Consider the following 72,089-nt stretch of genomic DNA (forward strand, 5'->3'; position numbering starts at 1 on the left):
GGAAATTCATGGATTTGGAGAACGGTTTGCAATGAAAATGTATTGATTAGCCCTTAGGAAAGAGGTCTGTATGAAGTGCCAAGTCACTGGGCAGAAACGGGTTGAATCAACGTCGTTTCCACGTCCTTTCCACCAAAAAAATGCAATGTAATGATACTGAAACAACCTGTAAAACTAATTGGATTTGAAAAAAGTCCTCAACGTAAGAGAATTTCTTGTTTTTTCCACCCAACTTAAAACACAAATCCATTCACATGGTGACATTTGTTGTTGGTTTCATGTTTGAATTCACGTTAGTTGACAACTCAGCCAAATGTATATAAATCAAAACTAGATGTTTAACTGACATCTGTGCCCAGTGGGAAGATCCTCCTTAAGATTTCAATCAGGAAATATACAGTTGGTTGAATACTGTATGTATCTAGCTCCACATGAGATGGACTGTGCTGATTAAATAATCAATGATCATCTCAAAATGTCATCATAATGTACAATTGTTTTGCCCATGAGCACATTTCTTCCCCAATGTAACACTTGAATTCAGGGGTGGAACTTTGGTGGGGTGGGACATCATTTTTTATTATTTTTTTATCCGGTAGGATAAACACTCCAAAACAGCCTAGCCAATCCGCATGGTCTTAAAGCACACCGTTGCCTCGTTTTGTATCACATTCCATAAAACCGGGGGGGGGGGGGACAAAAATGCTATTTCTGTGAATATTATGCCCCTGCTTGAATTGTATTTTCTCCTTTAGAAGAGCGTTAAGGCATATGGAATATACTGTTTGTGTTTTTCTGGCGTCAGGCACAATGGGACCCATCTGGAGCTGCATTAGACCAGGGAGTTAGAAGCAGATTGGAAGAGTAAAATAATCTTTAGATTAGAACTGGGAAATTGTCTCTGTCAAGCATACTCGACACAATGCATAAAATATATGAGAATAGACACTGAGGGAATAGGCTCTAGTCTGACGTGAATGTAGTATATAATTCATGTCCTGTCTCACTTCTATTTTGGAGTGCTTGTATTGAAATGCCAATTGCTTATCACTTGGTACAAATGTTAGTGGGTTTACCGTGTTCAATATCATTGCATGCTACAGCAGCAGAATGCATCTCCCACCAAAATGCTTTACTCAGCTTACAAAATGCATTTATCTATATTCACTCTATGTATTCTAACTTTTGATATTAGAGCTCAAAATATTCAACTCTGTCTTTGAGGTGAAGGAATGGATTCAAGGTTAGTATAATCTTGCCTCCGCCATCCCCCAGAAAACCTTCCTTTCCAAAGCTGTCTGTCTTCTGGCAGCATGTCATTTGAGCTGGTGGAGCAGACCATTCTGTGGAACATCCACTGTTTATTTGGCAGAGCACTTTGGCAGAACTGAGCCTAGACCTGAACAAAAGGCCACCTGACACAGTTGAGGCCCCATGTGTTGCGTAATACACAAGATAAGACGCAATACATCGTTCTCATGCCACTCTCTACGGGTTCTAGGGTTAGCTAGTTTGAGGTGTACAAGAATAGTCCCCAAAACAAATCAGAAACGACAACCAGGTGATACAGCCCGCTTGCCTTTAGTGTTGTCTAGCCAAGGGTAACTTCTTTCAGTGTTCTGCTGGTATTGTATTGTCTGCTACTAGTCGGTCCCCTCCCCATTCTGCGCTGTGATTCTAGTTCAATAAGTATTTGGAAGTCAAAGAATTTCAAAGGGCTATGGCTGATCCCGGCTAATCCATTGACTGAACCCCCCCATGGGGCGGTCTGTATGGTTTTACCTATGTAGATCAGCGCTTGGAGGTCACGTTTGTTTGGATGACTGGATCAAACCAAGAGGACTAATCCTACAGAATTAGTCCATTCATCAACCACCTCTTGACCAAAGAGGCAATGACCATTAAAAGAGTTACAAAAGAAATGCCTGAGGAATCTTTGAAAAGGTATGTTTTGCTTCCCGTTTTTGAGGTAGAGGTCAACTGAACCACAGTCCCAGCTGAAAAAGTAAAACGTTTTTTGGCAAATTGTAAGCTTTACAAAGTTCTATTTTTCATATAAGGATGTTGAAACAACATAATTGATTTAAGGGGTGTATGGGAAAGTAACAAAAATATATGTACAGTACCAGTCAAAAGTTTGGACACACCTACTCATTAAAGGGTTTTTCTTTATTTTACTATTTTCTACATTGCAGATTAATAGTAAAGACACCAAAACTATGAAATAACACATATGGAATCATGTAGTATCCCAAAAAATGTGAAACAAATCAAAATATATTTTATATTTGAGATTCTTCAAAGTAGCCACCCTTTGCCTTGATGACAGCTTTACACACTCTTTTTTTCACCCTCTTTTCCCCAGTACCAGTTAAACAAATATATGGAAATATATATGGAGATAGTTTAGTGCCTAAAATAAAGGGATAAATACATGCAAAAAATACCAAAAATAAATAAATATATATCTGAAACATAGGACAGACACTTCAGAACAAACTTCCTTTTTGATAAAAAGTTTTTGGACTGTTGTTCCATGCAGTGAATCTGTTATTCAGTGTTTCTATCGGCTCATAGCAGTAATGCCAAATTCAACGTTTGATATCTTAAGGGGTCTTAACATTCTAAATCAAATAGCTAAATGATCCTTTGTATGACCATCTTAAAACAATTCCATATAATAGCTTAGAACCGGTTTCTTTCCTGTCTCGCAACTTCTCATGCAAATCCCACACCTCTCACCTCCTAATTACAGCCGCAAACATTCCTTCAGGTCCTGTGAAGGACCCTGTACAGATCATTACAACATACAACATATGACTAATCTCCCATTTCTCACTCGAAGCCTTTGACCTTTACCAAATGTAATCTCTATTATGAAACCATTTACGACCGCAATGACTGAAATGTACTTAGCAAGTCTTGTCATCGCCGCACCTTTGTCAGTTTCTAAGCGGCCAATTGAATGTGAAACAGCTCACCAGGCAGCCCAACCCCTGCTGTGAACTTTCAGGTCTAAAGATTTCGGTCGGGTCGGACAGGTGGCTCCGACTGAGAGGCAGGAGTTCGCTGCGGCTCCTTTGAAATCCCCTCAACTGGAAAATGCAGCTGCTTTTCACACGACAATGACCTGCCCTGAGAACTGTTCCTCTGACGGCCCAGTGGATCGAATTCCACCTCCCGGCAGGTTATGGTCAGAATCGGATACTTCTGCTTTGTCACCTGGGCCAGTAGACTTTCAAGAAAAAACTGGACCAGTTGATTCTCAACCAAATGAGTCATTTTCAGATGCTAATGTAAGGGGTTCAGCCAGGAAGACTAAACCATTGCACGAAGACGCATAACCCCATGTGAATGAGCAAATAGCCTTGCTCTGTCATTTTTGTTGTAGCTAGTGTTGCAACTTTTTTTTTGAAGAAGTACAGTGATAGGTATCCTTGTCCAATGCTCACATAGTGTAGGGACCGGTATTGCATTTTAAGAAGAATTATGGTGGAGATGAAATATCAGCCCTGATCAGTGCTCTGTGCATATCCCTGTTACTTTGTTGGAACGTGCTGTACCAATTCACTGTACTGTATCAACTCACACACACACACTGAACTGTGCTCATATCTCAATCAAAGACCAGGGTTATCTGTGCACTAATGTCAGGGTTGGGAAGGTTACTTTCTAAATGTGAACAGTTACTAGTTACCTGTCCAAAATTGTAATCAGTAACGTAACTTTTGGATTACGCAAACTTAGTAACGTAATCTGATTACATTCAGTTACTTTTAGATGACTTTCCCCTTAGGAGGCATTAGAATAAGACAAAAATGTATGTTACCAATTGAACGACATGTATTGCAGGATAAATCAATGTTAAAGTTTACATAGCTGGCCATTTATGGATGTTACATTTTACTTTATGGGTTGGTTATGTAGGCTTTTTCTAACCTATTGCTTCTACTACATATAATAATACGATTAAATTATATCTTTACATTAAAAACCAAAGTCGATCAGAATTCTAGTCATTCCAATATATCTTATACCCCATGATCTTCAAGAACATTTTGATATCTTGATAATATGCATCTGTTTGAAGGGAAAATCTACAGATGAAACAAAACAAAATGGTTGCCCTGTCTCTGTTTTGGTGAAAAGCTGAGGGATGGTCCTGGAGAAATGTAACCACTCTCAGATTAATAGACAGAGCTATGGATGCAAGGATTGACCATCCATGATATCAAAATAATTGTTTTAATCATGTTATGAGGCTATACAGTGTTTGTTAACATTTACCATGTTTACAAAAATTGGAGAAAAACAAACTTATACTTTCAGTTCTCATGGAGTGTGACATGGAGTGTGACAGGCATTTATAAGTTAAATTCTTCAAGAATCAATGGATATATATATATATATAAACTTTTTAACGTAGTGTAAATACTTATTTACACTACATTAAAACGTTTGACGTCACTTAGAAATGTCCTTGTTTTTGAAAGAAAAGCACATTTCTTTGTCCATTAAAATAACATCAAATTGAAATATCAAATCAGAAATACAGTGTAGACATTGTTAATGTTGTAAATGACTATTGTAGTTGGAAAAAGCTGATTTATTATGGAATATCTACATAGGCCCATTATCAGCAGCCATCACTGCTGTGTTCCAATGGCACTTTGTGTTAGCTAATCCAAGTTTATCATTTTAAAAGGCTCATTGATCATTAGAAAACCTTTTTGCAATTATGTCAGCACAGCTGACAACTGTTGCTCTGATTAAAGAAGCAATAAAACTGGCCTTCTTTAGACTAGTTGAGTATCTGGAGCATCAGCATTTGTGGGTTTGATTACAAGCTCAAAATGGCCAGAAACGAATAACTTTCTTCTAAAACTCGTCAGTCTATTCTTGTTCTGAAAAATTAAGGCTATTCTATGTGAGAAATTAGCCAAGAAACTGAAGATATCGTACAACGCTGTGTATTACTCCCTTCATAGAACAGCGCAAGCTGGCTCTAACCAGAATAGAAAGAGGAGTGGGAAGACAAGTACATTAGAGTGTCTAGTTTGAGAAACAGACGCCTCACAAGTCCTCAACTGGCAGCTTCATTAAATAGCACCCGCAAAACACCAGTCTCAATGTCAACAGTGAAAGGCGACTCCGGGATGCTGGACTTCTAGGCAGAGCTCCTCTGTTCAGCGTCTGTGTTCTTTTCCCCATCTTAATCTTTTGTTTTTATTGACAAGTCTGAGATATGGCTTTTTCTTTGCAATTCTGCCTAGAAGGCCAGCCTCCCGAAGTCACCTCTTTACTGTTGATGACTAATGATGCCATTGACGATACTGAAAAAGGTGACATGCTCACTAAGGCGGATACTATCGAATACAAGAAGATGGAAAATCCATATACCATCCGTGCTCATGTCTTCATATGCCTTTGGCAATATTGAATTAATCCAAAACAAACCAACACATCCAACGTCCATATTGATGTAGTTCAGTCCTTGAGCTGTTCTTGTCTATTACTGTTCTGTATTATGTCATGTTTCATGCTTTGTGTGGACCCCAGGACAAGTAGCTGCTGCTTTTGCAACAGCTAATGGGGATCCTAATAAAATACAAAATAAAAAAATATATAATGTTTTTCAGATAATGCTTCGTTAATGTAAACAGATATGATCTAAACATTGTAACAATATAAACTGTCAACCAAAGGGAGTCAAACCTGCTCAACATTGATTTACTATACGTACAGTGCATTCGGAAAGTAAAAAAAATAAAACAGAAATACCTTATTATGTAAGTATTCAGACCCTTTGCTATGAGACTCGAAATTGAGCTCAAGTGCATCCTGTTTCCTATGAACATCCTTGAGATGTTTCTACAACTTGATTGGAGTCCATCTGTGGTAAATTCAATTGATTGGACATGATTTGGAAAAGCACACACCTGTCTATATAGGGTCCAACAGTTGACAGGGCATGTCAGAGCAAAAACCAAGCCATGAGGTCAAAATAATTGTGCGTAAAGCTCCGAGACAGGATTGGGGAAGGGTACCAAAAAATGTCTATAGCATTGAAGGTCCTGAAGAACACAGTGGCCTCCATCATTCTTAAATGGAAGAAGTTTGGAACCACCAAGACTCTTCCAAATGCTGGCCGCCCGGCCAAACTGAGCAATCTGGGGAGAAGGATAATGGTCAGGGAGGTTACCAAGAACCCGATGGTCACTCTGACATAGCTCCAGAGTTCCTCTGTCAAGATGGGAGAACCTTCCAGAAGGACAACCATCTCTGCAGCACTCCACCAATCAGTACTTTATGGTAGAGTGGCCAGACAGATGCCACTCCTCAGTAAAAGGCACATGACAGCCCGCTTGGAGTTTGCCAAAAGGCACCTTAAGACTCTCAGACCATGAGAAACAAGAACGTTTTGGCCTGAATGCCAAGTGTCACGTTTGGAGGAAACTAGGCACTGCTTATCACCTGGCTATTACAATCCCTTCGGTGAAGCATGGTGGTGGCAGCATCATGCTGTGGGATGTTCTTCAGTGGCAGGGACTGGGAGACTAGTCAGGATCGAGGGAAAGATGAACGGAGCAAAGTACAAAGAGATCCTTGATGAAAACCTGCTCCAGAGCGCTGAAGACCTCAGGTTCCCCTTCCGAAAGGACAACAGCCCTAAGCACACAACCAAGACAAAGCATGAGTGGCTTGGGGACAAGTCTCTAAATGTCCATGAGTGGCCCAGCCAGAGCCCGGACATGAACCTGTACGAACATCTCTGGAGAGATCTAAAAATAGCTGTGCAGCGACGCTCCCCGTCCAACCTGACAGAGCTTGAGAGGATCTGCACAGAAGAATGGGAGAAACTCCCCATATACAGGTGTGCCAAGCTTGTAGCGTCATACTCAAGGCTGTAATCTCTGCCGAAGGTGCTTCAACGAAGTACAGATTAAAGGGTCTGAATACTTATGTAAATGTCATATTTCAGTTATTTTTATTTTTGTAAATTGTAAAACATGTCTGAACCTGTTTTTGCTTTGTCATTATCAGGTATTGTGTGTAGATTGATCAGTAAAAAAAATGTGGAAAGGGGTCTATGAAGGTAAGTCTGAATAATTCGGTAAGTCTGAATTCTTACCGAATGCTCTGTATGTCATGACTGTTTATGACTATGCCACAAAAACATCATTGTGTGGGCGTTGTGATGAAAGCATCAAACAACCTACAACTGATAAAACCCATCTCTCTTTTTCTAGGAAATTCAGCTGGCTTCAGGGTGACCCTGCTTCCTTGCCAGTGGGGCATGAGATGACTCCACAAAGCCATGTTTAATAGCCTCTTCTCCAGGTGACAGGCTGCACTCACAGGTCAGCCGTGTTTCATTTTGATCTAGCAGAGATGAAACGAACATCACACAGGTAGGCATCTATCGCTGTCTGCACTAAGCTAACAAAGGGACTGTTGTGCTCATATGTCATGTTTATTGTGCATAGCAACATCTCCCAAGGGGTAATCTGAGAACAGTAAAAACACTGTCTGGAAAAGCACAAGAGCTAGGAGGCATATGCTTCTAGAAGACGTACAGTACCAGTCAAAATGTAGGACACAACTACTCATTCAAGGGTTTTTCTTTATTTTTACAATTTTTTACATTGAGAATAATAGTGAAGACATCAACACTTTGAAATAACACACGTGGAAAAATGTAGTAACCAAAAAAAGTATCGATTTTAGATTGTTCTAAGTAGCCACACTTTGCCTTGATGACAGCTTTGCACACTCTTGGCATTTTCTCAACCAGCTTCACCTGGAATGCTTTTCCAACAGTCTTGAAGGAGTTTCCACATATGCTGAACACTCGTTTGCTGCTTTTCCTTCACTCTGCGGTCCAACTCATCCCAAACCATCTCAATTGGGTTGAGGTCGGGGGATTGTGAAGGCCAGGTCATCTGATGCAGCACTCCATTACGCTCCTTCTTGGTCAAATAGCCCTTACAAAGCCTGGCGATGTGTTGGGTCATTGTCCTGTCGAAAAACAAATGACAGTCCCACTAAGCGCAAACCAGATGGGATGGCGTATTGCTGCAGAATAATGTGGTAGCCATGCTGGTTAAGTGTGCCTTGAATTCTAAATAAATCACAGACAGTGTCACCAGAAAAGCACCCCCCCACCATCACATCTCCATGCCTCACGTTGGGAACCACACATGCGGAGATCATCCGTTGACCTACTCTGCGTCTCACAAAGACACGGCGGTTGGAACCAAAAATCTCAAATTTGGACTCATCAGACCAAAGGACAGATTTTACCGGGCTAATGTCCATTTCTCATGTTTCTTGGCCCAAACAAGTCTCTTCCTCTTAATGGTGTCATAAACTGTCATGACATACAGTGCATTCGGTTTCTTTGCAGCAATTCAACCATGAAGGCCTGATTCACCCAGTTTCCTCTTAACAGTTGATGTTGAGATGTGTCTGTTACTTGAACTCTGTGAAGCTGGTAACTCTGGGTCTTCCTTTCCTTTGGCAGTCCTCATAAGAGCCAGTTTCATAGTAGCACTTGATGGTTTTTGCGACTGCACTTGAAGAAACTTTCAAAGTTCTTAAAATTTCCGGATTGACTGACCTGCATGTCTTAAAGTAATGATGGACTGTTGTTTCTCTTTGCTTATTTGAGCTGTTCTTGACATAATATGGACTTGGTCTTTAACCAAATAGGGCTATCTTCTGTATACTTGACCACCCCTACCTTGTCACAACAAAAATGGATTGGCTCAAACGCATTAAGAAGGAAAGAAATTCCACAAATTAACTTTTAACAGGGCACACCTGTTACTTGAAATGCATTCCAGGTGACTACCTCATTAAGCTGGAATGCCAAGAGTGTGCAAAGAATGCCAAGAGTGTGCAAAGCTGTCATCAAGGCAAAGGGTGACAACTTTGAAGAATCTCAAATATAAAAAATATTTAAATTTGTTTAACACTTGTTTGGATATGTCACGTCCTGACCAGTATAGAGGATACTTTGTTATTGTAGTTTGGTCAGGAAGTGGCAGAGGGTAGTTTATTTATGTATTACGTTTTTTTTTGGATTTGGTCTATGTTTGTATTTCTATGTGTATGTTCTAGGGTAGTTTTTCTATGTGTAGGTTGGGTGCTGGACTCTCAATTGGAGGCAGGTGTTTCTAGTTGCCTCTGATTGGGAGTCCTATAAATAGGTGTGTGTTTTTGTTTGTCACTTGTGGGTAGTTGTTTGAGAGCACTGCTTTTTGTTGAGCCTGCTGCTCTGTTCCTGTTGTTAGTTTGTTTGTTTATTGTTTTTCTGTGGTATTCTCATTGTTGTAATAAATATGTTGAGCACGCAACCCGCTGCGCCTTGGTCCCATTCTCTCTTCCACGACAGCTGTGACAGGATACCACATGATTCCATGTGTGTTATTTCATAGTTTTGATGTCTTCACTATTATTCTACAATGTAAAAAATAGTAAAATAAAGAAAAAAATCACGAGTAGGTATGTCCAAACCTTTGACTGGTACTGTATGTATCACGTTTAGACAAGTTAGAAGTAACAAGAGTTTATTAAAACCACAGGGGTAGGTAAACAACAGGTCAGGAGACAAAGGGCTGTGAGACATGGCTTTAACTCTGGACACATGAAAGGTGGGATGTATACGAAGGGTACAGGGCAACAGAAGACGCACAGTAGAGGGGCTAATAATATTGGAGATGGGAAAGGGGCCGATAAACCGGGGGGAGGAGTTTGCGGGATTCCACCCGGAGGGGCAGATCCTGGGTGGACAGCCATACCTTCTGCCCAAAACGATACCGGGGAGCTGGGGTCCGGTGGCGATCCGCTTGTCGTCGATACCTGCAGGTGGTCTTGAGGAGGGCCGACCGGGCATCTGGGCAGAAAGTATGCTGACCCCTTCTTCCTGCTCGGAGAAGAGCGGGGGCTGATTCACCAGGGAACACTCAAATGGCAATAGGCCCATGGCAGAGAAGGATGGGTGTTGCGGGCGTATTCCACGCACACAAGCTGCTGGCTCCAGGTGGTGGGTTTGGCGGAGACCAAGCACCGCAGAGTAGTCTCAAGGTCCTGGTTGGCTCGCTCCGACTGGGCGTTTGACTGGGGGTGAAACCCGGAGGACAGGCTGGCTGAATACGCAATGAGGGTGCAGAATGCCTTCCAGATCCAGGACGAGAACTGAAGACCCCGGTCGGAGACCATGTCCACAGGCAGTCCATGGATCCGGAAGACGTGCTGCACCATGAGCTGGGCCGTCTCCTTGGCAGAGGGTAGCTTGGGGAGAGGAATGAAGTGGGTGGCTTTGGAAAAGCGATCCACCACAGTCAGGATGGCGGTATTGCATCAGCTGGGGGAAGACCCGTGACAAAGTCCAGGGAAAAGTGAGACCAGGGAGGGTGAGAGACCGGCAGAGCTTGGATGAGACCAGCCGGAGTCTTGTTTTGTGCACAAACTGTGCAAGCAGCGCTGAATGTGGAGATGTCAGGGCCCATGGTAGGCCACCAAAAGTGTTGTCGGACAAAAGCCAGGGTCTGACGTGAGCCTGGGTGGAATGCAAGTCTGGAGGAGTGGGCCAACTCCAGGACCACGGATCGGACCGCATCAGGCACAAACATCCGGTTATCTGGATCCCCCCGGGGTTTGGCAGGGAACACTGCGTCTCCCGAACCTGCTTCCCTATTCCCCAGATGAGTGCCATTGCCAGGCACGAGGTGGGAAGGATGGTCTCAGATTCTGGGGTAGTAGTCGTGGGGCTATAGCAGTGTGACGGTGCATCTGGCTTGACGTTCTTGGATCCCAGCCAGTAGGAAAGGGAGAAGTTGAACCCGGGTGAACAGTAGGGTCCATCTAGCCTGCCTGGAATTGAGGAGCTGCGGAGATATTCCAGGTTTTTGTGGTCGGTCCACATGATGAATGGATGTTCCGCCCCCTCCAGCCAGTGTCTCCACTCCTCCAACGCCATCTTCACCGCAAGCAGCTCTCAATTCCCCACATCGTAGTTTCTCTCTGTGGCATTGAGGCGGTGGGAGAAGAAGGTGCAGGGATTAAACTTGAGGTCCAGGGCAGACCGCTGGGACAGGACAGCCCCCACTCCAATGTCAGAAGCATCAGCCTCCATCACAAACTGGCGGGACGGGTCCGGATTAACCAAGATGGGAGCTGTGGTGAAGCGGTGTTTGAGATCCCGGAACGCCCGATCAGCAGCTGGAGACCACATGAACGGAACCTTGGGAGTGGTGAGTCCAGACAGGGGGGAAGCCAGGGTGCTGTAGTCCCGGATAAAGAGGCAATAAAAGTTGACAACCGCTGCTTTGGACTCTGGATGTGGGTTGGGGCCAATCCACCACCGCTCTCACCTTCCTGGGATCCATCTGTACGCTCCCTGCAGCGATGATGTAACCCAGAAAGGGGATGGTGGGGCGATGGTATTCGCAATTCTCAGTTTTTACAAACAGCTGGCTCTCCAAGAGGTGTTGGAGATCCTGTAGGACATGGAGCACGTGTTCTTGGGTGGAGCGGGAGAAGACAAGGATGTCATCGAGGTAGATGAAGATGAACTGGTTCAACATGTCGCAGAGAACATCATTAACCAGAGTCTGGAAAACAGCAGAAGTGTTGGTAAGGTCAAAATGCATGACCAGGTACTCGTAGTGCCTGCTGGCCGTGTTGCAGTCTTCCACTCATGGACTCCCTAGCTGATGAACCCAGCAGCTAGGGAGTCCACAATGTAGGTCTCCATAGCCTTGGTCTCTGGACCCGACAGAGAGTACAGTCGTCCCCGAGGCGGAGTGGTGCCTGGGAGTAGATCAATCCCACAGTCATAGGGTCGGTGCGGCGGCAGCAAAGTAGCCCGGGCCTTACTGAACACCTCCAGGAGGTCCTGGTACTCTGCGGGAATGGCGGTGAGGTCCGGGGCAACCTCCGAGGACCCAGGAAGACGTCCCGGAACAGCCTGCGCTGACTTCAGGCAGTGGGTTTTGGAAGAATGGGCTCCAACCCATGATGGCACCGGCAGACCAGTCAATGAGGGGATTGTGTCACTGGAGTCAGGAGAATCCCAGTAGCACGGGAACCTGAGGAGACTTAATGAGCAGAAACTGGATTGTCTTGCTGTGATTCCCTGACACACGTAGGTTAATGGTGGTGCAATTGTGGATGACCCGGCCTATAGAGCGCCCGTCCAGAGCTCTAATGTCCATGGGAATGGAGACGGGCTGAGTGGGAATATCCAGCTCGGAAGCCAGGGTAGCATCCATGAAGCAATCATCATTCCCAGAGTCAATGAGGACCCGGAGAGACTTCGACTGGTTCCCCCACAACAACATGGCATGAAAAGGGATGCGAGTAGGGGGAGAGGAAAAGTTCTCCATATGGCCCACCAGAGTACCCCGCTCCTACCGGTGAGCCTGGTCTTTTAGTGGACAGGTGAATATGAAATGACCAGTAGTCCCGCAATACAGGCAATTCTTAGTGTGAAGCCTGTAAATCCATTCAGCAGGAGACAGTCTAGCTCTGCCTAGTTGCATGGGTTTGGGAAGAGTAGTATTGTCAGTCTCCGGAGGCTCTCGTTGGAACTCGGGTAGCCACGGGTTCTCTTGTCAACGGAGCCGTTGGGAACTTCCGGGATACCCCGGAGGCGAAGTGGAATCGACTCTCCTCTCCTTCCTTCGTTCCTGTAGTCGTCCATCGATCCAAATGGTCAAGGCAATGAGTGAGTCGAGATCCATCGGTAGTTCCCGGGCTGCAAGCTCATCCTTAACTTCCTCTGATACTCTGTGTAGGAACGTGTAGGAACGTGTCGTACAGCATTTCCGAGTTCCAAGCACTCTCAGCTGCCAACGTGCGTAAATCCACCGCATGGTCTGCCACACTACGGGAGTCTTGGCGTAGCTGGAGCAGCTTGCGAGCAGCCTCCCGCCCGGACAACGTAGAATCAAACACCTTCTGAACTTCCTCCATGAACACCTCAAGGCTGAGATGTTCGCCTGGGCCACACTGCCTCCCGGACCTCAGCGCAATGATCTACGCTATCTTCGAGCGGTCCGAGGGGAACGAAGAAAGCTGCAGCTTGAAAATGATGGAGCACTGGGAGAGAAAAGCCCGGCAGTTTCCAGAATCTCCATCTTAGCGCTCCGGAGGAGGTAAGCGGGGTTCTCGGGACACTGGCGTGACCAGGGATGTGGCACTGCTAATAGCCGAGTTACTGAGGGGCTGGGAGGTTACCGTCGTGGTAGGCTGCCTGACAGACAAGCCACGGAATTGCTCCAGCAAAGTGTCCAACGCATGGTCATGGCGTTCGGCCAAGGTCTGGGACCCTTCCATAAGCCCACAAAGCAACTTATCCTGCTTTCCAATGGTGGCTTCTTGGGAGGAGATGCGGCCTGGCGGAGCTGGTCTGAGTCTGCTGGGTCAGTCATGGCCAGTTCGTACTGTCACATTTAGGTAAAACCCAGATGCAGATGGTGTAGAAGTAAAAAGAGTTGATTACAACCACAGGGGCAGGCAAACGATAGGTCAAGGCAGGCAGGGTTCAGTAATCCAGAAATGGTGTAAAGAGTCCAGAACAGCAGGCAGTCTCAGGGTCAGGGCAGGCTGGGATCAATACTGGGAAGGACTAGAAAACAGGAGCAGGAAAATAGGCTGGAGCAGGGAAACAAACGCTGGTAGGTTTTACGAACAAAACGAACTGGCAACAGACAAACAAAAAACACAGGTATAAATACACAGGGGATAATGGGGAAGATGGGCAACACCTGGAGGGGGGTGGAGACAATCCCAAAGCAGATGAAACAGATCAGTATGTGGTGTAAAATTGCACCGTTTTTTACTTTGCTGTGATGATCCTAACAGCCAACAAAATATATTTCTCAGACAGTCTGAGGAACAACTGATGTATGTATTAGGGAAGTTATTTACAGTGTCCTCGGAAAGTATTCAGACCACTTGACTTCTTCCACATTTTGTCACGTTACAGGCTTATTCTAAAATGGATTAAATAAAAACAAACCCTCAGCTATCTACACACAATAACATATAAGGACAAAGTGAAAACAGGTTTTTATAAATTTCTGCAAATGTATTAAAAATAAAAATAAAAAAATACCTTATTTACATACGTTTTCAGACCCTTTGCTATGAGACTTGAAATTGAGCTCAGGTTCATCCTGTTTCCATTGATCATTCTTGAGCTGTTTCTACAACTTGATTGGAGTCCACGTGTGGTAAATTCAATTGATTGGACATGATTCGGAAAGGCACACACCTGTCTATATAAGGTCCCACAGTTGATAGTGCATGTCAGAGCAAAAACCAAGCCATGGATTCAAAGGAATTGTCCTTGAGACAGGATTGTGTCAAGGCACAGGTCTGGGGAAGGCTACCAAAAAATGTCTGCAGCATTGAAGGTCCCCAAGAACACAGTGGCCTCCATCATTCTTACATTGAAGTTTGTTTGGAACCACCAAGGCTCTTCCTATTGCTGGCCGCCCGGCCAAGCTTAGCAATCGGGGGAGAAGGGCCTTGGTCAGAGAAGTGACCAAGAACCTGATGGTCAGTCTGTCAGAACTCTAGTGTTCCTCTGTGGAGATGGGAGAACCATCCAGAAGGACAACCATCTCTGCAGCACTCCACCAATCAGGCCTTTATGGTAGAGTGGCAAGACGGAAGCCACTCCTCAATGAAAGGCACGACACCCCGCTTGGAGTTTGCCAAAAGGCACCTGAAGACCGTCAGACCATGAGAAACAAGATTCTCTGGTCTGATGAAACCAAGATTGAACTCTTTGGCCTGAATGCAAAGCATCATGTCTGGAGGAAACCTGGCGCCATCCCTACAGTGAAGCAAAAGTTCACCTTCCAACAGGACAACAATCCTAAGCACACAGCCAAGCCAACGCAGGAGTGGCTTCGTGACAAGTCTCTGAATATCCTTGAGTGGCCCGAAATCATTTGCAAAATTCTGTTTTTGCTTTGTCATTATGGGGTATTGTGTGTAGATTAATGAGGGAGAAAAATATTTGAAAAGGCTGTACCCTAACAAAATATGGAAAAAGTCAAGGAGTCTGAATACTTTCCAGAGGCACTATAGATTCTATTCTCCTTTTCCACAAGTAGAGCCACAATTCCAACCCAATCCTTGCAATCATATTAGAGGGAGAGAGAAAAAATGTATAATGATGAAATCCTTAGTTGCAATTTATTCTTCCCTTTCCAGCTCATTACCAGCCTACGCATGTTTTCATTTACCATTATTTTGCTGATTACCAATCCCAGTTTCCTAGCTATTTGAGAATATTAATAGTCTCCATTACAGGAAAATTTGTTTCATGTCCGAGTCACATGAGGGAATAAGACTGTAATCAACATATTAAATGTAAAACTTTAAGAAGGGGGATGATGGCAATCGACCCCACTCCCTCTCTGTAGGGTGTTATATCGCCTCAAGAGGTAATTCAGTCACACTTATTACCACAGTCCCAAAGCAATGTTTGGGAACATAAAATATAATTGTGAACTGTACCTTTCAAGTACAGCAGAGCTACAGTGAATGTTTAAGCATACAGTCACCACCGAAGTGACTGGCACCCTTGATAAAGATGAGCAAAAAAGACTGTATAAAATAAATAATACAAATCCTGAGCTATATTTTATGCTCAATGTATTGATTTATTTTATACTAATACAATTGCTCAGAGAAAAAAATTATGTTTAAGAAGTAATACTTTTTTTTCTCAACAAAATAAAGGTCATAATTTTGGGCTGTTTTTTGAAACTCCGGCACCCTCCCCGTGCGAGGATAACAGCTTTGAACCTTTTTCTAAATTGTTTTATGAGACTAGAGCACACATTTGGAGGGATTCTAGACCATTCCTCCATACATAATCTTTCCTGATCCTTGATATCTGTCTGCGCTTATGAACTGCCCTCTTCCATTCTAACCACAGGTTTTCAATGGGGCCAGAAAGCTCGATTTTCATGTTATCTGATCATAGCACAAGTTCCAATCCAAGTGTCAATGCTGTTAGAAAACTCCAGGCATTTACATTTGTTAGATGACAAGAAAATAGAGCTCTTTGGCCACGCACACCATTGGTGGGTTTGGCTTCGAAAGAACTATGCATATGCAGAAAAGAACCCCATAGCTACTGTAATATATGGTGGTGGATCTTTCATGTTATGGGGCTATTTTGCTTCCACATGTCCTGGGAACTTTTAACTTTACCCAGTACCAGTATATTTTAGCCAAAAACCTGGTTTCCTCTGCTAGGAGGCTAAAACTTAGCCTCAAGCACACATCAAAATCCACGAAGAAATGGTTAATTGACCACAAGTTCAACATTTTGCAATGGCTATCTCAGTCTCCGGACTTCAACCCCATTGAAATCCTGTGCAAATCATTTTGACCCCTAACTTTTTGAGATATAACTTGTTAAACAAAATCTCTTTCTCTGAGAAATTGTATTAGTATAAAATATCAATTTTCCAAAAACATTTAGCATACAATATAGCTCAGTATTTGTATTACTTATTTTATACAGTTTATTAAGGGTGGCAATCATTTTGGAGGTGACTGTATGAATCCCCTGGTGCACCTCTCATTCAAAGGCATTTTAGATGCATGACAATCATAATATTTGTATTTTATGCACATATTAATAATTATTATAAATTATTATTTTGATTACCCTGGGCACTTTAAGTTTGTCCACCGTGAAGAACTAATAAATCCAGAGATTAGTTTCATTAAGCTCTTCTATTCCAATACGAAACATAACAAAACATGCAAATAAGTCCTGCTGAAAGTGTGGTCAAAATGGATTAACTGAGAATGAACCTGCTCAAGTGCATCAGCAGTCATATTTCTTTGTTTCTTGAATCAACATTGTAATGTTGCTCAGCGGACCATTAAGTCAAAGGGGGGCTTTTGTCTTTGCTAGAATGCACTGAGAGACATTTGTTTGTTTTAAGTCTCTGGGCTTCCTAATGGGTCGTTCCACCAATTCGGTGCCTTTTGCGAAGTGTAACTTGGTAAAAATAAATATATATATATATATTTGACCTAACCCTAACCTACATTCTGTCATAAAGAGCATCTGTTCAACTTCATAAAAAATATGGTTTCCCATCTCAGGAGGTTAAATAATAATTTAAAAAATACTATAGTAAGTGCCACATAAAGTAACAGGGTTGACCATTACAGGGTTGACCGTTACAGGGTTGACCGTTACAGGGTTGACAGTAACAGGGTTGACCGAAACAGGGTTGACGATTTCATCTTAAATCAGCCATAAATCCCCTTGTGACAGGGGGAATGGAAGTTCGTTGTATACAAAAGGGAGTAGCAATTGAATACAAGCTTCACCCCCAAAAAATCTAAATTGTTCAAACATTTCTATATCCTATCTATCTATGGGTAACAGGGTTGATGTGTTATGCTTGACCCACTCAGTTTTCCACCACAAAACACCAGAAAATGGCTAGAAAGAGTAGAACCAGCTCACCTGCTTTTACACTATGATTTGACTATTAGATAAAAAGGAAGAGTTTCACCATATTAAAACAAGAGTTCAGTACAGATAATAGGGTTGACCTTAAAATGAGAGACAGGTTGTCTTTCTTTTTTTTTTTACCTTGAATCACTAATGAAATGAAATAAATAATAATCTTCAGAAATGACTGTCAAAGCAACAACACAACTAGAGCTTTACAATGATGGTGAAAACTTGGAGGAATATTGGGGTTAAGTGGGTTAAAGTCTTCATAGAATTCACAGAAGTTGCATAAAGGGACTTGTCAAAATGCTGAACTGTGGCACTTTAGCAAGTCTTTACGCATATAAAGAATCCGATTTATTGAATTCTCCATGCGGTCTATATTAAAGGGCACTTCATTTAATATAACAAGCTTTTAAAATGCAATATTGGCGCACAATTTATACTTAAAATATCAAAGGGACAAAAAAGGCACTCTTTTCGTGGAATGACCCTGATATCTATGCAGCCAGGGCCTCCTTTTTCGACTAGCATGCCTTATTGGTCCCATTTATCGCATGCTGCATGGCGGAGTAACAGTCATTGAACGAAACCATCAGTTATCTATGCAGGCACGCATAGAACACAAAGGCATCGGGGGAGTAAATATGCAATTATGAAGAAACCCATTTCCCTGCTATTCAATAAAGGAACAAAAGAGGACTGCGTATTTACACATATTTTCTTCACGCAATGTATGACAACAAAAACGAATAAACAGCAGCTTTGGTTTATGGACCGCTTCCCATTAACCATTTGCTATCGTCCTATGTCTTCTCTAAATCTCTTTGAGGAACAAAGGAGACTGTCAAACCAAAACTGTATTCAGAGGCAAGTCATTGTTAAGTAAATGGTGGGGGGGTAGACTGCTGTAAAACATAATTTTGAAAACAATTTGGTGTTTCAATGTTTGATTAAACACCTTAAGCCAGCTATCAAGTGAAATCCAAATTACATTTGTGAAGATTACGTTTGGGGAACATGCCCTCATTTGCATAAGTAAAACAACAGTCTAATGGATATTAATATTGAGAAACAACACATGGTCATCTGCTGTTTGGAGGCTTGAATAAAGAATGGTCTGTCACAAATCAAGAAAACATAGATACAGGACCAAACACAGGCTAGGTCCACATAATGAGGACATGTTTTAAATGAGTCAGCGTTCATCATTATGATGATCAATATGATGAATGGATTTGTGTAGCTAGTCCTGAAAACCCATTAGACATCATTACAGTGATCAATAAGTAGATTTAAGGCAAAACTGTAAGTCGGCCACTCAGGAACATTCACTGTCTTTTTGGTGAGCAACTCCAGTGTAGATTTGGCCTTGTGTTTTAGGTTATTGTCCTGTTGAAAGGTGAATTCATTTCCCAGTGTCTGGTGGAAAGCAGACAAACAGTTTTTCCTCTAAGATTTTGCCTGTGCTTAGCTCCATTCCATTTATTTTTCATCCAGAAAAACTCCCCCGTCCTTAACTATTACCAACATACCCATAACATGATGCAGCCACCCCTATGCTTGACAATATGGAGAGTGGTTCACAGTAATGTGTTGTATTGGATTTGCCCCAAACATAACACTTTGTGCTCAGGACAAAAAGAGAATTGCTTTGCAACATATTTTGCAGAATAACTTTCATGCCTTGTTGCAAACAGGATGCATGTTTCGGAAGGTTTGTATTCTGTACAGGCTTCCTTCTTTTCAATCGGTCAATTAGGTTAGCATTGTGGAGTAACTACAATGTTGTTGATCGACTCTCAGTTTTCTCCTATCACAGCCATTAAACTCTGTAACTGCTTTAAAGTCACCATTGGCCTCATGGTGAAATTCCTGAGCGGTTTCCTTCCTCTAAGTTAGGAAGGACACCGTGTCTTTCTATTGACTGGGTGTATTGATACACCATCCAAAGTGTCAATAATAACTTCACCATGCTCAAAGGGATATTCAATGTCTGCTTTTTTTATTTACCAATAGGTGCCCTTCTTTGCGATCAGGGTTGGGGAGTAAGGGATTACATGTAAATGTGTTTGATGGATTGCGGGAAAAACGCAGGAATAGGCTTTTGTAGGCTACAATCCAAGGTATGTATTCCAATGGTATGACTGCTGTCGGCATCCAAAGATTATCCAACTTCAATAAACGCTTGGAGGTAAGAATGACAGCAGTGGTGTAGTCTATGGCGATACGGATATCACTTATTATTGATATCTACATATCGCATTGATCTGAATCACACTGCTGCTCTCTCGTTTAGCTATTTTTGCCTTACGGATTGTGGTTGTTGTGGATGGCTGTTCACAAATCTAAATGTGTATTTGAACTCAATAATGTTTGAATTCAAGAAGTTTAAGCTGCCTATTAATCACTGTTTTGAAACCAGTGGAGAGTCAGTTGCAAAAATGCGCTCTTGCAACATCTGCATAGTGCCGATCCCAGCCTATGGAATAAAAGTGGGGCTTAATGGACACGTGTTCAAACTCGCACAGTTTTGATAGACTTAAAAAGGCCAATTTGTAGTTGCTACATCCATTTTTTGGCTTATAAATTATATACAGTACCAGTCAAAAGTTTGGACACCTACACATTCCAGGGTTTTTCTTTATTTGTACTATTTTCTACATTGAGAATAATAGTGAAGACATCAACACTATTAAATAACACATATGGAATCTTGTAGTAACCAAAAAGGTGTTAAACAAATCAAAATATATTTTAGATTCTTCAAAGTAGCCACCCTTTGCCTTGATGACAGTTTTGCACCAGCTTAACCTGGAATGCTTTTCCAACAGTATTGAAGGAATTCCCACATGCTGAGCACTTGTTGGCTGCTTTTCCTTCACTCTGCGGTCCAACTCAACCCAAACCATCTCAATTGGGTTGAGGTCGGGTGATTGTGGAGGCCAGGTCATCATAACCTTTGTTTAAGATGGTGCCGACAGAGATGGTTGCCTCGCTTCGCATTCTTAGGAAACTATGCAATATTTTGTTTTTTTAATGTATTATTTCTTACATTGTTACCCCAGGAAATCTTAAGTGTTATTACATACAGCCGGGAAGAACTATTGGATATAAGAGCAACGTCAACTTACCAACATTACGACCAGGAATACAACTTTCCCGAAGTGGATCCTCTGTTTGGGCCACCACCCAGGACAATGGATTTAATCCCAGTAGCTGACCCAAACAACGGTGCCGCAGAAGGGGCAGAAGGAGCGGACTCCTGGGCAGGCTTTGTAGACACGCTCAACGCTCCCGAGTATACTACTCGCCAATGTCCTGTCTCTTGACAACAAGGTAGACTAAATTCGAGCAAGGGTTGCCTTCCAGAGAGACATCAGAGATTGAAACATTCTCTGTTTCACGGAATCATGGCTCACTCGGGATATGTTATCAGAATCGGTACAGCCACCCGGTTTCTTCACGCATCTCTCTGGTAAGAAGAAGGGCGGGGGTGTATGCCTTATGATTAACAATTTGTGGTGTAATCATAACAATATACAAGAAGTCCTTTTGTTCACCTTACAATCAAATGCCGACTGCATTATCTACCAAGAGAATTCTCTTCGATTATAATCACAGCCGTGTATATCCCCCCCTTCCTAAGCAGACACCTCGACGGCCCTGAAAGAACTTCACTGGACTCTATGTAAACTGGAAACCATATATCCTGAGGCTGCATTTATTGTAGCTGGGAATTTTAACAAAGCTAATCTGAAAACAAGGCTCCCTAAATTTTATCAGCATATCGAATGCGTGACTCGAGCTGGCAGCATTCTGGATCATTGCTACTCTAACTTGTGCGACGCATACAAATCCCTCCCCTGCCCTCCTTTCGGCAAATCTGACCACAACTCCATTTTGTTGCTACCTGCCTATAGACAGAAACTAAAACAGGAAACACCCGTGCTCAGGTCTGTGCAACTCTGGTCCGACCAATCGGATTCCATGCTTCAAGATTGCTTCGATCACGTGGACTGGGATATGTTCCGGATAGCCTCAGACAACAACATTGATGTATATGCTGAATCGGTGAGCGAGTTTATTAGCAAGTGCATCGGTGATGTTGTACCCACGGTGACTATTAAAACCTTACCTAACCAGAAACCGGCAGCATTCGCGCAAAACTTTAAGCGCGAACCACTGCTTTAAATCATGGCTAGGTGACCGGAAACATGACTGAATACAAACAGTGTAGCTATTCCATTCGCAAGGCAATCAAACAAGCTAAGCGTCAGTATAGAGACAAAATAGAGTTGCAATTCAGCAGCTCAAATATGAGACGAACGTGGAAGGGTCTACAGTCAATCACAGATTACAAAAAGAAAACCAGCCCCGTTGCGGACACCGACGTCTTGCTCCCAGACAAATTAAACAACTTATTTGCTCGCTTTGAGGACAATACAGTGCCACTGACACGGCCCGCTATCAAAACCTGTGGGCTCTCCATCACCGTAGCCAATGTGAGTAAAACATTTAAACGTGTTAACCCTCACAGGGCTGCCGGCCCAAACGGCATCCCTAGCCGTGTCCTCAGAGCATGCGCAGACCAGCTGGCTGGTGTGTTTACGGACATATTCAATCAATCCCTATCCCAGTCTGCTGTGCCCACATGCTTCAAGAGGGCCACCATTGTTCCTGTTCCCAAGAAAGCCATGGTAACTGAGCTAAACAACTATCGCCCCGTAGCACTCACTTCTGTCATCATGAAGTGCTTTGAGAGACTAGTCAAGGATCATATCACCTCCACCCTACCTGATACCCTAGACCCACTCCAATTTGCTTACCGCCCCAATAGGTCCACAGACAGCGCAATCACACTGCACACTGCCTTAACCAATCTGGACAAGAGGAATACCTATGTAAGAATGCTGTTCATCGACTACAGCTCAGCATTTAACACCATAGTACCCTCCAAACTCATCATTAAGCTCGAGACCCTGGGTCTTGACCCCACCCTGTGCAATTGGGTCCTTGACTTTCTGACGGGCCGCCCCCAGGTGGTGAGGGTAGGAAACAACATCTCCACCCCGCTGATCCTCAATACTGGGGCCCCACAAGGGTGCGTTCTCAGCCGTCTCCTGTACTCCCTGTTCACACATGACTGCGTGGCCATGTACACCTCAATCATCAAGTTTGCAGATGACACTACAGTGGTAGTGGTGGTTGTGGTGGTTGTGGTGTGGTGGTTGTGCAACTTCCGGTCCGGAGCGAGCAGTCGCACTTCGCTTCGCTCCACAGGTAATATTACACTTCTTTACATTACAACAGTTTGGTTTGTTTGATCTGAGCAATTTTCTCTTAGCTATCAAAGATAATTGTGTAGTTTAGAGTAATTAGAGTAATTATCGAGGCCAGCTATTTTTTCGTCCTCCTAACGTAGTCAACACTGCTAGCTGCTAGCTGCTAGCTAGTCAACACCGCTAGCTAGCCAACCGTTACCGACTAGCAGCGCTGTAGATACTAATACATTACAACGGAACGATTTGACTAGTGCAGTGTTAGCTAGCTAGCTACATAGCTGTCTTTGTCATAGCTTGATAATTGTGTAGTTTAGTAATTATCGAGGTAAGCTAGGTTAGCTAGCCAGCTATTTCCGTCCCCCGCGACGCCATTGTTTCATACCTAGCCAACTATTACCGACGAGCAGCATTGTAGAAACTAAATACATTACAAAGGAACGTCTTGATTAGTGTTATGTTACCTAGCTACAAAGTTGCTTTTGTATAATAGCCAACCAAATAGCCAGCTATTTTCTCGTCCTCCTAACGTAGTCAACACTGCTAGCTGCTAGCTGCTAGCCAGTCAACACCGCTAGCTAGCTAGCTAGCCAACCGTTACCGACTAGCAGCGCTGTAGATACTAATACATTACAACGGAACGATTTGACTAGTGCAGTGTTAGCTAGCTAGCTACATAGCTGTCTTTGTCATAGCTTGATAATTGTGTAGTTTAGTAATTATCGAGGTTAGCTAGGTTAGCTAGCCAGCTATTTCCGTCCCCCGCGACGCCATTGTTCCATACCTAGCCAACTATTACCGAGGAGCAGCATTGTAGAAACTAAATACATTACAAAGGAACGTCTTGATTAGTGTTATGTTATGTTAGCTAGCTACAAAGTTGCTTTTGTATAATAGCCAACCTCTACCGACTAGCAGCACTGTAGAAACTATTACATTACAACGGAACGACTTGATTAGTGTAGTGTTGTGTTAGTTAGCTAGCTAGTTAGCTAGCATTTTCGTCATTTTAGTCAATAAGATTTTCGCAACGTAAGCTTAACTTTCTGAACATTCGAGATGTGTAGTCCTCTTGTCATTCCAATCTCCTTTGCATTAGCGTAGCCTCTTCTGTAGCTTGTCAACTATGTGTCTGTCTATCCCTGTTCTCTCCCCTCTGCACAGGCCATACAAACGCTTCACACCGCGTGGCCGCTGCCACTCTAACCTGGTGATCCCAGCGCGCACGACCCACGTGGAGTTCCAGGTCTCCGGCAGCCTCTGGAACTGCCGGTCTGCGGCCAACAAGGCTGAGTTCATCTCAGCCTATGCTACCCTCCAGTCCCTAGACTTCCTGGCGCTGACGGAAACATGGATTACCACAGATAACACCGCTACTCCTACTGCTCTCTCCTCGTCTGCCCACGTGTTCTCGCATACCCCTAGAGCATCGAGCCAGCGGGGTGGTGGCACTGGAATCCTCATCTCTCCCAAGTGGACATTCTCTCTTTCTCCCCTGACCCATCTGTCTATCTCCTCATTTGAATTCCATGCTGTCACAGTTACCAGCCCTTTCAAGCTTAACATCCTTATCATTTATCGCCCTCCAGGTTCCCTTGGAGAGTTCATCAATGAGCTTGACGCCTTGATAAGTTCCTTTCCTGAGGATGGCTCACCTCTCACAGTTCTGGGTGACTTTAACCTCCCCACGTCTACCTTTGACTCATTCCTCTCTGCCTCCTTCTTTCCACTCCTCTCCTCTTTTGACCTCACCCTCTCACCTTCCCCCCCTACTCACAAGGCAGGCAATACGCTTGACCTCATCTTTACTAGATGCTGTTCTTCCACTAATCTCATTGCAACTCCCCTCCAAGTCTCCGACCACTACCTTGTATCCTTTTCCCTCTCACTCTCATCCAACACTTCTCACTCTGCCCCTACTCGGATGGTATTGCGCCGTCCCAACCTTCGCTCTCTCTCTCCCGCTACTCTCTCCTCTTCCATCCTATCATCTCTTCCCTCTGCTCAAACCTTCTCCAACCTATCTCCTGATTCTGCCTCCTCAACCCTCCTCTCCTCCCTTTCTGCATCCTTTGATTTTCTCTGTCCCCTATCCTCCAGGCCGGCTCGGTCCTCCCCTCCTGCTCCGTGGCTTGACGACTCACTGCGAGCTCACAGAACAGGGCTCCGGGCAGCCGAGCGGAAATGGAGGAAAACTCGCCTCCCTGCGGACCTGGCATCCTTTCACTCCCTCCTCTCTACATTTTCCTCTTCTGTCTCTGCTGCTAAAGCCACTTTCTACCACTCTAAATTCCAAGCATCTGCCTCTAACCCTAGGAAGCTCTTTGCTACCTTCTCCTCCCTCCTGAATCCTCCTCCCCTCCCCCCCCCTCCTCCCTCTCTGCGGATGACTTCGTCAACCATTTTGAAAAGAAGGTTGATGACATCCGATCCTCGTTTGCTAAGTCAAACGACACCGCTGGTCCTGCTCACACTGCCCTACCCTGTGCTTTGACCTCTTTCTCCCCTCTCTCTCCAGATGAAATCTTGCATCTTGTGACGGCCGGCCGCCCAACAACCTGCCCACTTGACCCTATCCCCTCCTCTCTTCTCCAGACCATTTCCGGAGACCTTCTCCCCTACCTCACCTCGCTCATCAACTCATCCTTGACCGCTGGCTACGTCCCTTCCGTCTTCAAGAGAGCGAGAGTTGCACCCCTTCTGAAAAAACCTACACTCGATCCCTCCGATGTCAACAACTACAGACCAGTATCCCTTCTTTCTTTTCTCTCCAAAACTCTTGAACGTGCCGTCCTTGGCCAGCTCTCCTGCTATCTCTCTCAGAATGACCTTCTTGATCCTAATCAGTCAGGTTTCAAGACTGGGCATTCAACTGAGACTGCTCTTCTCTGTGTCATGGAGGCTCTCCGCACTGCTAAAGCTAACTCTCTCTCCTCTGCTCTCATCCTTCTAGACCTATCTGCTGCCTTTGATACTGTGAACCATCAGATCCTCCTCTCCACCCTCTCCGAGCTGGGCATCTCCGGCGCGGCCCACGCTTGCATTGCGTCCTACCTGACAGGTCGCTCCTACCAGCATCGAGCCAGCGGGGTGGTGGCACTGGAATCCTCATCTCTCCCAAGTGGACATTCTCTCTTTCTCCCCTGACCCATCTGTCTATCTTCTCATTTGAATTCCATGCTGTCACTGTCACAGTTACCAGCCCTTTCAAGCTTAACATCCTTATCATTTATCGCCCTCCAGGTTCCCTTGGAGAGATCATCAATGAGCTTGATGCCTTGATCAGATGCCTTGATCAGAGCCTGAAGGTACGGAGGTGCCGTTCCCCTCACAGCTCCGTAGGCAAGCACCATGGACTTGTAGCGGATGTGAGCTTCAACTGGAAGCCAGTGGAGAGAGCGGAGGAGCGGGGTGACGTGAGAGAACTTGGGAAGGTTGAACACCAGACGGGCTGCGGCGTTCTGGATGAGCTGTAGGGGTTTAATGGCACAGGCAGGGAGCCCAGCCAACAGCGAGTTGCAGTAATCCAGACGGGAGATGACAAGTGCCTGGACTAGGACCTGCGCCGCTTCCTGTGTGAGGCAGGGTCGTACTCTGCGAATATTGTAGAGCATGAACCTACAGGATCGGGTCACCGCCTTGATGTTAGTGGAGAACGACAGGGTGTTGTCCAGGGTCACGCCAAGGTTCTTAGCACTCTGGGAGGAGGACACAAGGGAGTTGTCAACCGTGATGGTGAGATCATGGAACGGGCAGTCCTTCCCCGGGAGGAAGAGCAGCTCCGTCTTGCCGAGGTTCAGCTTGAGGTGGTGATCCGTCATCCACACTGATATGTCTGCCAGACATGCAGAGATGCGATTCGCCACCTGGTTATCAGAAGGGGGAAAGGAGAAGATTAATTGTGTGTCGTCTGCATAGCAATGATAGGAGAGACCATGTGAGGATATGACAGAGCCAAGTGACTTGGTGTATAGTGAGAATATGAGAGGGCCTAGAACAGAGCCCTGGGGGACACCAGTGGTGAGAGCACGTGGTGCGGAGACAGATTCTCGCCACGCCACCTGGTAGGAGCGACCTGTCAGGTAGGACGCAATGCAAGCGTGGGCCGCGCCGGAGATGCCCAGCTCGGAGAGGGTGGAGAGGAGGATCTGATGGTTCACAGTATCAAAGGCAGCAGATAGGTCTAGAAGGATGAGAGCAGAGGAGAGAGAGTTAGCTTTAGCAGTGCGGAGAGCCTCCATGACACAGAGAAGAGCAGTCTCAGTTGAATGCCCAGTCTTGAAACCTGACTGATTAGGATCAAGAAGGTCATTCTGAGAGAGATAGCAGGAGAGCTGGCCAAGGACGGCACGTTCAAGAGTTTTGGAGAGAAAAGAAAGAAGGGATACTGGTCTGTAGTTGTTGACATCGGAGGGATCGAGTGTAGGTTTTTTCAGAAGGGGTGCAACTCTCGCTCTCTTGAAGACGGAAGGGACGTAGCCAGCGGTCAAGGATGAGTTGATGAGCGAGGTGAGGTAGGGGAGAAGGTCTCCGGAAATGGTCTGGAGAAGAGAGGAGGGGATAGGGTCAAGTGGGCAGGTTGTTGGGCGGCCGGCCGTCACAAGATGCAAGATTTCATCTGGAGAGAGAGGGGAGAAAGAGGTCAAAGCACAGGGTAGGGCAGTGTGAGCAGGACCAGCGGTGTCGTTTGACTTAGCAAACGAGGATCGGATGTCATCAACCTTCTTTTCAAAATGGTTGACGAAGTCATCCGCAGAGAGGGAGGAGGGGGGGGGGAGGGGAGGAGGATTCAGGAGGGAGGAGAAGGTAGCAAAGAGCTTCCTAGGGTTAGAGGCAGATGCTTGGAATTTAGAGTGGTAGAAAGTGGCTTTAGCAGCAGAGACAGAAGAGGAAAATGTAGAGAGGAGGGAGTGAAAGGATGCCAGGTCCGCAGGGAGGCGAGTTTTCCTCCATTTCCGCTCGGCTGCCCGGAGCCCTGTTCTGTGAGCTCGCAGTGAGTCGTCAAGCCACGGAGCAGGAGGGGAGGACCGAGCCGGCCTGGAGGATAGGGGACAGAGAAAATCAAAGGATGCAGAAAGGGAGGAGAGGAGGGTTGAGGAGGCAGAATCAGGAGATAGGTTGGAGAAGGTTTGAGCAGAGGGAAGAGATGATAGGATGGAAGAGGAGAGAGTAGCGGGAGAGAGAGAGCGAAGGTTGGGACGGCGCAATACCATCCGAGTAGGGGCAGAGTGAGAAGTGTTGGATGAGAGTGAGAGGGAAAAGGATACAAGGTAGTGGTCGGAGACTTGGAGGGGAGTTGCAATGAGATTAGTGGAAGAACAGCATCTAGTAAAGATGAGGTCAAGCGTATTGCCTGCCTTGTGAGTAGGGGGGGAAGGTGAGAGGGTGAGGGCAAAAGAGGAGAGGAGTGGAAAGAAGGAGGCAGAGAGGAATGAGTCAAAGGTAGACGTGGGGAGGTTAAAGTCACCCAGAACTGTGAGAGGTGAGCCATCCTCAGGAAAGGAACTTATCAAGGCGTCAAGCTCATTGATGAACTCTCCAAGGGAACCTGGAGGGCGATAAATGATAAGGATGTTAAGCTTGAAAGGGCTGGTAACTGTGACAGCATGGAATTCAAATGAGGAGATAGACAGATGGGTCAGGGGAGAAAGAGAGAATGTCCACTTGGGAGAGATGAGGATTCCAGTGCCACCACCCCGCTGGCTCGATGCTCTAGGGGTATGCGAGAACACGTGGGCAGACGAGGAGAGAGCAGTAGGAGTAGCGGTGTTATCTGTGGTAATCCATGTTTCCGTCAGCGCCAGGAAGTCTAGGGACTGGAGGGTAGCATAGGCTGAGATGAACTCAGCCTTGTTGGCCGCAGACCGGCAGTTCCAGAGGCTGCCGGAGACCTGGAACTCCACGTGGGTCGTGCGCGCTGGGATCACCAGGTTAGAGTGGCAGCGGCCACGCGGTGTGAAGCGTTTGTATGGCCTGTGCAGAGGGGAGAGAACAGGGATAGACAGACACATAGTTGACAAGCTACAGAAGAGGCTACGCTAATGCAAAGGAGATTGGAATGACAAGAGGACTACACATCTCGAATGTTCAGAAAGTTAAGCTTACGTTGCGAAAATCTTATTGACTAAAATGACGAAAATGCTAGCTAACTAGCTAGCTAACTAACACAACACTACACTAATCAAGTCGTTCCGTTGTAATGTAATAGTTTCTACAGTGCTGCTAGTCGGTAGAGGTTGGCTATTATACAAAAGCAACTTTGTAGCTAGCTAACATAACATAACACTAATCAAGACGTTCCTTTGTAATGTATTTAGTTTCTACAATGCTGCTCCTCGGTAATAGTTGGCTAGGTATGGAACAATGGCGTCGCGGGGGACGGAAATAGCTGGCTAGCTAACCTAGCTAACCTCGATAATTACTAAACTACACAATTATCAAGCTATGACAAAGACAGCTATGTAGCTAGCTAGCTAACACTGCACTAGTCAAATCGTTCCGTTGTAATGTATTAGTATCTACAGCGCTGCTAGTCGGTAACGGTTGGCTAGCTAGCTAGCTAGCGGTGTTGACTGGCTAGCAGCTAGCAGTGTTGACTACGTTAGGAGGACGAGAAAATAGCTGGCTATTTGGTTGGCTATTATACAAAAGCAACTTTGTAGCTAGGTAACATAACACTAATCAAGATGTTCCTTTGTAATGTATTTAGTTTCTACAATGCTGCTCGTCGGTAATAGTTGGCTAGGTATGGAAAAATGGCGTCGCGGGGGACGGAAATAGCTGGCTAGCTAACCTAGCTTACCTCGATAATTACTAAACTACACAATTATCAAGCTATGACAAAGACAGCTATGTAGCTAGCTAGCTAACACTGCACTAGTCAAATCGTTCCGTTGTAATGTATTAGTATCTACAGCGCTGCTAGTCGGTAACGGTTGGCTAGCTAGCGGTGTTGACTAGCTAGCAGCTAGCAGCTAGCAGTGTTGACTACGTTAGGAGGACGAAAAAATAGCTAGCTTCGATAATTACTCTAATTACTCTAAACTACACAATTATCTTTGATAGCTAAGAAAAATTGCTCAGATCAAACAAACCAAACCGTTGTAATGTAAAGAAGTGTAATATTACCTGTGGAGCGAAGCGAAGTGCGACTGCTCGCTTCGGACCATACAGACTCAAATCTCTCGCCACTTTAATAATGAATAATTGGATGTAATAAATGTATCACTAGTCACTTTAAACAATGCCACTTTATATAATGTTTGCATACCCTACATTACGCGTATACTGTACTCTATACCATCTACTGCATCTTGCCTATGCCGCACGGTCATCGCTCATCGATATATTTATATGTACATATTCTTATCCAACCCTTAACACTTGTGTGTATAAGATAGTTGTTGTGAAATTGTTAGATTACTTGTTAGATACTACTGCACTGTTGGAACTAGAAGCACAAGCATTCCGCTACGCTCGCATTAACATCTGCTAACCATGTGTATGTGACCAATAAAATTTGATTTGATTTGATCTGAATCTGCAGGTTCAATGTTAGCTAGCTAACATTAGGCTATAACAAGCAAAGCAAATGGCTCTGAGATACGAGTAATAAGATGTAACGTTAGCTAGCAAGCAAGCTAGCTAACAGTACACTTTAACTTTAAATCAAAATGACTTTGTCAAAATCAGAAATGTGTAATATCTGATAATGTAGCTAGCTAGACTATCTTACCCGTATACATAATGGTTGGATGCTTCTCCCTGTCACGGATGCCATGGTTGCCCTTAGTTTGAAGATGTAATCCGGAGACAGGTGTTTTCTCCATCTCCTTTGCTATCATACTCTAATTCCACAGATTTCAAACCTCGGTCCTCCAGACCGTCGAGAGCAACACTTATGCAGTTCTACTAAGCAATATATATTTTTTAAAAGCTGCGTTAGACAGGATTACCTACACATACTAACCAGCACAAATAGACAGAAGTGTGCTATATGGCAGACCAAGCCGAACGCATCTCTCGGCATGTCCAGCCCACTCATTATCTCAGCCAATCCTGGATAGTGGGAAGGTTGCTGACTTTTTCTGTGGCTAAACCAACTAGCTCCGTAATTTAACCATTTTATTCATATTTACAGATGGCATACAAGTTTGTTATTAAGGCACATAAAAGTTAACATGCTCCAGAAGGCATTTCTGAAAAGAAAAAAAAACATTTTAATAAAAAATAAATAACTAAAGATTACGTTCAAATGGCTCTCATGTGAAGTAGTGACTCGTGACATAAGGCAAGATTCCTGAAATGGGTTACAAACCTCAAATTTGGACTCATCAGACCAAAGGACAGATTTCCATCAGTCTAATGTCCATTGCTCGTGTTTCTTGGCCCAAGCAAGTCTCTTCTTCTTAATGGTGTCTTTTAGTAGTGGTTTCTTTGCAGCAATTCGACCATGAAGGCCTGATTCACGCAGTCTCCTCCGAACAGTTGATGCTGAGATGGTTCTGTTACTTGAACTCTGTGAAGCATTTATTTGGGCTGCAATTTCTGATGCTGCTAATGAACATATCCTCTGCAACAGTAGTAACTCTGGGTCTTTCTTTCCTGTGGCGGTCCTTAGGAGAGCCAGTTTCATCATAACGCTTGATGGTTTTTGCGACTGCACTTGAAGAAACTTTCAAAGTTCTTGAAATGTTCCCGGATTGACTGAGCTTCATGTCTTAAAGTAAAGATGGACTGTCATTTTCCTTTGCTTATTTGAGCTGTCCTTGCCATAATATGGACTTTGTCTTATACCAAAAAGGGCTATATTCTGTATACCACCTCTACCTTTTCACAACACAACTGATTGGCTCAAACGCATTAAGAAGGAAAGAAATTCCACAACTTTTAACAAGGCACACCTGTTAATTGAAATGCATTCCAGGTGACTACCTCATGAAGCTGTTTGAGAGAATACCAAGAGTGTACAAAGCTGTCATCAAGGCAAAGGGTGGCTACTTTGAAGAATGTCAAGTATAAAATATATTTTGATTTGTTTAACACTTTTTTGGTTACTACATGATGATTCCATATGTGTTATTTCATTTAGTTTTGATGTCTTAACTATTATTATTCAATGTAGAAAATAGTAAAAATAAAGAAAAACCCTCGATTGAGTAGGTGTGTCCAAACTTTTGACAGGTTCTGTACATTTTTGTCTTCTAATGCCTCTTTAGGGGAAGGTCAACTAAAAGTAACTGAACGTAATCAGATTATGTTACTGAGTTTGGGTAATCCAAAAGTTACGTTACTGATTACAATTTTGGACAGGTAACTAGTAACTGTAATGGATTACATTTAGAAAATAACCTACCCACCCTGTTTGCGATGCATTGGAAAACCTCTCTGGTCTTTGTGGTTGAATTTGTGTCTGAAATTCACTGCCTGACTAAGGGACCTAACAGATAATTGTATGTATGGGGTACAGAGATCTAGTCTAGATCTAGTCTTTCAAAATCATCTTAAACACTATTATTGCAAACAGAGTGAGTCCATGCAACTTATGTGATTTGTTAAGCACATTTTTACGCCTTAACGTATTTAGGCTTGCCATAAGAAACGTTTTTTTTATTAATTTGTAAACATTTCGAAAAACAATTCCACTTTGACATTATGGGGTACTGTGTGTAAACCAGTGACAAAATAAAATCTCAATTCAATCCATTTTAAATTCAGGTTGTAAAAGTCAAGGGGTGCAAATACTTTCTGAAGATATTATAACACCAAACTATTAAACCAGGATAGATAGAGCTTGGCGGAATCCCAGATGATTCAGCTGTTACAGTAATAAACAATGGCATTCCGATCATTATTTCAAATAATCCGTTTTTTTTTTGTCTTGATATTTACAAATGAGTTTCCCCAAAACCTTGTCAGTAGCCCTCACAAAGGAGTAGCTCATTTTAACAAAGAAAGTCAAATGAAAGTCAGCTGTAGACACTATTGTTAGACCGTTATTTATATGAGAAAGCACCATCAGATAAGGGAAACCATTCCCTTCCTCGGAGATTAAATACACCAGAAAACTACACTATGAGCACCAATGCTTCAGAAATTGCTATTTATTGAGGCTACCAACTTGACTATTTATGTGGCAGCCACAAGAGACAGCATGCCATGTGGTCTGCGTCATGTGACCAATCATCCATACAAATGATAATCTAAGACACACAGCTAAAGTAGGCATATTTATTATCTGCAGGCTTGGTTTCACTCTAGGAGTCCCTTTTCATTTGGGTTTCATAATATGATACGCATCATTCAAACAAATGCCAATAGGAAAAATTATACATTTACATTACATTTTGGTCATTTAAAAGATTCTCTTACCAGAACGACTTACTACTACATACAACAGATTTGATATATGATTATAAAAAAAAATCTGAATCAAATTTGGGAATCAAATTAAGATTGTTGCAAAACATTTCCAACTTCAGCAAGAGGTATATACAGATGAATTTAAATTGCATAATTCTTCTCCAGCACAATCAATGGGAGTTTTGAAATGTAAATCCACATCTGTAATGGGGAAAATGTTCACACTTGCATTACTGGGCAAAACAATACGTATTTTATTGCAACGCAAATTAGTTACTGGGTCAGCAAATACCTGTTTGATGAGCTCTTATTCAGTTTGAGTCCCTAATCAATTTACAGCCACAGCCCCCAATCTAGCGCCATAGATCATTCAGTTGATTCCTTGTCTGATAGGCTCATGCTACCTCAACGCAGCCAGAGAATTTTAAATTAATGGATGAGTATTAATCCTTCTCAGTCAAAACCAAATTAAGTAATAATGGGCCCATGAATATTTTAGTTACACTGTCGAGATGCAGAAACACAGGAATCAAATAGTCTCGTAGGGTAGGCTCTATGTTGCACTGGAAAAAGAGTCAAGGATAATATACATTATGTATGCATAATGGGAAAAAGTATGGGAAAATTCAATGGGTTTGATCCTCCAAGATCAATACCTTCCTCTCTTATGCGCAACTGGGAAAACAAGCCTCTGAAAACATTTATACTAAGAATGAGTTCCTATTTTATTACTTTTCAGCTCAGTTAACAGGAAGGTATGTAGTTCTATTGAATTGCCTTAAAATAGATGTAATCCTCCCAATTGGACACGTTTCAACAACCTCCCCTGCACTTTTAATTAGAACTGCAGTCACTTATATGTTATCATTGTTTAAAGAGTCCTGCTCTCACATTCCAGACTCAGGTAGTTAATCACGGAGAAGGCTGGCAGCAGTTAGAGTAGATTACAGTACAGAATGGTACTCTGAGTTGCTTGATTGATTTTCAGGGATACAGTCTTTTCTTTTTTTTTTTACCTAACTTCCGTTTCCCCTGAAAAACGGAAGTAGGGACTCCCCTCAGGCGTCTTTCTACGCCTGCTATGTTAGGTACACTTCACTGTGAAATGTATGAGATGTTTGACGTGATAGAGTTATGTGACTTCCTGTTGATAGAGCAACATTAACAATTACATAATTTTGTAAAAATCTACCCATGTTTTTGCTCATATTAGTGAACTTTCATGTAGAATAAGCCTACGTGTGTTACGCTCCTGAGTGGTGCAGTGGTATAAGGCACTGCATCTCAGTGCAAGAAGCATCACTACTGTCCCTGGTTCAATTCTAGGCTGTATCACATCCAGCTGTGATTGGAAGCCATATAGGGCGGTGCACAATTGGCCCAATATCGTCTGGGTTTGTCTGAGGTAGGTCTTCATTGTAAATAAGAATTTGTTCTTAACTGACTTGCCTGGTTAAATTACAAATACTAATGAACCATTGTAGGTGTTTTGCTCAGGTCATGGCCCCAGTCAATGTAAGTGTACACTTATATTCATTAGTAGGGTATGTTGTATCATCATAGGTTTCCAGTAGCGAACCCATCAAGGATCATGGGATGACTTTTTGGGGTTATGGGTCAACTGTTGCATTGCACAGAAGCTTGATGATGTCATCCTAACTAGGATCTACTGGGCTCACACAGTCCCCCAGTGGCAGAGGAGTGAAATTACATGTTGTTGTTATTTCAAAGGGAATGCAGTCCACAATAGAATACTAGCCTGATAATAGACTACTGGCCTGTGAGAGTGCTAGCCTAAATCCAATACCCTCTGCCTATATATCCCATTATACCCTGTCTCCCATTATACTTTCACATTATTCATTCCACTTGTGTACTTTCCAATTTACACCTGTATCTCCGTTCCATTTTGGTCGATCCATAAGATAAAGTTATAATGGAGGATGAGATTCTATTCTGAGACTTTTGTGTTTTGCGGATCCATCATTTTCCCTGCATGCACCTTTTCAACTCTGTATATGCTCCTAACTCCCCGTCCTCCTCTCTTTGTTGCTTGAATATAGTCAAATATGCAAATGAGGGCTATGCCACTGTATAAATGTGAGTGACATTTATCTGTGATCATTAGGGCTCTGTACTCAGGGAGGGGGGGATTGGAGAGGGTGGCTTAAAGGGCAACACAGTTTGCCTTCATTCAGCCCTCAGCTTGTAGAACAATGTGGCTTGACGGAGGAGGTTTTTCACACAGTGCCAAAGCCACAGCAGGAACACTCTAAAAGGGGAATACCAAAGTAAATCAACTGACAGCCTACAGTATGACAAGCACTGTATTCCGCAATATAACCTACGAAACCACCACTACCCTTCCAAAATACACGGTAGGCCTACTAAATGGGGCTAATCATGATATCAGTGACAAATATGTATAATTTTATTCTAATACTGTAGTTTGCTGTGGGGAATACCTTATGCCAATTTGGTTCATCATAAGTGTTACAGTATATCATAGTCACTACATCCATCCAGTGAAAGTTCAAATTGGCTAACCTTATATTGAACGACATAGTATGGACATAAGCCTACATATAACAGACAATGATATGGCATTGCTGTTGTTATCATAGTATCCAGCTCATCGCCTATGTGAAATTCTCAGTGATATGACAAGGGTCAGGTGGGAAATGTTGTATCACTGTGGTAGAGAGGGTGCTCTAGGAACAAAGGGCTCGTATGCATGCATGGTCTTGAAAGGGTTCAAGTGTGCACCAGAAATGCGCACAAACGTGTATGCAAGCTATTTGAGTAGGCTTTAACATCGCATCCACAATGAACTCCCTATCCCCAATGTAGACTATTAATACCGTGCAGCCCGGGACAAACAGAGAACGATTCGTTGACTGCTTAGCCGAATCCTTCCCTACCGTAAAGCTACGGGTGTGCTGGCGTTCACTGCTCTGAACAGAGATAACTGGTGCTTAATGCAACCATTTAAAAAAAAACGGTGAAATCAATAGTATATTTATGTGTAGGCTACGCTATGCGATTATGATATGAGGGTGTTTTCCAACCAACCTCTGCCAGTTCGGACCATATTGGATTTGTTTCGCGCTTCCCAAACCTACCCTTGAAGAGAGAGACTGCGCTTCAACCTGATCATAAACTTGTTTTGAGAAGAGAGCCCCGCCCTCCTTTCAGCTTTCCCTGACTCCTTATAAACGGCAAGCCTGTTGTACAAGCGTTTAACACAAGAACACTGGAGCAGTCCACAGTTCACCAACCACCCTGGAAACGAACTCTGGCAGTGAATTTGGAGGATTATATTGGTGTTTGTGCATAGAAACGAGAAGCTATCATGGATTTTCTCAATCATAACTATTTGAGTGCGCGCAACCCATATGACTATACATTTAATTTTTGGAACGACTATCTGGGTCTGTCGACGTTGGTCACGAAGAATACCAAGCACATGATGCCCGAAAGCCCAAACTCCATCACCGAGTCCCTGAAAGCAACTCTGGGTTTGGATGACTCCCCAGCATGTGCGTGCTTAATCTCGGGCAGTGGTGAAGGCGGACACCTGGACTGCTGCTGTCCATCTGTGAGCCCCCTGCCTACCTCCATCCTGGACTTGAAGGAGCGCTTTTCAATTCTGAGCCCATTCCAAAACCAAATCGGTGGTGTCCCACTACAAGACCGGGACTTGGGCTTCGGGGGAAGCTTTGCAGGATTTGACCTGTTCGGAGTGGAGAGGAAGATGCGCAAGCCAACGTCGAGGAATAAACAGGAGCCCAAAATCTGTGTCTTCTGCAGGAATAATGGTGCGCCGGAGGAGGTGTACGGCTCCCACGTTCTGAAGACACCGGACGGAAGGGTGGTGTGCCCCATTCTTCGGGCTTATACATGCCCTCTTTGCAGCGCCAATGGTGATAATGCGCACACAATTAAGTACTGTCCACTCTCCAAAGATCAACCAGCCCAGCGACCATTAAAGGGAGGGAGGGCAGTGGGTGGTAAACGAATGAAAATATTCTAGATAGAGATTTTTACACGAGCAAAGAAACTAAATTGAATTGCACTGAACAATTTTCAGATGACTGTTTTGATTGCGGCTATAGCATATCCCAGTCCTAACTGCTAAGGCTACATGATTTCGTAAACAAAAAAAATATACCGATGTTATTCTTTTTCCAAAATCTCTTATATTTTTATAGTTGCTTTATTCACATAGATTATTTTATTCGTTATACATTGAATTTATTTTCTGATAGTGTGTAGCTATTTGAGTGTTCATTTAAATTTACCTATATTCATAATCACAATGTGTGAATACATGCTGAGTGTTTTGCGGGGAACATGGATTTAGCAGGGCGTGAGGGTGTGATTGTCATGTTGCCAGTAAGTTTTACTGTAAGCTTAGCCTACTAGCTATTTCTTTTGTCTTTGAAAACCAAAGTTGTGTATGCTATTAAACAAGCTAAGAATGTTCATGAATGAAAGCAATTTCCATTCAAGATGTCTGTAAAACAAGGTATGGCACTTTGAGGCCTACTCCTCTGTCTGCTACTCCACAACACAGTTTTAAACTTGCTCTGATTTAATATCTGTAGCGTGAAAAAAAACAAGACAATGAAGTCTCTGTTATGGCCTGGTATTTTCTGTGTAACTTCATAGTCAATAATAGCCAAGCCAAATGACTTTCATCCCCCCTGTCTCACAGCAGTTGGTTTCATCACCCAGGCTTATGAATAATCATTACCCAAATATGAGATACCCTTGATGTTTACATTACCAAGAGAGGGTAACACACTGGATATAATTGCTTGTAGGTATATCTTTCATGCAGTCTTTCTTTTATCAACAATGGTCTACCCCCAAAAAGTCATCAACAGAGGACTGTACTGGGGATTCAAGGAGTGCTCTGCAATGGTGGAGTCAGGAGGACAATTCACTTTGACAAAATAGTTGGATAGCGCAAATGAATGTTATTAAACAAGCTTTTCTAAAAACCAATGTATTAGCCCCTTTTTGCATTATTTCCCAAAATGAATCAAAAAAGATGCAAAACTATTGTGAATGTACGATGGAAAGTTGTCAGTTGCAGGACTGCACATTTCTGACAGTTATGTTTACCAAAGGATTATACAATTTTAATGAAGTGAAGTGAGGAAGAGAGTATTGTATATAAAGTTGAGTGACGTTTATTCAGCATTTTAACATTTCAAGTGACTTCAGAGGGTTCTACCTCAACAGGATTTTGTACTTACATGTAAAATGTCAACAGCAGTTTATTAATATAGTGCTGCCATTTATAATAAGGGTTTTTAATAGTATTTTTGATCTTTGTATAACATAATTGTATTTTTTTTTCTCCTGCATTCAAACATGACAAAAGTGCATTTCCAATAAGCTTCAAGCATTCTTCGCCAAAAAGGTGATGGTCTGTGCATAGTGATATCCGTACTTTTTAAATTTAATTGTTCAATGTTACATTCTTGAGGGTGTGTGCAAGAGAATGGAATCTATTGAAAACCATTGACAATTTGCCACTTTTAATATAAAGTTTCTGATTAAATGAAATTAGAAAATTAACACTGTTGAACTTTGTTATTTGTATTTTACCACAATTTCCATGTATGCTGCCTGTGCAGAATAAAATTATATGAATTAATTAGAGAAATAAACATCTCATCAAATATTTTAGCTCATGCCTTGATTTTATTGATCAACTTGATAGACACATACCTCATTCACTATGCTATTGCTATTGCTAGATATTCAATGTAGGCTTGAAAATACCATTAAAGATTGCACATATCATTCTTGGCCCTATCATTCTTGGCCCCATCTGTCATTGTCTCAGCCCACACAACTTTAAAGTCCATACTTCAACAGATGGGGGGAGCTATCTTCCTCGGCTCTAGAAGTCAAAGTCTCTCTGCTTGAGAGCCAATCTCAGCTGGACGAACAAAGCCCCACGGTTGTTCCAAGCACTTGCCCGTTGTTTATGAAGGCTGCCCACTCTGGAATGTCCAAGCCTGTGTGCCTCCCCATTCAACACGGATCATGTTTGCACTGAAGTCTATTGAATAACTGCCCCCTCTCCTAGCCTCCCCGCCTTCTATTTCTGGAATGGCAGAAGCCAGCAGCCCATAACTTCTGGACCCCTTTTGAGAAAAGGGGAATTCAGAAGGCAGACATTACAGTAGGCTCTTGGGGACTGTTGTGAAGCCTTGAGCACAGCCATCCACACCTCTCAGCCCTCTCCTTTCCCTCTCTCTCTCTCCTCTCCTCTCTTCCTCCCTCTCTTTTTCCAGATGGGGCCCTGCATTAAAAATGGATGAATACTAAGTGCAACAGGGGGTTTATCTCTCGGAGAACAGTGGTGGGGAAAATGCCTGGCGGGTATCATTTCAGACAAAAATGGCCGCCATAACAGGCCCTATTCCCATGCCGCCCCACCCCATTAGCTGTGCTGCAAACAGGATTTGAGTAATCTAGTTAGTTCCACCATTTATGAGATGCATATCTTACATGATTTTATGATGGGAAATGGTTGCCTGTTAATAGCATACTGTAAACCTATACTATGCAGATAATAGTCTTTCTACAAAGTTTGACGTTGTATTCTATGGATTATTGCTTTGTGTTTGGCACTTCTACTTATAGGTCTGTTTTATGGGCGTGGTCCCAGTCAGTAGAGGCCATACACTAACTAGCTGGTGATTTCTATACCAGACGCTCCCACCTGGAAAAGGCACCTGCAACTCTCTGGACACTACTATTGTAGCCCTGACCTCTATTGTACGATGCTGAATAAAGATGGATCGCTATGTCTATTACAGACTGCTGGCACGTATCAACTCAGCTGTTGCTGTCGGGATAGACTAACAGAACACACAGTTCAGTGCCCCATGGGCCGTCATAGGCCCCTCTGTCATTTTTGACATGATAAAAATACTGAAGACGGATAATTTCTTACAGGGCAAGGCGTCTTAATGACCCACCCCCTTCTCAGAATCACCTGTTCCTAAGGATGCTGCATCGGGTCACCTGGGGACCTTGATGCGAGTCAAATTGAAGAGCGGTAGAAAACTAAAGCCATTCCAGGAGGGAAAGTAAGGTGGGTACTCTCATGTGCCTCCGACATATTGCTTACTCCAGCCTTCCTGTGGATCTCACACGCCAGGGGCGGAAATCCCGGGGGGGACGGGGGGGACACGACCCCCCCATCCTGGGAAAAATATGATTTGTCCCCCCAATATATCACTGAAACATAACTATGTAATTTAAATAATATTAATAATACGCAATGAAAGCAATTGTGCTGATTATAGACACTTAATAGCGCGTTTTTAAGTTTCAAAAGATTGCGACCCCCCCACCCTTTGCCTCACAATGGTTTGATCCACTGCCAGTTCCTTAGCTTGCTAGGTAACAGAGAGGTCGTATCTACTGTCTGAAAGGCACTCAATGCACGTAACTGACGTGAGGTTAATCCAGTCAATCGCGCACACACACTAGCTGAATATGCAGAGCTAGCGCGCAAATATTAACTATTAAGCTAGCTAGTACCTATTCTATTTATGTGGCGTCGTATGTTGTGTAAATGGTGAACTCATACAGCTGTCAACTCTTGTCATTTTAATCCGTTTCACATTTGCTAGCTACCTTTTAGATCGAAGCCCAAATAGAATGATTGAAGATGATAGAAACCCATCTCCTACTGTAAATAACCTACACACTGTGTGTGTAGCCAGCCAGCCAGCCAGGTAGAAAAATGGCAGAAAAATAAAAGACGGACATCAGAGTATTTTTCAATACACCAAAACGCATAGTAGGAACCCTAGTAGCCTAATATCTCAAAGACTAGTTGATAAAATGTTCATAAGAAAGAAATGAAATTCTAATGGAAATGTTTCACAATGATGTCATTAGGCAGAGCAGGCAACAGATGGCACACAGACAGCAGAGTTGGGGACAGATATGCAGGGACAGACTGGCAGAGACAGGGAGTGTCAGGTAAGTTTGTTGAGTCTTTGTTTGGCAACATTATGAAAGGTTCTCAATTTTTTGGACTTGTAAAATAGGAACATAATTGGAAAATGCCATGGATACCCCCACTCTCAACTTAAACTGGTGACTGAACTAAGATTTGTTAAAGGCAATGGTATTGCTGTTGTGATTAGTTGTGTAGTTTTGGGTACCGGTAGTTAGGAGTACGGCAAACACCTTATTTGTTTGGTTCCTCAATATACATTCACCATATTACAATGTAGGCTATGTGTTACAGCACTACTTTTGGTGTCCCCCTCAGGAATTGCTCTTGAGGAAATTTCATGTAATTGTCCCCTCCAAAGTTGATATCAGATTTTCGCCCCTGTCACACGCATGAATCATAGACGCAACATGTAGAATGTATCCCCATGTAGAAGTGTATTAGTGTGACATCTTCCACTACAGTAAGTTGTCATTTGGTGATTCTAGCATGTTCGTATTACACATCATTCGTAAATGAGGGACTTTTACTAGACACATTCAAATGGTCATATGTTAAGATTGAAGTTTGCTGAGGTCGTTGTCTATTATCAAACCCATATTTGTTGAATTACTGGCACTTTAGCACTCTTTCCCATATCATTTTATGTACATAATGCAATATACAAAGCGCGCCCATGCTTCAATTCTCAAGCCCCTTCATGCACCCTTCATACCTGGGTGTGCCTCAAATAGGCTACCTGTAGCGCCATCCCTCTTTCTCATACCAATTTTTTCTACTTTGGGGAGGAGTACAACACCGACTTGATACAATGCACTTGCAGGGCAAGCACACTATCCCTATGCCATTGAACACACTTGGCAGACTGTAGAACACAAGGTCGCTTATATACTTTGGCCCATGTTACAGAGTAGTCCTGTTGGAAGATGAATTCAGTGCATACACTAACTCATTGCAGAAAGACAGATTAGCATTCAACCAGAAGAGCAAAATTCATTACAATTGGCCGGAGGTTGTTGCTTTCTTACTGTAATAGCCAATGCCTCGGTGCTAAATTCTTATTTTCTTTCTCATTCAATTATGCAGAGGAGTGGATAGCTGGGGGGTAGTCTCTGTTAAAGATTGAGATTGGGGTCTAGTAAAAAGCATAGCTGGAGCACACCCAGAGACAATGATGTAGTTTGGAGGTGACGACTAACGGAGATTAAACTGTAAGCCATACGAATAAATAAAGAGTCGCGCACTCTATATATACAGTGCATTCGGAAAGTATTCAGACCCAATGACTTTTTCCACATTTTGTTACGTGACAGCCTTATTATGAAATGGATTCAATTGGTTTATTTCCTGTATTAAAACTGTAAATACTCAGTACTTCGTTTAAAAGCACTTTGCCAGTGATAAAAGCCTTGAATTTTCTTGGGTATGATGCTATAAGCTTAGCAAATCTGTATTTGGGGAGATTCTACAATTCTTCTCTACAGATCCTCTCAAGCTCTGTCAGATTGGATGGGGAGTGTCACTCCACAGCTTTTTCAGGTCTCTCCAGAGATGTTTGATCAGGTTAAAGTACGGGCTCTGGCTGGGCTACTCAAGGATGTTCAGAAACTTGTCCCGAAGCAACTCCTGCTTGGTCTTGGCTGTGTGCTTAGGGTCGTTGTCCTGTTGGAAGGTGAACCTTCACCCCAGTCTGAGATCCTGAGTGTTCTGGAGCAGGTTTTCATCAAGGATCTCTCTGTACTTTGCTCCGTTCATCTTTCCCTCAATTCTGACAAGTCTCCCAGTCCCTGCCACTGAAAAACATCCCCTCAGCATGATGCTGCCACCACAATGCTTCACCGTAGGGATGGTGACAGGTTTCCTCCAGACGTGATGCTTGGTATTCAGGCCAAAGGGTTCAATCTTGTTTTCATCAGACCAGAGAATCTTGTTTCTCATAGTCTGAGAGTCTTAAGGTGCCTTTTGGCAAACTTCAAGTGGGCTGTCATGTGCCTTTTTACTGAGGAGTGGCTTCCGTCTGGCCATTCTACCAAAAAGGCCTGATTGGTGGAGTGCTGCAGAGATGGTTGTCCTTCTGAAAGATTCTCCCATCTCCACAGAGGAACTCTAGAGCTCTAGAGTTATGAGCTATGTCAGAGTGACGATCGGGTTCTTGGTCACCTCCCTGACCAAGGCCCTTCTCCCCCGATTTCTCAGTTTGGCCGGGCGGCCAGCTCTAGGAAGAGTCTTGGTGGTTCCAAACTTCTTCCATTTAAAAATGATGGAGGCCACTGTGTTCTTTAGGACCTTCAATGCTGCAGACATTTTTTGCTAAATTTTTTGGTAGCCTTCCCCAGATCTGTGCCTCGACACAATCCTGTCTCGAAGCCCTACGGACAATTCCTTCAACCTCATGGCTTGGTTTTGGCTCTGACATGCACTGTCAACTGTGGGACGATATATAGACAGGTGTGTGCCTTTCCAAATCATGTTCGATCAATTGAATTTAACACAGGTAGACTCCAATCAAGTCGTGGAAACATCTCAAGGATGATCAATGGAAACAGGATGCACCTGAACTACATTTTGAGTCTTGTGTAAATAAGGTATTTCTGTTTTTTATTTTTATAAGGTATTTCTGTTTTTTATTTTTAATAAATTTGCAAACATTTCAAAAAACCTGTTTTTGCTTTGTCATTATGGGACATAGTGTGTAGATTGCTGAGGATTTTGACAAATGTAATCCATTTTATAATAAGGCTGTAACATGACAAAATGTGGAAAGGTCAAGGAGCCTGAATATTTTACGAAGGCACTGTATAAACTCCCACAAATTTACTGGGTAAAACACCAACGTTTCGACATCACTGTGCCTTCTTCAGGGTCACCGAAATGTTCAGTGGCCGAAACGTTGGTGCTTTAGCCAATAACTTACTGGGAGTTTAAACATAGATCATGTGTGACTCTCTTTATTTATTTTCATGGATTGTGATTGGACCTGTGAATGTACAGTTACAGAAAATACATGACTTGTGTTACAATGGAAGTGCTACTGTTATGATGTCTATTCCTATGGGAGCTAGTTTAGCCAAGCAGGGAAGCATCTGTTAACCACATGAAGGGACCACGCAGCACTACACAGTATACTACATCATTGGCTTTCCATAGGTTTAGTTGCTTTTATTGTACAAAACCAATACCGAGGTACAGTGAGTCATACAGTATTAGACTGTAGCTGTTGGGGAAGAAAAACAACTCAGAATATGTTACCTATTTATACTGAAATCGATTTAAGAACTGACATATTGCCCTTTGATGTCAGTTGTCAAGTGTGCATTGTGATATGTGCAATTATACAGTCGGTGTTGCGGCAAAATATTATTTTACTCCCAAAATCCTAACCTTTACCTTATACAATAAAAGTTTAAATACATTCGGTAGGCTCCTAATTAAAGTCTATGTATGTGTTTTGGCAGTGGGAAAATTCCAGAGCTTTATAGAGCTCCCATGAGGTTGTGGTTTGGGTGAGATGCACAGTAATGCGTTTGTGACGCAAGCGGGAGGAAATTGTGGAAGCTTCCTGCACAACTGTGCTTTTGTACTACTTCCAGGTGGATAGCAGGCCTGGCTGTACAGTCCGTGGGAGGGTTTTCATTAAGATGTGAGGCTGAATGGCCAAGGCTGAAATGGGTTTCAATAGTGCCCCCTACAGAGTGATAGATGACCGTACATCTACAAGCACATAACAAACGCACACACGCACAAATACACACACAGAGAGAGAGAGAGATAATCTCCCATATCTACAGGCTGAAATACCACAGTGTGCCATCACAGCAGCAATATTTGTGACCTGTTGCCACAAGAAAAGGGCAACCAGTGAAGAACAAACACCAATGTTAAATACAACCCATATTTATGTTGATTTATTTTCCCTTTTGTACATTAACTATTTGCACATCCTTACAACACTGTATATAGACATACTATGACATTTGACATGTCTTTATTATTTTGGAACTTCTGTGAGTGTAATGTTTAATGTTCATTTTTATTGTTTATTTCACTTTTGTTTACTATCTACTTCACTTGCTTTGGCAATGTCGAGATATGTTTCCCATGCCAATAAAGCCCTTGAATTGAATTGAGAAAAAGAGAGGAGAGAGAGAGGGGAGAGAGAGCGAGAGAGAGAGAGAGACTATGGTTTCATTCAGTAAACAGCTGTAATTTCCATTTTGGGGGCATTCAGTGTGTATGACAGTATAATACAATTGCTAGTACTTTAGCACCACCTGCTGTTGCTTGATGACCGTCACCATTAGATGACAGAAAATAGGAGTTAGACCTACTGTAGTGTAATTTAGTTCCACAAGGTGCCAGTCTTATACAAGCCTGGAAAAAATGAATTTTTTGATCACAATGAATAATAAAGCTACACTCTGGAGTCTGGGTTTCAGCCCAATGGTAGCCCCGACTTGATTTGGAACAGAAGCTACATCATTGGGAAATGTAGCTGCTCTCATTTATAGGTGGAGCTATGAATGCCAAACTTGACAGTCTATGAAATCGACAAGATCATTTGAGACATATTTTGAAGCAAAAATGAAATCGATTTTTTTATTTGTCACATGCTTCGTAATCAACAGTGACATGCTTACTTACAGGGCCTTACACGGGGTACCAGTCCCGAGTCGTTGTGCAGGGGGTACGTTGTTTGTTTACAATTCACTAAAATTACAAATAAAATATAAGCAATTAATTAATGAATTGTTACTTTTTCGGTTATGAAAGGCGAGACATTTGTACTTAGCGCATAGAGGTTGCGGCTGTCGGATTAACACCATGTAATTATTTTATGGTAAACATCAACTACAGTAGTATTTACTGTAAAACGTGTTCAAGGTGTTTGCAGTACCAATGAAATGGCACACTTTACATACACAAGCAAACAAGACGCTTTGTTTCAAAGTCCTCACTTAGTAAACTTGGGCATAGTTTAGGATATGTGGGATAGATCTTCTTTGGGACCACGGTGCAGCAATGATAGCAGATCCCTCTGTTGCTCTATTCTATTGAACATGACTTCACAAAGACTCAAGCTGTTATATCTGTCTGTGTGCGTGCGTGTGTGTGCGTGCGTGCATGTTTGTGTGCGTGCGTGAGCGCCTGTGTGCGTGTGTGAATGAAAAACTCAAAAAGACCCCCATAGATGTAAGTACATTTTTGAACACTAGATGGAGCTATTATATAATAGTAGTCATTGCAAGCGACACAGCGCACTTCACTTGTACAGAGCTCCACCACGTTGACCTGGCTGTGAAGTCAATGCTGCACTGAAAGAGAATAGTTTATTCGTTCCCACTAATCAGAAGCCTCCCGCTAGCTGTACAATCAGCTGGCTAAAACAGTGCAGGTGTGCCCCATTAGGTACACATAGCCCTTGGCTCATGTTAACTTATGACCTATAACAACCGATTGTAATTTCGCAATCACCCGTTGTGTGTGTGTGCAGTTTTCAAGAGGATGATAGGTTTACATTACACGTGTAAATTAGGTGTAATGTTTTTATTTTTTTGGGGGGGGGGGCAAAATTGTGATTACGCAATCACAGCAGGACAAGGGTTCTCAATGGCCAATGATAACATTGTCCGTTTGTAAGTCGAGCAAGGCAAACAGAGATAGTGGATTTCAGCCAGATCTCCTCCACGCACTATTACGCAGTACAGACGTAGGAAGTGCTATATAAACAACCTCTCAATTACAGTAGATGTGAAACAAAATGAGCTACATGCTTGGACGGATACTACCGTGGCTAGAAGACTTAAAGGCTTGCAGACTTACTGTACTACATTACAATTAGTAGTTGGTTAAATATAATTTCCATAAAAAGTCTGTGGTTAAAAAAAACAAAAACTAAATGCAATCAAACATTTGTGCATCAAATAGTCTGGTGAAATTCAAAATTTCAACCATTTGGTCTTTATTGTTGATCACAGACTTGTGCTTTCTTTATTTGTGTAATACCACTTAGGATGAACATTTGTTTTTAGACGTATTGTGAACCGCCTCACCTAGGTCTATAGTTGATATAATTTTATTTATAATTTTTTTTCATATTTTGCCGGATATTTCCCTCATAACAGGAAAACCCCTTCAGCAAACCCTCAAAAACACAACAATGGCACAAAAGTATTTTAAGACCAAACCATCTGCTACACTCAGTATTAATCCTCACTTAACACACCAAGCATAACTCAGCGAGTATGCAGATCAGTTCCAAAGGAATTTAACCATTCACATCTTCTCAAAGAAGCCCCAAATAATAGCAGGCAGCAGTGGGATTTTTATGGCTTCCCCCATGAATGTTAAGGCAATATGGTCGCAGGCTGGCCAGGGGTGGGGATTGACTTGTTTCCAAAGGCTTAATTCAATTTGTCATCTCCATTCAGGGGGCTCAAGTGGTCTAATTTGTGTTAATGAGGGGTAATAAAGTCATAGCCCCCTATATTACTGCCAGGAGGAGGGGTGGGGCCATGAAGGAGATGTGTACATGTAAGGGAAGGAGGGGAGGGAGGTGTATTGACTCTTTGGGGTCTCAGGCAGCCTGCCTGGCTCTGTCTTTCGCTCGCCATCTCTCCATCGTGGCGGCCGTCAGCAGACCACCGCCCCCCTCCCTGCTTGGCCTCCATTGTCCCCCTAATTAGATTGCCTTTGTTGGGCTAATGCTGCCGCCATCTGGTCGGCTGTCAGGGCCCCAGCAGGGCCGGGGCTGGGCCATTGTGGTGTGGCCACGGGTCTGTAGCCATCCTCTCCTCCTAGCCTCCTTCTCTCCTCCCCTGGCTACAATAGGTACCTCTGGCCCAGCATCCCCTCTGGCTGTCATCACAAGGGCCCTTTCACACTTGAAGGAATTAGGGAAAGATTGATGTACCCTCTCTCGACGTAAGTGCACCAAAGGGCACAGCTCTGGGACTGTCTTTTCTCTGACCATGTTGAGAGGAGAAGGCAACAGGCCCTGTTTACAAACAGCCACACCCCTCTTTACTTGTCTTGGTTGATCGTAAGCCAGCAGGCTTGCTGACTAAACTTCACGTTGTCGTTTGATTGATTCACAGTTGGGATTGTTTAGTGGATTCTCAGGGCCTTGAAGATATATCGGTTTGTATTTGGATAGATTTGTATTTTGATATGTGTTCTTGTCATATCTTTCTTGCTAGAGGGTTGTAACGACTAACACATTCGCATTCAAAATCTAAAGCACACTGTGGGATTGTGTTATTGTGATGGCTGCATTCTCTCTCCATCGGGAGAGATCTCCTGATTCAGTAGATGGCAGTGTGGTCTTGGTCAATGGTCATGATGGCTGGTCTACCACATTAAGATATACTTTACTCTCCATGGTATGATCCACTCTGATCATCGGAGACTGGACCCTTTGCTATTGAACATTTGATCTAGTCATGCGAAATGGACAACCTCATGTGAAAACAAAAACATGTTGCACAGAATGAAAAAAAATCGACACTAGCATCTTCAGTGCTTCTCTCGCTGTGTTGTTTTTTAGGGGGAGGAATGTGTGAGCGGTCGACAACCTTCCCACTGTTTGTTCCTTTGAGTTCCCCTCTTCTTCACCATTTCAAACGGAGTCCTGTAATGGATGACCATAACCCCTGGGTGACCCTGACCAATTGGTTGACTAATCTTCCACGTCCCATAATGCCCCTCTTTCATCCTCCCAACACAACATCGTCCATCTGTCACCTGACAGGGAGAGACAGACAACTATGGTCACCATGTAACAGGGTACCACTATGAATGTCATCATAGGTATTTTGAAATGTGGACACAAGGGTCTAGAGGGGATACAGAAAGGAGATTTAAAAAAAAGAAAGTTGAACCTTTATTTAACTAGGCAAGTCAGTTAGGAACACATTTTTATTCACAATGACGGCCTACACCATCCAAACCCGGACGACACTGGGCCAGTTGTGCTCTGCTCTATGGGACTCCCAATCACAGACGGTTGTGATACAGCTTGAACCAATGTGTCTGTAGTGACACCTCTAGCACTGAGATGCAGTGCCTTAGACCACTGCGCCACTTGGGAGCCCAGGCTGGGAGAGAGGTACATCACTAGTCATGTATCGGCACAACCCATGGCTATAGTGGCATTTGCCTATTAAAAGGAGACATGAATGTAAAACCTGTTTTACCCATCTTGTGTTATAATCGCTGTGTCATCTCAGTAAACAAACTTACAGGGGTCTGGTGCTTCTGATGGAGGACAAATTCAGACTGAGGTCTTTATTATCGTTGAGTGTATGGGTTCATAACACTCTGGTTATGAGAGCATTTCTCCACACTCTGAGAGAGGATGTTGGCCAGCATCTCAGTGTCTCTGCCACACGCTCACTTTCGCTGTCAGCATGACTGTCAATCTGCGTCCCACGCTAAATGACCCATTAGTGGCCTTCTCATCTGAACATCCAGAAATGTCACAAATTCAGCCAAAATGTCTTCACACTTTTGGAAATACAACACTATTACTACAGTAAAAAAGAGGTACATTCCACATGCTTAGAATGTGTTGCACGCTTGCTGTCTCATTCCAGCCAGTTTTTGGCCAATGAGTGTTGGAAAAATGCCCAAAATGCTGAGAGAACACAGTCCAACAACAAACAGCATTGGAGAGTATTATTTTAGCTGTAAAATTTTGTGGAAGAGTTATAAACTCTGCATAACTTACGAGAGGCTCATATTTAAGGTCTCAATGCCTGAAAGTCAAACTTCATTAAAACATCTGACTTATCTTGGGCTTATGTTCATGCTCTTGAAACACATGCGAGTGCACCCTTCGTGTAGTGGACTTATTAACTGGGAATTAGTCATGATTAAGAACATTTTGAAATCTTGTCATTTTTTTTTCTTACTTTGAAATTAAATACATACAATACAGCCAAGTAATACAAATTAGCAGACGAAAATCGTGATAACAACAGAGTTACATGGAGTATGACCGTCTTGGCTTCACGAAGCGTATTAGCTGTGATTGATTCCAAAATGTTCTTCTCATGCTGAAGGTAAAATAGGTGCAGGATATATTTGGAGTATTCTCTCTTTAGTGCCTGAAATTGTTTAAAGAGCAAAATAATTTATACAATGATTTCAAAATGTGTTGCTATAGCTTCAAATGAAGGACATAGTATGCCACACCATAGTAAAACCATATCAAAACAAACATTATACAATTATAGGGAGCACTTTTAGCATTTCAAGCTTCCTCCGAGAGAGAGATATCAAGACGAGTGCTGTAAAAGGCATTTCACGCCGCCCATTTTACCCCATGGTGGCGTGAACCACCACCGGTCCAACAGCTCCCTGGATAGGCTAAACGACCTAGCCTCACCAAGAGGCCTTCATCCATGAGTGGCTCCACATTCTCTCCATCTCCAGGCCCTGGTGCTTCTGCACACTCACAGGGTTAAAATAAATGTTACCGCTGAACCATATTGTGCCCCCACACTCTCCATATCCTTTATTCACAGCCGCGTAATTGGTAGTCAATTTGAGCTCCCCCTTTGCCTATTGCGGGCACATTTTGCTCTGACAGAGTGCGGAAGATTAATGGCCACAAGCAGCCAGGGGGGGGCTCGCCTCAGCAAGCATGGGCGCCCTAAATTCATTACACCAATTTCCCCCTGTCCTGCACCCCCCCCCCCTCACACACACACACACACACACACACACACACACACACACACACACACACACACACACACACACACACACACACAAAGAAAATAAATAGAGAATGAAAAGAATAGAAAAAGTCAGATGGCCTTAGTGAAAAAAGAAATTTGATGAAAGGAAGAAAATAAAGAATCTATATAGTTGGTTTTTCAGTGTACATCTAAGCACATACAGTGCCTAGAGAATTGTTTTCACACCCCTAGACTTTTTCCATGTTTCGTTGTGTTACAGCCTGAACTTAAAAATATATATTTTTTGTCACTGGCCTACACACAATATCCCATAATGTCCAAGTGAATTATGTGTCAAGGCTCAGGAGAAGACCCAGACAGATTCGAAGTAACAAAAGTGTATTACAACATGGGGGCAGGCAAACGACAGGTCAAGGGCAGGCAGAGGTCAGTAGTCCAGAGCAGAGTCTGAAATGTACAGAACGGCAGGCAGGTTCAGGGTCAACGCAGAATGGTCAAAAAACGGGAAAGCTAGAAAACAGGAAAAAACGCTGGTAGGCTTGACAAAACAAAACGAACTGGCAACAGACAAACAGAGAATACAGGTATAAGTACACTGGGGATAATGGGGAAGATAGGCGACACCTGGAAGGGGGCCTGAGTAGCAGGCATTTTACTTTGGGCATGCTTTTCATCCAAGCTACTCAATACTGCCCCCCTTTCCTAGAGAAGTTAAACTCCTCTGATACTCCGTGTAGGAATGTGTCGAACAGCGATTCCGGGTTCCAGGCACTCTCAGCTGCCAACATAGGATATCCAACACATAGTCTGCCACACTGCGGGAGTCTTGCCGAAGCTGGAGTAACTTCTTGGCAGCCTTTTTCCCAGACAATGGAGAATCAAAAACCTTCTTCACCTCCGCCATGAACTCAACCAGACTGAAGCATACGGCTGACTGTTGTTCCCACACAGCCGTAGCCCAGGCGAGAGACCTCGTAGACATCACCGTGATGAGGGGAAGGAGGAGGGGAGGTAAAGCAGGGGCTCTTGGGAAGGCCGTGCTGCTAGCAGCCAGGTCACTGAGGGGCTGGGAGGTTATCGTCATGGTAGGCTGGCTGACAGACAACCCGCGGAATTGCTCCAGCAACGCGAGGCCATGGCGTTCGGCCAAGGTCTGGATCCCTTTCATAAGACCATGAAGCAACTCCTCGTGCCGTCCAATGGTGGCTCCTTGGGAAGAGACGGCGTTGTGGAGCTGGTCCGAGTCTGCTGGGTTCGTCATGGCCAGTTCGTACTGTCAAGGATCAGGAGAAGACCCAGATGCAGACAGTTTCGAAGTAACAAAAGTGTATTACAAAAACAGGGGACAGGCAAACAACAGGTAAAGGGCAGGCAGAGGTCAGTAGTCCAGAGCAGAGTCCGAAACATACAGAACGGCAGGCAGGCTCAGAGTCAGAGCAGGCAGAGGTCAGTAATCCAGGGTGTTATTACAAGGTACAGAACGACAGGCAGGCTCAGGGTCAAGGCAGACGGAATGGTCAAAAACCGGTAAAGCTAGAAAACAGGAAATAGAGAGACAAGAGCACGATAAAAACGCTGGTAGGCTTGACGAAACAAAACGAACTGGCAACAGACAAACAGAAAACACAGGTATAAGTACACTTGGAATAATGGGGAAGATGGGCGACACCTGGAGGGGGGTGGAGACAAGCACAAAGACAGGTAAACGGCTGCTAGAATCCTGACTAGAACCCCAAAATTTGATCATATTACTCCAGTGCTAGCCTCCCTACCTACACTGGCTTCCTGTTAAGACAAGGGCTGATTTCAAGGTTTTACTGCTAACCTACAAAGCATTACATGGGCTTGCTCCTACCTATCTTTCCGATTTGGTCCTGCCGTACATACAAACACGTACGCTACGGTCACAAGACGCGGGCCTCTTAATTGTCCCTAGAATTTCTAAGCAAACAGCTGGAGGCAGGGCTTTCTCCTATAGAGCTCCATTTTTATGGAATAGTCTGCCTACCCATGTGAGAGACGCAGACTCAGTCTCAACCTTTAAGTCTTTACTGAAGACACATCTCTTCAGTAGGTCCTATGATTAAGTGTAGTCTGGCCCAGGGGTGTGAAGGTGAACAGTCTCTGCCTGGCCGGTTCCCCTCTCTCCACTGGGATTCTCTGCCTCTACCTCTATTACAGGGGCTGAGTCACTGGCTTACTGGTGTTCTTCCATGCCGTCCCTGGGAGGGGTGCGTCACTTGAGTGGGTTGAGTCACTGACGTGGTCTTCCTGTCTGGGTTGGCGCCCCCCCTTGGTTTGTGCCGTGGCGGAGATCTTTGTGGGCTATACTCGGCCTTGTCTCGGGATGGTAGGTTGGTGGTTGGAGATGTCCCTCCAGTGGTGTGGGGGCTGTGCTTTGGCAAGGTGGGTGGGGTTATATCCTACCTGTTTGGCCCTGTCCGGGGCTTTCATCGGATGGGGCCACAGTTTCTCCTGACCCCTCCTGTCTCAGCCTCCAGTATTTATGCTGCAGTAGTTTATGTGTCGGGGGCTAGTGTCAGTCTGTCACATCTGGAGTATTTCTCTTGTCTTTTCCGGTGTCCTGTGTGAATTTAAATATGCTCTCTCTAATTCTCTCTCTCTCTTTCTTTCTTTCTTTCTTTCTTTCTCTCGGAGGACCTGAGCCCTAGAACCATGCCTCAGGACTACCTGGCTTGATGACTCCTTGCTGTCCCCAGTCCACCTGGCTGTGCTGCTGCTCCAGTTCCAACTGTTCTGCCTGCGGCTATGGAACCCTGACCTGTTCACCGGACGTGCTACCTGTCCCAGACCTGCTGTCCCAGACCTGCTGGAACCCTGACCTGTTCACCGGACGTGCTACGTGTCCCAGATCTGCTGTTTTCAACTCTCTAGAGACAGCAGGAGCGGTAGAGATACTCTCAAAGATCGGCTATGAAAAAGCTAACAGACACTTACTCTTGTGTTACTGACTTGTTGCACCCTCGATAACTACTATGATTATTATTATTTAACCATGCTGGTCATTTATGAACATTTGAACATCTTGGCCATGTGCTGTTATAATCTCCACCCGGCACAGCCAGAAGAGGACTGGCCAGCCCTCATAGCCTGGTTCCTCTCTAGGTTTCTTCCTAGGTTTTGGCCTTTCTAGGGAGTTTTTCCTAGCCACCGTGCTTCTACACCTGCATTGCTTGCTGTTTGGGGTTTTAGGCTGGGTTTCTGTACAGCACTTTGAGATATCAGCTGATGTAAAAAGGGCTATATAAATACATTTCATTTGATTTGAACAGATCAGGGTGTGACATTATGTTTACAATTTTTTTAAACAAATTAATTACAAATGAAGAGCTGAAATGTCTTGAGTCAGTACCTATTCAACCCCTTTGTTATAGCAAGCCAACATAAGTCCAGTGGTAAAAATGTACTTAAAACCTCTTAAGTATCAATCCCTTTTTTTCAATTTTCGCCTAAAATGACATACCCAAATCTGACTACCCATAGCTCAGGCCCTGAAGCAAAGACATGCATATTCTTGGTACCATTTGAAAGCAAACACTTTTAAGTTTGTCGAAATGTGAAAGGAATGTAGGAGAGTATAGCACAAAAGATCTGGTGAAAGATAATAGAAAGATAATTTTCCAGGCCAGGTGCAATTTCTATTTTGGCCACTAGATGGCAGCAGTGCATGTGCAAAGTTTTAGACTGATCCAATGAACCATTGTATCAAGACTGCCCAAATGTGCCTATTTTGTTTATTAATAACTTTTCATGTTCAAAATTGTGCACTCTCCTCAAACAGTAGCATGGTATTCTTTCACTGTAATAGCTATTGTAAATTGGACAGTGCAGTTAGATTAACAAGAATTGAAGCTTTCTGCCAGTATCAGATATGTCAATGTCCTGGGAAATGTTCTTGTTACTTACAACCTCATGCTAAACGCATTAGCCTACTTTAGCTCAACCGTCCCGTGGAAGGGACACCAATCTCGAAGAAGTTCTTCAAGCTCTGTCAAATTGGTTGTTGATCATTGCTAGACAACCATTTTCAGGTCTCGCCATATATATTCAAGTAGATTTAAGTCAAAACTGTAACTCGGCCTGTCCGGAACGTTCACTGTCTTATTGGTAGGCAACTCCAGTGTAGATTTGACCTTGTGTTTTAGGTTATTGTCATACTGAAAGGTGAATTCATCTCCCAGTGTCTGGTGGAAAGAAGGCTGAACCAGGTTTTTCTCTGGGATTTAGCATGTGCTTAGCTCCACATTTTTTGCAGTATTAATTTAGTGCCTTGCTGCAAACAGGATGCATGTTTGAGAAAAAGGCTTCCTTCTTTTCACTCTGTCAATTAGGTTAGTATTGTAGAGTAACTACAATGTTGTTGATCAATCCTCAGTTCTCTTATCACAATCATTAAAGTCTGGAACTGTTTTAAAGTCACCATTGGCCTCGTGGTGAAATATCTGAGTGGTTTCCTTCCTCTCCGGCAACTGAGTTAGGAAGGATGCCTGTATCTTTAAAAAATAAAAATGTATTTGACCTTTAGGCAAGTCAGTTAATTAGGAAAGAATACTGGGCAAATGTTACACAATCAAGGTGTGGAAAGCTTTTTATCAGAAAAACTCTCAGCTGTAATCGCTGGCAAAAATGCATTTACAAAGTATTGACTCAGGGGTGTGAATACTTATATAAATTAGATATTTCTGTATTTAAATTAGCAAAACATTTAACCTCTTTTAGCGCATGAACCGCTAGCGGGACACCTACGACAACATCTGGTGAAATTGCAGAGCGCGACATTCAAAATACAAAAATCATAATATTAAACATTCATGAAAATACAAGTGTCATACATCATTTAAAAGCTTAACTTCTTGTTAATCCAACCGTGTTGTCCGATTTCAAAAAGGCTTTACGGCAAAAGCATACCATGTGATTATCTGAGGACAGCGCCCCACAGCAAAACACTTTTTCAACCAGCATAGGCGTCACAAAATCACAAATAGCGATTAAATAAATCACTTACCTTTGAAGATCTTCCCCTGTTTGCAATCCCCAGGGTCCCAGCTACACAATGAATGGTCGTTTTGTTCGATTAAGTCCTTCTTTATTTCCCAAATATTTCCATTTAGTTGGCGTGCTTTATTCAGTAATCCACTCGTTCAACATGCATACAAACTAATCCAAAAAGTTACCAGTAAAGTTCGTCCAAACAAGTCAAACGATGTTTCTAATTAATCCTCAGGTACTCTAATATCTAAATAAACATGAATATTTAAGACGGAGAATAGTATGTTCAATAGGGAAGGGCACGCACCTCATTCACATGCCAACAAGACTACTTTTCTAATGAGAGACACCTTGTAGTTCTTCCAACTACTTGCTCATTTTTCAAAAAACAAGCCTGAAACCCTTTCTAAAGAGTGTTGACATCTAGTGGAAGCCATAGGAACTGCAATCTGGGTCCTATCTATTTGTATTTCCCATAGGCTAGCACTGAAATGGCCTGTGACCTCAAAAAAAAGAAATTCCGGGTGGATTTCCTCAGGTTTTTGCCTGCCATATCAGTTCTGTTATACTCACAGACATTATTTTAACAGTTTTAGAAACTTCAGAGTGTTTATCTATCCAATGCTACCAGGTATATGCATATCTTAGCTTCTGGGCATGAGTCACAGGCAGTTTACTTTGGGCACATCAGTCATCCGAAATCCCGAACAAAAACCTGTCTCCAAAACAGAATCCCCTTCACTGGGCACAAGCTTTTTGGCTGACCTATCCGGCATGTACGACCAGGAAACACCTTGAACTTGGGTATGATAAGGGTGACCTGTCCCCATTTACTGGGGTTGGCCCATAATTATAATGATTTATATCTCCTGCCAAAGCCAAAGGGAATGCCGCCCTCTCCTCCTCTCTCTCTCTCTCTCTCTCTCTCTCTCTCTCTCTCTCTCTCTCTCTCTCTCTCTCTCTCTCTCTCTCTCTCTCTCTCTCTCTCTCTCTCTCTCTCTCTCTCTCTCTCTCTCTCTCTCTCTCTCTCTCTCTCTCTCTCTCTCTGTGAACATTGCCAAAGCAAGTTAAATAGATAATAAACAAAAGTGAAATGAACTATCTGAAATTAACACTAAATATAACACACACAAAAGTTTCAAAAGAATAAAGACATTTCAAATGTTATATTGTGGCTCTGCTGTAACAGTACAAATGGGAAAATAAATAAACATAAATATGGGTTGTATTTACAATGGTGTTTGTGCTTCACTGGTTGCCCTTGTGTCAACAGGTCACACATCTTGCTGCTGTGGCACACTGTGGTATTTCACCTAATATATATGGTAGTTTATCAAAATTGGATTTGTTTTCAAGTTATTTGTCGGTCTGTGTAATCTAGGAGGAAATATGTGTCTCAAATATAGTCATACATTTGGCAGGAGGGTAAGTTTCCAACTCATTTTGTGGGCAGTGTGCACAAAGGCTGTCTTCTCTCAAGAGCCAGGTCTGCCTACGGCAGCCTCAATAGCAAGGCTATGCTCACTGAGTCTGTACATAGTCAAACCTTTCCTTAATTTTGGGTCAGTCACAGTGGTCAAGTATTCTGCCACTGTGTAGGGCCAAATAACATTCCAGTTTTCTCCGTTTTTTGGTTGATTCTTTCCAATGTGTCAAGTAATTATATTTTTGTTTTCTCATTATTTGGTTGGGTCTAATTGTGTTACTGTCCTGAGGCTCTGTGGGGTCTGTTTGTGTTTTTCCAGTCCCAGCTGGCTGAGGGGACTTTTATCTAGCTCTGGCCATTTTGTCAATTCTTGATTGGTGAGCGGACCTCAGACCTCACAACCATAAAGTGCAATGGGTTCTGTAACTGAATAATTGTTTTCCAGATCCAAATTGGAATGTCAAATTTGATAGTTTTGATGGTATAGAAGGCTCTTCTTGCCTTGTTTCTCAGATCGTTCACAGCTTTGTGGAAGTTACCTGTGATGCTGATGTTTAGGTCAAGGTAGTTGACTGTGAACGCTCTGAGAGAATCTGGGTTGAGTACAGTGAAAAAGTCATGTTGGTTGTTTTGTCATAGTTGTGTCTAGGGGGGCTTATTAGGGAGAGAATGCTGTCACCTCCAGGTAGGTGTTTGTCCCCCCTGTGTGCTGAGTGTCAGGTTCTTGTCCAGTTCTGGCGTTTAGGTCGCCACAGACTATTATATGTCACTGAGCCTGGAAGTGGTTGATCTCGCCTTTTGGATGGACAAGCTGCCATCGTTAAAGTATGGGGATTCTATTGGGGAAATATAGGTAGCACATATAAGACACATTTTGGTCTGTTGAGATCATTTCCTTATTTATTTTTAGACAAATGTAAAATGCTCCTGTTTTGACTAATTTAAAAGAGTGGGTTAGGTCTGCTCTATATCAAATTAGCATACCCCCTAAGTCTTTTCCCTGTTTCACACCTGGTAGTTTGGTAAATATGACTACCAGCTCTTTGTAACCTGGAGGGCAACCAGGTTGGACCTCATCTCTTCTATACCATGATTGTTGTAGGGTGACAATGTCTGGATTTCCAATTTCTTTAATGAAGTCTGGGTTCCTGCTCTTTAGGTCAAAGGCAAATGATGTCAGACCTGGCATATTCCCGGATGAGTATCTAGTGTTGTTTTTTTTGTGTGGTTTAGGCTCGGATCATTACAGTAGGTTTGATCAGGGCATACTGAGCATCTGATAAATGCTTTTGGTTACAGGATGTGGCTTGATCAGGTGTATTAGTGGGGATTTGGCCTGTTGCTCTGCTCACCGCCCGGGTCTGTCTGTCTGTCTGTCTGTCTGTCTGTCTGTCTGTCTGTCTGTCTGTCTGTCTGTCTGTCTGTCTGTCTGTCTGTCTGTCTGTCTGTCTGTCTGTCTGTCTGTCTCTGTCTCTCTCTCTCTGTCTCTCTCTCTCTGTCTCTCTCTCTCTCTCTCTCTCTCTCTCTCTCTCTCTCTCTCTCTCTCTCTCTCTCTCTCTCTCATAATAATAGAGGTGTGAGTGTGTGTCTGTCTGCAGCCCATGCCCTGTGGGATGGCACCCCGCCCCAAGGACTCCAGTCCGGAAGAGGAGCTGCTGTCCTGGGGCCGAGCCCATGGCATTGTCCCCTTCAGTGACAAAGGCCGTGGATAGCCCCACAAGCACTGTCACCACGAGACCCATCACAACCCTGCCCTACAATGCGCTGTCTGTCACCTGTCAGCTGGCTGGCTGGCCGACATCACCAAGCACAAATGCAATCACCCATGTCACTGCCACATCCTATCTGCTTTGTTGTCGTGACTATTTAGACTAAAATCCCACGGACTACAGATGAAAATTTGCCTTTTGGCTAAACGTGGCACATTGACATGAATGTTTATTCATGTGCATTGTCAATGTCAAATGTAATGAGGTTGTTGTTTGGTTCTGTGCATGTTTGGTGGCCATTTAAGATTTCAGGAAATTCCATGGTGATAATAATGCAAGCTGTGTCGCTATCATATTAATATAATGTACATCAATAGAACAAATTGTTATTATTTACCAATTTACTGTGGGAAAAAACGATTGTGTCTTTTGGGGTAACAGTTGATCAAATTTATTGAATTTATAGTTATTTGGTATGTCTCTTTCTAGATGTCAGTTACTTGCCAGACGGCCATGTTTGATGGTGGCAGTTGAGTCTCTCAGGTTTTCTTCCCAGGGTAGATTCATAATTCTTTGTCCTGCCTTCAAAGCCCTTGGCAGATTAGCACGGCAACAGTGCTGTGTGATTTGGCCTGCCGTGTAATTTATGTACCTTCCCTGGCTCAAGGGTTTGCCTCGGCACCTGTTCGGGTCCTACAATAAGCAGTGTGTCCATGCCAAGACTGTTGTGTGAGGAGAGATGGTGACTATGGCTATGGGGGTGGCTGTGCAGGTCAGCTTTTGAAAGACAGCAAATCTTTTTTTTCACTCCTTTTTATCCACATGAGTTGTGGTCGAGAGGGAGGGCATGAGGGGTGCACTTCCAGGCCAACCAATAAATCCGCGGTGACCTCATACTGTAAGCGAGATAGATTCATCGATAGGCGCAACATAAAAGGCCTCCACTGTGGTAATGCGGACAAGGTGCGCCGGCTGTCTTAACAATGGCTCCTTCTACGGAGTTATTTCAGTGCCAACAGAAATTGCACTTGAATTCTGTCATTTCTCATTTCTATTAGGATAATGAATTTGAATTGAATATTTTGGAATTTGTAATCCACAAATTGAATCATTGAATTCATAAACTGAACTTGTATTTCAGGATTTGAAATTGTGTGTGTGTGTGTGTGTGTGTGTTGTTATATATATATATATTCAGTTTCAATATAGTAGATATTGCATTCATTGTCTGTTAATCAAGTTGATCAAAGTTTCATATTATTCAACTACTCAGATGCATTCTGATTCAGTTCTCTAAATTCAGATTCAAAACCAGCGACAACAACCTGGTACTTTGCCAGCCAGGAATGGTAGAGGAGAAAAGATAGAATCAAACACTCACTGTGGTAAACAGAAGCTTCTGGCGGTTTCTAAAGCCAATGTTGCGACGTGTTGAATATATTTTCTTCCTATGAATTTGGCCCTAGCATTTGAACAGTTTTGCCTATAAGCTATTACATGGACGTGCCACCTGTTTCCCACACAGACCGCGTTAGAAGGGAGCTTCACAAAAAATGCAATTTGGCCCCAATAAGAATATAGTTGACTAGCCCTGTCATAGCCCTTCTAAAGATAGACTTTCCACTCGCTATTTAATCTTGCTCTTGTGACTGGCTGGGCTCAAACCAGGTCTCCTACATGTTGATTCAGGGGAACACATATGACAGTCACTAATTTGCAATATAGCCTAAGTCATTAGCCTGGCTTTTATAGCGTATAAGGCTTAAGCAGACAGACAGAGTGACAGCAGAGAAGATGATGAGACAGATAAACAGCACAACATGGAGGCTAAAAAAATGTCTAGAGCAGAGACAATTATAGTGGTAAGTTTTATCTCCAGTGGTGTTTTTACATATTGTATTTGTTTTAACGGAGTGGCTGCCAACTAGACTAAAAGATCTGGAGCTGCCAGAAGCTTCTGCGCATATGTTGATCACGATCTGAACATGTGTACATTCTCTACTTTATGCTCAGAGAACAGGCTACTCAGGTGAAGTTAGATCAAAGCTACATCAAGCAAAATCAATGTATGCAAGATCACATAATGATCACAGTATTCTACATAACAGAACTGAATATAATAGCATAGTATAACATTACCGTAAGACAAATAAAAAACACCAAATTTTGCAGGTATGCTGCAGTTTGTTAGCACCATCTACTCTAAAATTAGCTCAGTCTGCATAATTCAAAGCAAAACTGTAGGCTACATCAAAACAACACTGTATTACTTAAGATCTAAATGCATATTCATGAAACTGATTGAGATCAAAATGGTTGGTTACTAATGTATGGGTAAAACTTAATTATCATTCACGGTTGAACGCGGTGGTGTTTTTGACTTACCGTAACGTTACGCTATTATATTCGTTTCTGTTGTGTAGAATACTGTGATCATTATGTGAGATCTTGCAGACATAATTCAGCTTAATCTAATTTTATTAAACAAGCACCATTCACCTGACTAGCCTGTTCTCTGCGTGTAAAGCAGTGAATATACACGTTTAGAAAATGGTCTGTACATGCACAGAATCTTCCGGAAGGTCTGGATCTTTTAGTCAGCGGACTAAAGATCAAGTGAGTTGGCGGCTCACGTGGTGATGTAGGCTGGTGTGGATAAAATGCCAGGGCTGAATTTGTGTCCCAGTAGCCCCTCGAAACCTTGAACGATAGATTGCAATCTTGATACACAGACAATGAATGCAATATCTACCATATTGAAACTGAATATAAAAATATTGAATTTGAATATTCAAATAAATAGAAATGTGGTTTTATAACTGAATGCGATATTCACTCAATTCAGTTTCAAATCAGGAAATGCATGTTAAATTTATTAATTCAATGACTGAATTTGTGCATGACAAATTCTAAAATATGAAATTCAAATTCAATATCCTAATACAAATTCAAAATTCTGGAATTTAAATGTAATTAATGTTGGCACTGAAATCTCTCCATGTCCTTCCTTCACAACATTCAACATGGATGGACCAGACTACTACCCCAATGACGAGATCTAGTTTGCCACTTGAAGCACCTGAAGACCGAAGACCTGGGTTCGGAAGACACCACAAATGTTTCACATTAAGGTTTCATCATTAGGAGGAGGACTGGGTGCAACGGAGCAAGGGGGAAGGGCGGATGGGAATATGATGGCGCGACGGTGGGTGCGTTGATGGGTAACGGTGAGCCCTAATAAAGATGTCCCAAGCAAACATCAAGAGACACAAAGTCTCAATTTCAGCCAAGGTGCTGCCAGGCAGATGTGTAGGCATGAAACCGTGATTGGACCATAACCCGACCTGTCTGCCATGCTAAATCCAAACCTAACAGGCAGAACCTCAGAGCCCTTTTGAAGTGGGTGCCAAGAGGTGTCCGGATCCTTAACGACCAACAATTTATTACAACATTGTCCTGCTGGGAGTGAGAGGTCAAAGTATGCCTGGTGAACCCTAGAAACTCTTCCCCCTCTCCCCTTATTTTTCTCTCCTCTTCTCCTCTCCTGTGCTCCACCCCCTCATTCACCGCTCTTTTTCCTCCCGCTTTCTTCTCTCCAGCACCTGTTTAACACCTTGGTCCATTTATAAACTTTGTCAAGCTGCTGTTAAGTGTTTCGTGTTACTGTTGCCCTAGTAGGGGTGCAACTGGCTGTGCAAACTGGGGTTGCACGTGGTCGTCAGGCCTTCTGGACAGGCTGTTAGTAGCCACCTCTTCCCTCCTCATTACGTGTGCCACACATGGAGACCGGTAGCCTCGCGATGATGTGGTGACCACGTTAACTCCTTCTCGAAGCATACTTGGGCTGTGAATACAGATCATGAACACATCATTTATGTCGCTTTGCACCGATATGGCAGGAATCAGGATGCATCAGCGCTGACTCATTTAGAATGTGTTAAGAACCTCTTTAGGTGTGACCTCTTTGATAACTAGGCGTTTCGAGGAGGGCAAGATTTAGTGTCATGTTTGGGAGCCTATAAAAAGCAGCTATCTTAGCTAACAAACAGGGATGAATTAGTCTTCTGAACTTGTTTGGTGCTTTTCGTAGTTTCTTTATGCTGAGTTACGTTGGATTTATTTTAACACCTCAGACTTCCTCTCAAAAAGCATTTAAATATGCTCTCAACATCACCAAATTATTTCAAAATGGCACTTCTGTCAGTGTTAATTGAAAATTCAGCACAACCTGGGAGTGACTTAGGCCAAGACCAGATGGCCTTGTAAAATGTAAGAAGAAAGAGCATGTGAAACAAAGCACACATGTCCTGAAATTGCCAAATTCCAAGGGGATTCCCTGCCTTTCATCGAAACAAGTGTGAGGCCGCAGCATCCAACTGAAAAGAAATATGCACAAATTTGCACCCGCAAACATGAAATCACATTTGCTCTCCTTACTTTGCCCCTGTCTTTTTGACACTGCCAAATAAAAGTATTGGCCTTCACATGGGGTGTGCGAAAGAAAACATGAGGAGCGAGGAGGGAAAAAAGAAATCAAAGAAAATATCTGGCAAAGAGATTTACGACTGGCGAAGCGTTTTCACTGCCTCTTAACCAGCAGCAGAAGTAGAAGGCTCAGAACTGTGGTTCTGACAGCTTGAGATGGGGAAAAAAGAGGATTCCTTAAAATGGCTTTACGACTCTTGTTATCAGGACTAAATAAATCCCACTTTGGAGAGGCCTACTTATTTCACCGCTCTGCTCTTGAGGCCTGGCTGCAATGTTTGAGACTTTTCTTTATCCCTAAATTTGTATCTGTATGTAAACTTGATCTTTGCTGACTGTTTTGAATGAAAAATATTGCATTTTAATCCTGTATTGGTTAGCTTCAGAATATCTTTACCACAAAACGGGTATATTATACAGTGCATTGTGGGTACTGTAGCTATAGGTCCTGAATGATATCAAATTTCAAGTTTTTATTGTCACGTCCACGAGTACAGTGAAATGCCTTTCTTGCAAGAGCTTACCTTAACATACCTTATGTTACAAACCCTCCATGAAATTACGGATGCCGGTCATGTCCTGCCTCCTTGAAACTGCTGCTAGCTGAATGGTTGTGCCTGTCTTCCATCCATCCTTATCCAATCTCAGATGTTATTACAGGTATTTATGTCTTTGTTTCCCTTCATTCTTTTATTTTCCCTGTCGGATACAATGTATTTCCCAGCTCTTCTAACTATGCCTCTTCAGATGTCTCTTCTGAGGAAGTCTTTATTGGTTTGTCTTGTTGCCATACATTATGCCTGTGTGTGTATCTTCCTCCGGTTGGTGAGTGAACATGCACTAAAAATATAAGTCACAGTTCTGACATTATGGGATGCATACATTGCCATAGCAATGTATACGGTAAGTTCCTGCTATGTTATGTTCTTCTTCCCTATTGCCCTTCGGATGCAACTACTTTTATTCAGATGTGTTATCTGGTACAGGAAATGCCTGGGAAATTCACCAGTTGCATTGCAACCGTCTGAACGTGTGTGTGTGTACAGTACATCCAGTTAAAGTTGGAAGTTTACATACACCATAGCCAAACACATTTAAACTCAGTTTTTCACAATTCCTGACATTTAATCCAAGTAAAAAATTCCTGTCTTAGGTCAGTTAGGATCACCACTGTATTTAAAGGATGTGAAATGTCAAAATAATAGTAGAGAGAATGATTTATTTCAGCTTTTATTTCTTTCGTCACATTCCCAGTGGGTCAGAAGTTTACATACAGTCAATTAGTATTTTGTTGCATTGCCTTTAAATTGTTTAACTTGGGTCAAACGTTTCAGGTAGCCTTCCACAAGCTTCCCACAATAAGTTGGGTGAATTCTGGCCCATTCCTCCTGACAGAGCTGGTGTAACTAAATCAGGTTTGTAGGCCTCCTTGCTCACACACGCCTTTTCAGTTCTCCCCACAAATTTTCTATAGGATTGAGGTCAGGGCTTTGTGATGACGACTCCAATACCTTGACTTTGTTGTCCTTAGGGCATTTTGCCACAACATTGGAAGTATGCTTGGGGTCATTGTCCATTTGGAAGACCCATTTGTGACCAAGCTTTAACATTCTGACTGATGTCTTGAGATGTTGCTTCAAAATATCCACATAATTTTCCGTCCACAAGATGCCATCTATTTTGTGAAGTGCACCAGTTCCTCCTGCAGCAAAGCACCCCCACAACATGATGCTGCCAGCCCCATGCTTCACAGTTGGGATGGTGTTCTTCGGCTTGCAAGCCTCCCCCTTTTTCTTCCTAACATAACGATAGTCATTATGGCCAAACAGTTATATTTTTGTTTCATCAGACCAGAGGACATTTCTCCAAAAAGTACGATCTTTGTCCCCATGTGCAGCTGCAAACCGTAGTCTGGCTTTTTTATGATGGTTTTGGAGCAGTGGATTCTTCCTTGCTGAGCGGCCTTTCAGGTTATGTCAATATAGGACACGTTTTTACTGTGGATATAGATACTTTTGTACTTGTTTCCTCCAGCATCTTCACAAGGTCCTTTGCTGTTTTTCTGGGATTGATTTGCACTTTTCGCACCAAAGTATGTTCATCTCTAAGAGACAGAACGCGTCTCCTTCCTGAGCGGTATGACGGATGCGTGGTGTTTATACTTGCGTACTATTGTTTGTACAGATGAATGTGGTACCTTCAGGCATTTGGAAATTGCTCCCAAGGATGAACCAGACTTGTGGAGGTCTACTATTTTTTTCTGAGGTCTTGGCTGATTTCTTTTGATTTTCCCATGATGTCAAGCAAAGAGGCACTGAGTTTGAAGGTAGACCTTGAAATACATCCACAGGTACACCTCCAATTGACTCAAATAATGTCAATTAGCCTATCAGAAGCTTCTAAAGCCATGACATCATTTTCTGGAATTTTCCAAGCTGTTTAAAGGCACAGTCAACTTAGTGTATGTAAACTTATGACCCACTGGAATTGTGATACAGTGAATTATAAGTGAAATAATCTGTCTGTAAACAATTGTTGGAAAAATGACTTGTGTCATGCACAAAGTAGATGCCCTAACCGACTTGCCAAAACTATAGTTTGTTAACCAGACATTTGTGGAGTGGTTGAAAAACTAGTTTTAATGAGTCCAACCTGAGTGTATGTAAACGTCCGACTTCAACTGTATGTACTTGCATAAAATGCACACGTGTGATGTCGCACATGCCTGAGCTCTGTTTTTTTTACTGTATAAGTGTTGTGGAATGTTCTGTTGTGGCATGTTCAACAGGGTCACCTAGTCAAGTCACACATATACCTTAAAAAAAATAAAAACATGATCGGAAATAGAGAAGGCTGTCCTGTTTGACTTGGTCATTTATTGCACGTTAGATGAGTTTCCTATTCACATAGGTCACAGTGCAATCCTCCAGCTCATTCAAAAATACAGGTCATAAATGGGGGTTAGATATTTCAGGACAGGCTTGATTTTGTGTCCTCTGAATTTACAGTATGACCTGTGATACTAGGTTGCTAGTGTAATTATAAAGTACTGCTTGGAAAGCAAATCAATAGGCAATACCACCCAGTCACGTCAAAACAGTCGTCTCCCACTGAGAAAACAGTTGAAGCCATAAAACTTAGGAAACAGGAAACTAACAAGGAACAACCGACCAGTGGGGAACCTGTGGGGGGAGAGGGGGGCTACTTACCTCTTAGGTGGTATTTGGGAGGTGATATGATGTGGGAGTGTGCCATGTTTCACTCCCCACACCTCACCCACCCCATGGCACTGCCTGAAGCCCATATGGCCAATCACTCAAGTGGCTGAAATGTTTTGAAAGGGATCAGGCAGCAACTCGACGCGGTCCAGTTTCCACAGGGGTCAGTGTCTGGTTGGGATAGCCACTTTGCTACCGGCCGGCCTTTCAAGGACATGCTGCTGGACAGTATTTCCCCCCCCCCCCACAAAACATTAAATTACTGGTGCATACCAAAAGGACAGGGCCCATGACCTTGAGACAAACAAACAAAAAGAGAGTACAACAATCTAAGAAGAGGCTTAAAAAGCAAAACATTTATATATATATTTTATTCTGTAAAAAGTCATAGGCCTAATCACATTTTTAAATCACTTTTTTTATTAGTTTTATGTAGAGAAGTACAAAATTAGGAAAGCGTGTCTTATGTAGGTATAAAATACTAACTACAGGACTACTTCGGTCCAAACGGATTCTTCCATTGAATCGTTTCTCTCTTTGTGTCCGACCATAAATGTGTTGTTATGGGGAATTCTGGGGATTGCAGTGGCGAGCCCGGTAAGAGTCCGGTGAGAAAGAGAGGGAGCGACACTTGGATAAAATTTCCTCAGGCTCAAGAGCAGCATTTACGAGTCTGTGACATTATAGCGTAGCGACAGGGTCCCACATCTGTGCAGATTCTCAGCTGCTAGAGCCATTCAGGATGTGGACATTAATATCCACTGGTGGAAAGGTAAGAGACCCTAAGGATTATGGGAGTTATTCTTGAAGACGGTGACACTTTTCCAATGGAGACATGGATAGTCGCCCCCTCCTGTTGTTAGGATTGTCGTCATGCGTCATCTTAATTATTAAACACTGTCATGGTTTTGTGTCATTAAAAGGGTTTGGACAGTGAATCATGGATGCAAATAAATAAAAATCCACAAAAAAAGCTTTTCTGGCTTATTACATTACACACATGACAAAACTAATTTCAGTGCTACACTGCCCCCATGTCATGAAGGCTATTCATACATCTTCAAGCCCGTTTTCTAAAGATAGTGTCCAAAATGGCTGCTTAAACATACAGTATACGTGCAATAAAATCTTGGTGAACATCAGTTCGTACGGATACAATATTGTTGTTTTCATAATCCCTCTTTGGATTCAATTGTATAAAATACATGTAATCATTCTCATAACCAGTCCGTGTTGTATGAAAACACCAAAAGGTCATTATTATCCAGCGATACACAATAGTTATTCTTGTAGAGGGAGTAATGCCAACTTAAATGTCAACCATTGTCCACCTACACATTTGATCGATTTGTCAGGGCCTACAACTTTTTTTCCCTCTTCCAAGAGTTCTGCTCCTTGACATAAATCTGAACCTCTTCCGAAGGCAAAGAATTTAAACCCTGAGTTTTACAAGGATAACATGGTTCACAGCAACTATGTCCTTCACTCAGATGTCCAGCTATACCACACGTGAAATACAAACCTAGCCTGATTTGATTGAAAGCCAAGGCCTGACTGTTCTTCGGGTTGTTTATAAGCTTCCATTTAGCATTTTTTGGCAGACTTTTCATCCTCCTCAACTTCTCGCAAGCTTTAAAAGCCTGACTAGTTCAGATATTTCTAATGGTGGTATGTAGCCTATGTTGCAGTGAAGAGGGGTATTGCCATGGGAACAGGCTGTAAATGATTGGGCAATGCAGATATTGGTTACCTTTCTCAGAGTAGGAGCAACTCCCACTGAGGCCTGGTTTGTACGCGCACCTGTTCCTCCCCTATACAGACAGACACACTCATAATATGAGCCACACACAATGGCCAATATGCAGCCCACCTGCTCCCAGCATAATACAGGAATTATTGTACTGTAATATTGGTCAAAGGGTAAACCTGTAACAGCCATGGTATAACTGTTTGGACCCGCCTTTCCCCAACCCACAAAATGCTATAAATCAGAGACAACACATATATAAAACAAACTACCCCGATATTAGAACAAACTACCTAATCATTTGATTATATAACTAGTTAAATCATGACTTCTTTCAGTAACTGCTCTCAAGGACTGTGACATGGCTGTATTTGAGGAACAGCTCATCATGTCAGTAAGAAGACAATGGCAGATTCTTTTGATAGAAGTCTGCAACCAAATTTGCTGAGGTGGTAAATCACTTAAACAGCTGGGCTACTAACCTAGAGTCAATCCTTTTATGATGTGCAACCCAGTTTGATCTAAATACCACATCCAACCACATATGGATTTTCCGACAATGTTTTTTTATAGGACATGTACGTTTTTTTTAAATGGTTTGTTAATTGCGTTCACCTTTGGTCTTTGTCATTGTGATTGAGTACCTACAAGTAAACAGTACCAACGATTCTAATTCATGTTCCTGAATTTCTAGAAGGCATGAGAAACATGGGAGAGAAAGTAAGCAGCCGTGTCTTCTTCACTTTGTCTAGCTGCCGACCTAACTCCGCTGTCAGCATTCCCTCCAGCCTCGCTCTCCTCTCCCCTTTCAGCTGCCAAGTCGCTTGGGCTGATCATGAATCATGTAAATTGATTATGCTGTCACACCTCAAATCCCCCCGCCCAGGGCTTGACCGCGGTGTGTGTGACTATCGGTCGGTCAAGCCTGCTTAGGGATGCACTGCTGGCCTACCCTGGAGATGGGCCAGCCGGCCCGGTCATCCCCGCGGGTCATGCAACCACCTAACCGTGGCGAATGGAAGGAGATCGCTCACGTCGGCAAGAAGGAATGAAGACATCCTGCTTAAAATACCAGAGGCGGCCCAATTTCCCCGCTGTTTTCCCTGTCTCCCCTTCCAGTTCCCCGTCGCCACCTTTTCTGCGCGCTAGCCCAGTGTCATCCATCTTAATCCTAGTGCTGATGACACCCTACTTTGACCAGAGACGATTCCCACCAACTCCATGGAGATATCTAGAGAAGTTAGAAGGAGGAGGAGGAGAATCACGTGTTCCTCGGGTCATTTGCTGGTCAGCATATCTGAAGAGGCGAATAGGATTCAGTATACCAATATTAGCGAGTTTATCCTATAAAAAGTTTGAACTCGCTCCAGAACAAATAAAGGGTGTTGAATTAAGTAATGTGCTTGTTTTTATAGTTACATATTACATTTTACATTTTAGTCATTTAGCAGACGCTCTTATCCAGAGCGACTTACAGTAGTGAATACATACATTTCATACAACTTCATACATTTCATTTCTGTGCTGGCCCCCCGTGGGAATCAAACCCACAACCATGGCGTTGCAAACACCATGCTCTACCAACTGAGCTACAGGGAAGGCTTGACCTGAAGCAGTCTGAACTATCCCCTGGTCACTTTCCCCTCACGAAAAAACCCTTTCTGATTGTCTCTATTTTTCCATATTTTTCATACTGAATGTTATCAGATCTTCAACCAAAACCTAACATTAGATAAAGGGAACCTGAGTTTACAAACAACACAACAATGAGATACTTACAAAGTGGAACGCAGTGTTTGGCTTTCGCCAGACATAATGAGACCCATCTCATCGAAAAGGTTGACTCAAGTGCCAAAAAGCACATGGAAGCACCTGGATGATCATCAAGACTCTTGGAAGACAGGTGAGTCAAAAGTATACCTTTTTGCATGACACGTATCAAATCAAATCAAATGGTATTGGTCACATACACTTATTTAGCAGATGTTATTGCGGGTGTAGCGAAATGATTGTGTTCCTAGTTCCAACAGTGCAGTAATATCTAACAATCCACAACAATACAAACACTTCTAAAATTTAAATAATGGAAATAAGAAATATATAAATATTATGACGTGCAATGTCGGAGTGGCATTGCTAGAGGCGTCACTACAGACCCTGGGTTTGATTCCAGGCTGTACCACAACCGGCAATGATTGGGAGTCCCATAGGGCAGCGCACAATTGGCCCAGCATTGTCCGGGATAGGGTTTGGGTAGGCCGTCATTGTAAATAAGAATTTGTTCTTAACTGACTTGCCTAGTTAAATAAAGGTTAAATAAAAAATTCATAAAATTAAAGTGACTAGTGTTCCATGTCTATGTATGAAGGGCAGCAGCCTCTAAGGTGCAGGGTTGAGTAACCGGGTGGTAGCAGGCTGGTGATGGCTATTTAGAGAGAGACCCCTTTTTTTCATTTTTTTGGCTAAATAACACACCCAAATCTAACTGCCTGTAGCTCAGGCCCTGAAGCAAGGATATGCATATTCTTGATACCATTTGAAAGGAAACACTTTGAAGTTTGTGTAAATGGGAATTGAATGTAGGAGAATATAACTCAATAGATCAGGTAGAGAAAAATATAAAGAGAAAACCAACCAGTCTTTTTCTACCACCATCTTTGAAATGCAAGAGAAAGGGCATCACTCTGGTTGTAATTCCGATAGTGTCCACAAGATGGCAGCAGTTTATGTGCAAAGATTCAGATGGATAACTTGAAAAACAAATGAACAACAAGACTTTTAGTGTGAAGTACCCATGTACATTTGGGCAAATCGTGAAGGAGTCATTTGCATTCATATTCCCCTTTTCTGCAATAATATCGTCAAATCTGTATACTTTGACTTTGATTTAGCTTTCCAAGTATTAGTAGCCATATTATAAGTTCAACATTTGCAAAACAACCAGTTTCCATTAACTTCATAACTCTGAATATCCTTATAATTTTTGTCCAAAATTAAAAGGCATGCTGTCGTACAAGATTAGTAGCTACATTTTACGACATATACATTATTTCCGGATAATCCCGTAAAGCCCAGCTCATTGTCTATCTAGCTAGCTTTGTTTGACCCCGATTGGTACTTATTTGACAAAGATACAGTCGTTCAAGTGATGGCTGCCCGCGTCATCGGCGTGCCATGAAGGTGTCACTCACACCAAAAATGATGTCCTATAGGATATACTACACCCCTAATGAAATAGTAAAGTCTTGTTACCTTCCAGGATCTCTGAGGAATAGATACGAACGTGATTTGACTCGTTGAAACAACGTTTAGGGGGAGATATTCACAGATTCCTTTCTTTGCAAATTGAACGAGTGGAAATACAAAATCGATCATGCATGCTATATGGATCTTTTTAGGATATGAAAAAGGATTTTATCTAACAAAATGACACTTCATGTTATCTCTCGGCTCCTTTGGATGATAAATGAGAGCTCGATTTCAGAATGTAAGTGAATATTTAACCTTCAGAGGTGAATTTATTCAACCTATCGCGAAGAAAAAAGTGTTTTGTTGTTAGGAGCTCTCCTCAAACAATAGCATGGCATTTTTTTCACAGTAATAGCTACTGTAAATTGGACAGTGTATTTATATTAAGAAGA

General features: G+C 43.0%; 1 protein-coding gene across 1 annotated transcript; it reads left to right on the top strand.

Annotated features, from left to right (window-relative positions):
• Positions 1 to 36,268: 36,268 nt before the first annotated feature.
• On the top strand, positions 36,269 to 38,849 carry LOC115205140 (nanos homolog 1-like). The gene has a single exon (XM_029770824.1). The coding sequence runs from the start codon at positions 36,509 to 36,511 to the stop codon at positions 37,187 to 37,189; it is 681 nt and encodes a 226-aa protein (XP_029626684.1). The 5' UTR covers positions 36,269 to 36,508; the 3' UTR covers positions 37,190 to 38,849.
• Positions 38,850 to 72,089: the final 33,240 nt, after the last annotated feature.

Source organism: Salmo trutta, chromosome 13, assembly GCF_901001165.1.
Source record: "Salmo trutta chromosome 13, fSalTru1.1, whole genome shotgun sequence".
Lineage (NCBI taxonomy): Eukaryota > Metazoa > Chordata > Actinopteri > Salmoniformes > Salmonidae > Salmo > Salmo trutta.

What these genes read in the sequence shown, in the direction of transcription:
- LOC115205140 (XM_029770824.1), top strand. Translation starts at nt 36,509, where the DNA reads ATGGATTTTCTCAATCATAACTATTTGAGTGCGCGCAACCCATATGAC.